General features: G+C 34.6%; 4 protein-coding genes and 1 long non-coding RNA gene across 6 annotated transcripts; 1 reads left to right on the top strand and 4 right to left on the bottom strand.

The window, feature by feature from the left end:
• Positions 1 to 16,849: 16,849 nt before the first annotated feature.
• LOC127150248 (uncharacterized) lies at positions 16,850 to 17,735 on the bottom strand. Its single transcript, XM_051087612.1, has 2 exons — positions 17,504 to 17,735; positions 16,850 to 17,383 (listed from the first exon to the last, which is right to left on the bottom strand). Exons 1-2 carry the CDS (start codon positions 17,621 to 17,623, stop codon positions 17,045 to 17,047), a joined length of 459 nt encoding a protein of 152 aa, XP_050943569.1. The 5' UTR covers positions 17,624 to 17,735; the 3' UTR covers positions 16,850 to 17,044.
• A 19,275-nt stretch (positions 17,736 to 37,010) lies between these two features.
• LOC107991954 (uncharacterized) lies at positions 37,011 to 37,403 on the top strand. The gene has a single exon (XM_017047461.2). The coding sequence runs from the start codon at positions 37,011 to 37,013 to the stop codon at positions 37,401 to 37,403; it is 393 nt and encodes a 130-aa protein (XP_016902950.1).
• A 1,115-nt stretch (positions 37,404 to 38,518) lies between these two features.
• LOC103501170 (uncharacterized) lies at positions 38,519 to 47,360 on the bottom strand. Its single transcript, XM_008464677.3, has 9 exons — positions 46,971 to 47,360; positions 46,591 to 46,834; positions 46,329 to 46,478; positions 46,036 to 46,093; positions 45,806 to 45,898; positions 45,370 to 45,468; positions 44,681 to 44,772; positions 39,160 to 39,219; positions 38,519 to 39,079 (listed from the first exon to the last, which is right to left on the bottom strand). Exons 1-9 carry the CDS (start codon positions 47,192 to 47,194, stop codon positions 38,822 to 38,824), a joined length of 1,278 nt encoding a protein of 425 aa, XP_008462899.2. The 5' UTR covers positions 47,195 to 47,360; the 3' UTR covers positions 38,519 to 38,821.
• A 5,042-nt stretch (positions 47,361 to 52,402) lies between these two features.
• Positions 52,403 to 54,170, bottom strand: LOC103501171 (60S ribosomal protein L9-like). Its single transcript, XM_051088049.1, has 3 exons — positions 53,656 to 54,170; positions 52,770 to 52,892; positions 52,403 to 52,687 (listed from the first exon to the last, which is right to left on the bottom strand). The coding sequence occupies exons 1-3, from the start codon at positions 54,028 to 54,030 to the stop codon at positions 52,598 to 52,600; spliced, it is 588 nt and encodes a 195-aa protein (XP_050944006.1). The 5' UTR covers positions 54,031 to 54,170; the 3' UTR covers positions 52,403 to 52,597.
• A 4,026-nt stretch (positions 54,171 to 58,196) lies between these two features.
• Positions 58,197 to 59,881, bottom strand: LOC127150261 (uncharacterized). 2 transcript variants are annotated; one of them, XR_007822467.1, is made up of 2 exons: positions 59,609 to 59,881; positions 58,197 to 59,094 (listed from the first exon to the last, which is right to left on the bottom strand). It is a non-coding gene; the product is annotated as an uncharacterized LOC127150261 (long non-coding RNA). The 2 variants fall into 2 exon arrangements; XR_007822466.1 differs by having other exon boundaries at positions 59,507 to 59,872.
• Positions 59,882 to 71,585: the final 11,704 nt, after the last annotated feature.

Here is a 71,585-nt window from a genome sequence, read left to right as displayed (position 1 = left end):
CTTTGAACAAATATTTTGTACTATGACGTCGTAATTTTCTTCAAGATCGTGGGTATAGAAAAGTTTCGATTAGATGTGCTTTGTTCTATCACCTTTCATATAACCTCCTCTTATTTGAGCTATACATGTCGTACTGTTTTCATATAATGTTGGAAGGAGTTTACTAGAGGACAAACCACATGATTTCTGAATGTGTTGAGTCATCGATTTTAACCATATACATTATCGACTAGCCTCATGAATTGCAAGAATTTTGGCATGATTTGAAGAAGTGGATGTTATGTTCTACTTTACTAATCGCCACATGTGAAGAGATAACCTGTCTGAGATCTAGCTTTGTGTGGATCAGATAAATATCCAGAATCTGTAAAATCAACTAGGTTAAGTTTGATTTATTTGAATAAAATAATTCCTTATTAATTGTTCCTCAGAGATAATGAAGTATATGTTTAATTTCATTCAAATGCCTTTTTGTTGGAGAGAAATTATACCTAGCTAATAAATTTACTAAAAATGTAATATCTGGTCTTGTATTATTAGCAAGAGACATAAGTGCACCGATTGCATTAAGATATGATACTTTTGGACAAAAATGTTCTTCATTATCATCTGGAAGTAGAAATATATCTTTATTCACATATAGTGAACAAACTTGCATCGGAATATTCAATAGATGTGCTTTATCTATATAAAATCTATTCAAAACCTTTTCTGTATAAGTTGATTGATGAATAAAAATCCTATCGGCTAGATGCTCAATTTGTAAACTAAGCCAAAATTTTATTTTTCCGAGATCTTTCGTCTTGAATTCTTTTTTAAGATACTCTATTACGTTTGAAAGCTTTTCAGAAGTTCCAATTATATTTAAATAATCAACACATACAGTTGTAATAGCATATCCCGACTGTGTTTTTTTATAAAACGCATGGATATATTGGATTATTTTTATATCCTTCTTTCAACAAATATTCACTCAGGCAATTGTACTACATTCGTTTTGATTGTTTCAATCCACAATGATCTCTGTAACTTAATATAGTTCCCATAAATTTGATTTATATGTTTCAGGTATCTTAAATCATTCTAGGACTTTTATGTAAATACCATTATCAAGATATCTATATAAATATGCTATGACTACATCCATAAGATTCACGTCTAGGTTTTCATACACAGTCATGCCAATTAAAAATCTTAAAGTGATTCCATCAACACTGGAGAATATGTCTCCTCATAATCAATACTATGTATTTATGAAAAACCATGTGCAATTAATCATATTTTATATCTTGTGATCACATTATTTTCATTTATTTTTCTCACAAATATCCATATTCCACAAATTTGACACCTTCAGGTGTTTGGACTACTGGTCCAAAAACTTGTCGTTTTGAAAAGAGAATTTAATCTTGCCTCAGTTGCTTCTTCGACAAAAAAACAATCTTTTCTCTGTCGATATTCTTTAATAGATTTTGGTTTAGGATCCTCATTTTTTGATATATTTGTAACGACCAAAACTTTTTAACTAAGTTAAGGTCATTACTCAAAAGATAATTTCGAAGACACTTCCTTGAAAAGAGAATAACTAAAATTTTTATAAAATTAATATCAAATAACTCTTTGTAAAATGTAAAATTTGCAAATTCAATACACCGTAAAAACATGACTTACGGGTTTTAACAATTTTAAAGAAAATTATAATAAATAAATAAGAAAAAACCATAAGTAAAATGTCTAAAACTGAAAATACTTGATAAATAGACGTGAAAACAGAACTGAGTCTCCATATGGCATGTCATGAATCCTTCTATCACTCACCAGCTTTCCAGATCCTACACCTTTGCCTGAAATATTGAAATATTAAACTTAGAAAAGAGAGTATATAAATATACTTAGTAAGGGACCCACTACTAGTCCCACTAGGTGATTTATTAATTTCCCGTTATGAACATAATCATAACATCGTGTGTCTAATGGAGCACACCTGCGTGAGTGAAACTGTACGAACACCCCTAAATCGTGATCCTGTGGGAACACCTCTAATCATGCGAATAATCGCAGATACACACTCCATAAACATATCTATGATACATTGGTACACCCCTAATTGTGCGACTGGTCTCGTTAGAACACTCTTAGTCGTGCAAGTAACCCTGTATATACAGTATATCCGCCTTCTAACTGTGCATGTGATCCGTAGGTGCACCCTAAATCGTGTGTCTGGTCTTGTAGAAACACCTCAAATCGTGCGATTGACCCCACAGATAGGATCACAATACATGTGGGGCAAGAAGCTTAACAGACACACCGCATACCAAAAGTATGTAACATTCAACATAACATGAATCATCAGTCATAACAATCCATAAAGCATGCTTAATCATCATGTAACATCAGTCAATAACCACAACATCTCATTATGCATTATCAGCTACTATCAATGCACAATCACAAAATATATGTAGCTCTTAAAATTTAATTTTAAGGTCAAGTAGTAGAATCTCGAGATTAGCTAAAACAATTAATTCCTAGCTGACAACGAAGGATTTTCTGACGAATAAGTCCTAAATAGTAAGGAAAAATCAATGACTTATTTAATAAAATTAATTGGCTATTACCTCCAAAAATCCTTTCGAATCAAAATATCCAAAGTTGAGGTTGAAATCATTCAACTTGATTGGGAAAATTTTCACAAATTAAATCCTCCAATTTAGCCAATTTGAACCTTTAAGGGAAAAAACTTCAAATTAGATCCAAAATTAATTTATTTAGAACCAAAATTTACCTCTTGATGGGTATATCCAAAACCCAAGCATAAAACTCACCAAAAGTGGCTCAAAAGCATACAAAAATTACAACTTGGCTTGGGAAAGGGATGCGACTCGGCTAGGCAAGAGGAAGACGACTCGGATAGCTCGGACGATGGAAAAACCTTCGCAAAGAATAACTGGCATCGATTGGTTGACTTAGGAAGTAGACCACAGTGACATGGTACAGAGGAGAGGCACGGACGAAGAGAAGCTTCAGCTGACTGTCTTGCGTGCGAAAGAGAGAGGAAACAGAATGCTTGTGTGATGGGTCTTTGATAGAGAGGGTCAGGTCGGATGTACGCCTCGTCTGAACCTCCATAGACAATAGCGAAGACGGGTGACGACGGATGATGTTGGTCAACAGCAAGACTAATCGAATGGCGCTAGGGTTCACGCCTTTTGTGAGAAAGAAGATGAAAAGTTGAATTTATTTTTTTTACTTCACACAAAGCGAGAGAGAATTAAAGTATATAATAATAATAATAATAAATATCATTTTCCTTTTCCTTGTATTTATTCATATATTTTTCAAAATAAATCAAATTTCCCTCTTTCCTAATTTAATTCTTGTTAAATCAACTTTTATCTCTTCTTTTCCAAAATAAATATATTTTTACAAATAATTATATTTTTTACAATATAATTATTTTCCTTTTTCTCAATAAATATCTTTCCTTCAAATAATTATCATTCAACAAATAATTTATCTTTAACTTCTTTCCAAAATACAATATATTTTCCTTAAATAATTATATTTTAACATAAATTGTTTGTTGAATGATATATAATTATCAAATTCCTAACAAATTTTTCTTCCCTTCAATTCAACTAAATGACACCCAAAATTATTTAATTAAATTCCAACTTCCACACAACCAAATAATTTACATTAAATGAAAACAAAATAACACTTAATAAATTAAACTATTTAAACAAAACTAGAATGATTAACTCTAAAATTATCTAAATTTTTGGTACGTTACAATAATATCAAGAGCAACATTATATGCAAAAATGTTGTCAACAACTACATTAGTTCAATTTCATGTTGTTCTTGTCATGACATAGTTTATCGAGATCTCATTATTATCCTTCATTGTTTTTTCTTCTTTGACATTTCTGTCAGAAGTCAAATTTTGGATTTCTCTAGAAAATCCACATCTTTATTAATTGAGTTATCGAATCAATTTCTTTTTTGAAGATTTTTAACTTGAACCAACTGGTCTACCACGCTTCTAGCGTGTTCCAGATTTATTAATGACAACATGTTGTGTAAAAATATCAATCTTTGATGGGACATTTACAACTACTATATGTGATTTAATTACTTTCTTTGCATCTACAAATGCATTTGGTAACTGATTTGTTATATTTTGCAAATGAATTATTTTATGAACTTCCAAGTTCAGATCTAAATGAGACAATAATACATTCCATGTAATTTTTTTCCAACTTCTTAATTTCTCCCCCTAATGTTGGAAAATTTTCTCATTAAAATAACAATCAGCAAATCGTGCAGTAAATACGTCACCCGTCTGGGTTCAAGATATTTAATAGTTGATGGAAAATCGAATCCAACATATATTCCTAGCCATCTTTTAAAACTCATCTTAGTACGTTGTGGTAGAGCAATTGAAACATATGCTGTATATCTAAAAATTCTCAACAAAGAAATATTTGGCTCATGACCCATATGCTAATTGTAATGGCGAGTACTTGTGATAAGCTGCTGGCCTAATATGCATAAGTGACACAGTATGCAAAATAGCATGTCCCCCTACATATGTAGAGAGTTTAGTTCTCATAAGCAAAGGTCTAGCAATTAATTGCAAAAGTTTTATAAATGATTATGCTAAACCATTTTTATATGAACATGAGCTACAGGATGCTCATCGCTTATCTCAATAGACATACATTAATTATCAAATGTTTGGAATGTAAATTCACCAGTATTATCAAGTCGAATGTTCTTAATTGTATAATCAAGAAATTGTGCTCTTAGCTTAATTATATGAGCAAGTAATTATGCAAATGCAAGATTTTCGACTTGATAATAAGCACACATGCGGTCATTTTCTGGATATGTCTATTAAGATCATAAAATACTTAAACGGTCCACTTAGTGGGTTATGTAACGACCAACTCGTTATACTGAGTCGAAGTCATTACTAAATGTAAATAACATAATTAAAGTTATAAAGTTTGGCTAAAATGAATAAAACCTCAAAATGTTATTTATTTAAAAACCAAATCAGGGTAATGTGCGAAATGTAAACGAATATTAAAATCCTACTCGGGCCCTATCTACTTTTAAAGAAACGAAATAGTAAATAAAGAATAATAAAAACTCAAGTACTAAAAGTTTAAACGGGGTGTAAAGCAGAAGCAGAAATCCCTATGGCTCGCCACGGTCACTTATGGTCGCTCGCCAGCTTGCCCTTGCCCTTACCCCTGCCTCTACCTGAAAAAAATGTGACATGGAAAGAGTGAGTATAAAATACTCAGTAAGGGATCCACTACTAGTCCCACTAGGTGCCTGTTAACTTCCTATTAGAGTCCTGAAAATGATACCCAATAATTGGCATGTTCCCGAACACGTGCAACATGCGCTCCCGTAGGAACAGAATCTGGTCTTCAATGTCCAAAGGGAGCACCTGGGACATATTGGTCTATAGCGAACCCAGAGGAAACACTAAGACAATCGAGCTGCAAGGATCCCGTCGAATCACTCTAATCATATTGATATCCATGCCAGACTGGCGGTCCTGTCAGACTACGCAGTCCTAAATAGGTGGTGATCCCGAAGGACACCCATGCATGTACGACTTTAATAGGCTAAGCTAACAGGTACCCTAACCATAACATACATATACATAGCATCATCACGTAATCATATCAGTCTAACCATCATATCACATCTCATCACAATATCCAAACATAAAGCCATAACCAGCCACGTCATCACATCATACCATGCCATCATATCAAATCACATCATCAGTCACATCATGCCCTCATCAGTTAACATATCGTTATACAGTCTAGTCCTCAACGTGCGTAACTAGGAATGCATGCGATCTCATGATTCTAGTCGTAGAACTAGTAGTAGAAATCTCTTACCTGAAGATTTGTTCAACGAGTCCTAACAGCAAGAAAATGCGCTTTCCAAGCAGCGAGGCCCTAAATGATTAATAACGCCAATTCTCATAATTAATTCACCAAACGACCCAAGACCCAAAAATGTAGTTGAGATGACTTACCCTGGGTCAAGGTTGTAACGCTTGAGCCCTTACTAAAGAAATCCAATGCTTCAAAATCAACTGGCCCAAGATGTTCCTTAAGAGAAATAATTTAAATTTAATCCAAATTAATTAACTTAGGTTAAAAATCCAAGTCTTGGCTGGGTATGCTAAAAAACCCATTTGACTTACCAAATAGGTGTAAAGGACCGGAAAAGCTAGGTGGCTCAAAAGGGTTTGGTAGCTCGGTTGGAAGGAAGGAGACGCGGTGCGGCTCGACTCCAACAGACGTGCAGCACGGCTCGGCTCGGGTGCAGACGCTACGCGCGTGCGACTCAACGCGGATGGATGCGGCTCGGCTAGCGGTGCAGACGCGGTGCGGGTGCAGCTTGACGCGAGTGGATGCGGCTCGGCTAGTGGTGCAAACGCGGCGTGCGTGCGGCTCGACGCAGGTGAACGCGGGTCGCTCGGGTCGGAGCGAAGACGCGGTCGGGTCGGTTCACGCGTGAATGAAGCGTGGGGTATGGGTTTCTGGATTCGGGTGGCTGGCGGCGCGGGTCCGACGAACGATTCGCTCAGGGCGATCGGCGGGATAGGCGATGGAAGGCTTGGCTTGCGGCAGGGTTGCGCGGCTTCGCAGACTTCGGCTCATACGCGACAGGATGTGGTCGACGATGATGGCGGCGGCGGCAGCTTTAGAGCTAGGGTTTCCCCTTTTTTTTTTCTTTTCCTTCTTGGTGAAGAAGTTGGTGGTGCATTAATTGCACTTCCCAATGCCCAATTTAAATAATATGAATCCTTTTATTTTATTTTATTTTGCCTTATTTTATTACTTTATTCTCTTTCCCCAAAATGCTCACACTCTCTCTCTTTAAATAAAACACCAAAACTCCCTTATCTTCCAAGCAACAACTTTACCAAATTCATTTTCCAAATAAGGTAATTATTATCCTCAACTTAATTAGTTATGCAGACCAAAGATATCACTAATGAAGTCTCCTCAAATACATTCAAAATTCGATAACTACACTAAGATAAAAATTTAAATTCCAAGATTTTGAGGTGTTACAACCTTCCCTCCTTAGAAAACTTTCGTCCTCGAAAGTTCTAATCCTCAAACAGCTCGAGGTACTGGGCTCTCACGTCCTTTTCCCTCTCCCACGTGGCTTCTTCAACTCCATGGTTTCGCTAAAGAACTTTGACCAGTGAAATTTCTCGACTGCGGAGCTTCTTGACTTCCCTTGCCAAGATCTCAACAGGTTGCTCCCCGTAGCTCAAGTTCTCACTAATTTGCAATGGCTCGAAGTCCACTATATGCGTCGGATCTGCGACATACTTCCTCAGCATGGAGACATGGAATACATCATGCACTGTAGAAAATGATGCAGACAACGCCAAGAGATAAGCTACAGGGCCAATACGCTCCAGTATCTCAAATGGCCCCACAAAGCGTGGACTTAGCTTCCCCTTCTTCTCGAACCTCAGAACACCCTTCATAGGTGCTACCTTCAGAAATACCATGTCTCCCACCTCAAACTCGAGGTCTTTACGTCGTTTATCAGCATAACTCTTCTGTCTGCTCTGTGCTGTCAACATGCGAGCTCTAATCTTCTGTATGGCTACGTTGGTGGTCTGGACTAACTCGGGGCCTAGCATCCTCTGCTCACAACCTCGCCCCAGCAGACAGAAGATCTACAACACTTACTATACAGAGCCTCAAATGGTGTCATGCCGATAGTAGCCTGGTAGCTATTATTATAGGCGAACTCCATCAAATGCAGATGGGAGTCCCAACTCCCTAAAAACTTTAGCACGCAGGCTCGCAGCATATCCTCCAAAATCTGGTTCAACCTCTCTGTTTGACCATCGGTTTGAGGATGAAAATTTGTGCTGAAGTTTAATCTCGTGCCCAAAGCAAGTTGAAGTCCTTTCCAGAACTTTGATGTGAAACGAGCATCTCTGTCCGAAACGATGGATACAGGTACTCCATCCAGTCTCACTATCTCCGTCATATATAACTATCCCCACTTACTGGCAGTGTAAGTGGATTTCCCTGGAACAAAGTAGGTTGACTTTGTGAGTCTGTCAACAACGACCCAGATCACTGTATAGCCCTTTAGAGTCCTAGGCAGTCCTGTAATGAAGTCCATCAACACATTCTCCCATTTTCATCCTGGCACACTCAAGGGTTGCAACAACCCGGCTGGCCGCTGTCTAGGTGCCTTCATCTACTGACATACCAAACATCTACTGACAAAATCTGCCACTTCTCTCTTCATGTTCCTCCACCAATAGACACTCTTCAAGTCCTGGTACACCTTCGTACTTCCAGGGTGCATAGTAAATGGAGAATTGTGAGCCTCAGTCAAAAGCTCTGTCTTGATTGCACTGTCTTCCGCCACACACAAGCGTCCCTTAAACGTAAGGCCATCGTCAGAGGATATGGAGAAATTCTCACCTTGCCCTGTCTCTACCAAACGACACTTCTCGACCAAATAAGAATCATTTAGCTGGGCAACAATAATCCTCTGTCTCAGGGTCGGCTGTACTGACAATTGAGCCAACTGTGAGGTAACCTCTCCTACTGAGACTGCAATCTCGGTTCTATCAAAATCTCTGAGTAAGGGAGCTTGCTTGGTGATAAGCGCTGTTGAATGAGCAACCTTCCTGCTCAGCGCGTCAACTACTACATTTGTCTTACTTGGGTGATACAGAATCTCGCAGTCGTAGTCTTTCACTAACTCAAGCTACCTCCTTTGCCTCATGTTCAACTCCTTCTGGGTGAAGAAGTACTTCAGGCTCTTATGGTCAGTGAAAATCTGTATCTTCTTACCGTACAGGTAGTGCCTCCTTATCTTCAGTGCAAAAACCACTACTGCCAACTCTAGGTTGTGGGTAGGGTAATTCTGCTCATGACTCTTCAACTGACGGAAGGCATAAGCAACTACCTTACCTTGCTACATCAGAACACAGCCCAGTCCCTTTTTGGAGGCATCACTGCAGATCACAAAGCTCCCTGATCTATCTGGCACTGTCAGGACTGGTGCAGTCACAAGCTTCTGCTTAAGCTCCTGGAAGCTACTCTCGCAAGCTCGGCTCCAAACAAAAGGAGTTCCCTTCCTGGTCAACTGGGTCAAAGGATTGGCTATACGTGAAAAGTCTTCCACGAACCTCCTGTAGTAACCTGCCAAACCTAGGAAACTATGAATCTTGCTAACTGTAGACGATCGAGGCCAATTGGTAACCACTTCGATCTTTGCTGGATTCACAGGAACTCCCTCACTGGAAACCACGTGGCCGAGGAAAGTCACTTTCTTTAGCCAGAACTCACACTTGGAGAACTTGGCATACAACTTATTGGATCGAAGGGTCCTCAAAAATCTGGTGCAAATGCTCCTCATGCTCAGCCTCAGTCTTGAAGTAAATCAAAATATCGTCAATGAAAACTATGAGGAACGAGTCTAAGAAATCCTTAAACACCCTGTTCATCAAGTCCATGAATACCGCAGGAGCATTAGTCAAATCAAAAGACATCACAATGAACTCGTAATGTCTGTATCTTGAATGGAAGGCCATCTTACGAATATCGCTGTCCCTGATCCTCAACTGGTGGTAGCCTGATCGCAAGTCGATCTTAGAAAAGACAGTGACTCCCTGCAATTGGTCGAATAAGTCATCAATCCTGAACAAGGGGTAACGGTTCTTAACTGTCACCTTGTTCAGCTCTCTGTAGTCAATGCAAAGGCGCATCGACCCATCCTTCTTCTTCACAAACAACACTGGGGCTCCCCAAGGTGACACACTGGGTCGGATGAAACCCTTGTCCAGCAACTCCTGCAGCTGTACCTTTAGCTCCTTTAGCTCGACTGGGGCCATTCTGTAAGGGGCCTTCGAGATAGGAGCAGTGTCCGGCTCTAACTCGATGACGAAGTCTATCTCTCTGGGAGGCGGAAGTCCTGAAAGTTCGTCGAAAAAAACATCGGGATACTTCCTTACCACTGGTTTGGAGGAGAGGAAACTTCCGGTTCTCTGGTATCTACTACGCTTGCTAAGATGCCTCAAGTACCCTGGCTGAGTAGTTTACTAGCCTTCATGGCTGAGATGACCTTGGGTATACATACAATGCCTGCCCCCCTAAATTTGAAACTAGGATCAGAAGGAGGGTTAAAGACGACTTCCTTACCAAAACAGTCTATACTTGCATGGTTAGCCGACAGCCAATCCATGCCTAAAATCACATCAAAATCACGCATGTCCAACACTAGCAAGGTCACATCTAACACATGATTCGCTATCTCTACCCGACATGCCTTTATTTTTTCTTTAGACAACAGGACCTCCCCATATGGAGTAGAAACAGACAAAATACTACCCAATCGTTCTACCTCTAAACCCACATGCTGAACGAACACAGATGATATGAACGAATGGGATGACCCAGAGTAAAACAGCACAAAGGCATAATGCCCCAAGATTGGGAGCGTACCTGTCACCACTATACCAGCTCGCTCGGCCTCCTGACGGGTAGTGGAAAAAACTCTTCCCTGCTGGGAAGCAAAAGGCTGGTGCGGTGTCGTCTCAAAGGGTTTCCGAGGACACACATCAGCGGTATGTCCTGGTTGCCTGCACCTAAAGCAAACTCCGCTCCCGGTCAAGCAACGACCTCCATGGACTCTCCCGCAGGTAGGACAAACGGGTAGCTCTCTCAGGGTCCTCTTGGCTGTTGCAAGCTCCCATCGATGCCTCTGAAAGACACCTTCTGACTTCAGATTTCGCTGCGGTATCACGTCAGGCTGCGACTCAACCTTCCTCTTCTGATCAAGGGCTGACCCTCTGCCCACAGCCTTGGACAGAGCGAAGATGCAGTCGGGTTGGGTTCACGCGTGAATGAAGCATGGCACACGGGTTTCCGGATTTAGGCGGCTGGCGGCGTGGGTCCGACGAACGATTTGCTGGGGGTGGTCGGCGGGATAGGCGACGGAAGGCTTGACTTGCGGCAGGGCTGCAGGCTTTGCAGACTTCGGCTCATACGCGACGGCTGGCGCGACGAGATGTGGTCGGCGATGATGGCGGCGGCAGCGGCTTTAGAGCTAGGGTTTCCCCCCCCCCCCCCCTTTTTCTTTTCCTTCTTGGTGAAGAAGATGGTGGTGCATTAATTGCACTTCCCAATGCCCAATTTACATAAAATGAATCCTTTTATTTTATTTCATTTTGCCTTATTTTATTACTTTATTCTCTTTCCCTAAAATCCTCACACTATTTCTCTATAAATAAAACACCAAAACTCCCTTATCTTCCAAGCAACAACTTTACCAAATTTATTTTCCAAATAAGGTAATTATTATCCTCAACTTAATTAGTTATGTAGACCAAAGATATCACTAGTGAAGTCTCCTCAAATACATTCAAAATTCGATAACTACACTATGATAAAAATTTAAGTTCCAAGATTTTAAGGTGTTACAGGTTAATCGTCCACAAATATCACTATGAATTCGTTCAAAAATATAGGTGATTTGATTCCCACTTTAGCTAGTGATGGTGATCTAATTATTAATTTGCCTTGAGAGCAAGCATCACATGATAATTCATTAGATTTGAAAAATCTTTAGGTTCTTCAATGGATGTTCATGTGAATTTTGAATAATTCTTCTCATCATTGTAGATCTTAAATGTCCCAATCGATTATGCCAAATTGTAAACATGTCTGAATTCATGAACATCGTACAATATCGGCTTACAGATGATTCAGGTCGCTGATACGTATTGTCTTTGCACACAGATCATGAAAAAAATTACATAACTTAACTACAGTTGTATACACATCCTTATGTAAGTACGCTCATACAACAATGAGAATAAGTTGTTGGAGTAAAATATGAGAGTCACGAGTCTTCAATCTCCATAATTTTCCATCATTGACAGTCACACATTGCGATATGTTTGAGTCAAATCCATAAGGAAATTTAACTAATTTCAAGAACTTACAAAAGTCTATTCTTTTAGAAATACATTAAAGAAATAAAAAAATGGGAAGAAAGGAAATTTGCCAAGCCGCAGAATACTTTGCATTCTTTGGCTCTTTTACAAGTTAGGGGAAATAGTGGGGGAAGCTTCTCTCTCTACTTTCTCATATTTACTTCATTGAAAATTATCATTTCAATTTTTTTTTTTTGAAATTTCAATTTTCTTAGGGTTCAAGGTTTACACTTTTCTTGTTGTGTCATCTAGGATTGGAAGACGCATTACGCGTAATGAAATTTACGAAACTCACTAAATGCGTTGAGATTACTTTGTATAACTGTAACTTGGCAAAAGAGTATGGTAAACGCTTGAGCTGAAAAACTTGACAAAAGAGTGTGGTAAATGCTTGAGCTGAGGAAAGGGACAAAGATGTAATTAAATATGCAGAATGATTATGCGAGATGATCATACAATGCGATATGAATTATGGCATGATTTAGAAAGAGAATGATAAGAAAGAGGTTCTTATACTTCTAAACACCTTAACGTGGAGAGCAACATCCCAACGAAGGAAGGAAGCCCTGAAGCTTAGAACTTAGGTTTTCTTTAAGTGGCTTGCGAGGAAGAAAATGTATTTATAAAGTGTTGAACCAAGTAATAGAATTAGAGTTGTGTTTTTTTCTATATTTTCGTTGTGTTACGTTTGTATCTCTATGATGTTTTTCCTTTAGAAGTTGAGTTAAGAGTTAAAGGCTAGGCGATTAAGCTAAGCTGGTCGGTCTAGTGTTTTCCGCTATGATGAGTTGAAAAGATCTTCCGAGTTCAAAGTTGAAACTCTACGATGGAGATTAGTTGAGAATTCCACTTACTAGGCGTTCAACTTGTTATCTCATAGGGAGGTACGCATTGGGTGCCTAGGCGAAACGCCTCCTTCTAATCGCGTGAAGTGACTGACAGGGCAGGGCGTGATAAACATATCAGATGCTATAACGATACGAGATTAATTGGCTAAACTCATTAACCACATTAGTCAATATTCATTAACTATGTGTACACTCTACTAAAGATTCACATCTGAATTCTTGTCATTGTAAATATATTTTATGTGTCCACTGATATAGACCAATAACAGTAAGTTAGTCCTTCACAAGTGTTTGTAACCCCTAGGTTACTTCTAGTCCTTAAATACCAGTGCTTCTCTAATGAACAACCTGTTAATGGTCCAACTAATAAACATAAACCTCTCTTATGCCATAGAGAGAGTAAGGGTCTTTGTTCAAGTCCTGAAGACATAATTTAAGAAAACACTTATCTGCTTACCCAAAAGTCGAAAAATGAGTGAACACCATCTTGGGTGATTAAGTTTTCAGCTTCCCACTCAGTCTTGTCCCCAAAATGATAAGCATATTGAGTCAGAAACCTAACCACTCTGACCATATAAATAAAAAGACAATCCCTCGTGAACAGAAGTCATAATACACTTAAGATTAAGACTAAGTTACCTAGGTCATCCTAATGAAATAGAAACCTAACTAGTTAACAAAGTTACATTTAATTGTTTCTATTTCGTGGTTCGGTCTTTCACAAACTCATTGCATAGGATACCTTCATTCACATGTCACCTATACGAACGCATTGCATTATTGCATTTGTATAAAATACAAAGTGAGTCGTATCCATAGTGTTACCAAGATAAGGTATCCAGCATTATCCCTATATTATAGACCCTTTATGATGTATGCTTGTTATTTTATATACATATGCAATAGCTCATGGTTATATCATGTTTAGGCTCTAATTAGGCGACTATCGGGCAATTGAGATAGATTATGCAATAAAAGGTGCAATCCTACTCATGCGTTGCAAACTTCTAAAGATATGCATGTAGTACAAGTTTTTCTCTCTATCGCTCAAGTGCAAGCAAAGAAAGGTTTCCTGGTAAGTCTAGGGTCGAACACAAGAAGTTAATGGTCTTCAAGATCTTATCGTGCAGCTAAAATCATGCGGTAGTCTATACAATATTGGTATAAACAATATAATTTCTCCTAATTATTTACATTAAGGTGCCATGGTGGTGTAATATGAGTATGGCGGTGGAATTAGATGGAAAGTGAACTAAGTTCTAGGCATGACATGAATGAATGCTTAATTTTCTAACTGCAATGAATTGTGCTTTAATAGTTCGAGGTGATACAAAGCATACATTAACTTCAATTTAGGGCGAGTAACCTCTCGACGCCTTTGCCATACTTGCTCCCCTTTCAGGATTCAAATACTTAAAGTTAATTTATGATTTATATCTAATCGTCTTGATTGCACTATTAGTAATTTGTCCTTAATTAAGGTGAGCAACCTTTCGGTGATTCCGCCGCACACGTTAACATCTCTGAAACTTATGCGAAGGGCGAATTCGGCGACAAGATTGCATTGCTACAATCTTCTCACCACCTGCTTAGTTAATTACATGCTCTCACTTGTCAGGTGATTGCGATTAATATCACTTTCTCTCAAATACACAATGTGTTGACATACGCATTAAACTAAACAAAACGTGTAAAAAAAAAACAGATTTCTAGTATTAAAAACACATTCCATTACTTACAAGCTAATTAAACAGATTGAACATGAACAATAAAAGAAAAATGGGAGAATGATAGAAGAAATGCATCACCGTTATAAATATAACTTTAGGTCTATCGGCCATAAGGTACATATTACATAGCAATACAATAAAAATACAAAATGGAATATAAAAAAGTGTGTCAAGCCGCAAAGTATGATTTTTCATATTCCTTGGCTCTGATTTTTGCCTATTTGTGAGGGGAAAATGGTGGGGAAGAACACACTCTCTCTTTTGTTCTAAGCTCTCACTTAAAACTCAAAGGAAGAAAAAAGAATGAATGAAATGAACTTGCTCTCCAGCCGATGCACACACAAGTTTGAAGTAGAGACTTGTATTTATAGGCGAGAATTGATGTTGACAGGACATTCCTCACATCATTACTGCCTCTGAATTACTACATTAGCGTTGCGCAGACGTCTTTTTGTCTCTAAATGTTGTTCAAGACTCGTTAAATTAGGATGTTAGTTTATTGGATTTAGGTTATTAAGACAAAAACTAATAATATAATCAATAATGCTTTATTAAAATTATAATAATAATAGGACTTGATTAAAAAACTATATTGGAAATTTTTAATTTCTTAGTTTTCTTGTTGGTGAAGCGAAAAAAAAATTGTTGTTCCAAATTTCAAATTTCCGATTCCAATTACTCCAAACTCAGAATATCTGTGCAACAATCGAAAGCAAAAAAACACAGCAAAATGTATATACTTGGCAAAATCTATTTCTTATTCATTGGAAAGTATATTAAAATAAACTACAACAGCTCTAAATTAGAATCTTCCCTAACTGACTTATGCTTTTCTTCTTTAATTTCTGCTTTTAACTTCAGACCTAAGTTGCCTCTCAAATACACAATTGTCAATTGGTGTAAATTAGGGCAGGAGATGAAAATGTTAAGAAGGCGAAAAATGTGGAGTAGGCGTGAACCAATCTATTTTGGAAAAGTGGATACGAAAGGATAGAGAAAACTGGTTGGAGAAAATCTAGTTTACAGTTTTTTAATATCCGGTAAACAATTTTAATTTCTACTTATTATTTTGTTTCTAAAATGTTAAAATTTTAATACATTTTCTAACCGATTAAATAATTTTTCGTCATGTAATTAAATGAACTGGTCTTGTCGTCTCATCCACGTTAATACTTAATGGTACAGTCAACATTCCCTTAAAAGTTAGAGACCATTTAGAATCATTTTGTAATTCTGAGGGACTAAAGTGCATGTTTTAAAACCTTAGGGACCAAATAAACATCAACCCAAGCCCGAGGAACCAAAAGTGCATTTTGCTCTCTTTTTTTTTTTTTTATGAAAACGTCAAGTGCTAGAAAATTTCAAGTATTAAGTAATACATTTTTTTTTATGAGTGATCTCTATTTTTTTTTTAAATCACTTTCTTTTATGTTTGACAAACACCACTATTTTTGTGCGAACATGATTTTGGCTAGTGATTTTACCAAACACACCCTTAGTGAGGTTGATGATCTCATCATATCTTACATTGGGATATATGGAGTTTAATTGAATTTGAATATCTTAATGTGAACAATTAACTAAGGTCTAAGGTTGGGAGAGCTACTTGGTATGTTGTAATTTGTTAGAATATTTATTGTTATTGTAAATATTTCGGCATGTTTTGTCCTCACTCACGTTATGGTTCCTAAGAAAATTTACTACATTAGAAAGGTTCACTTTATTGATATATATACAAACTTTCAATTATTTTAAGTATTTTTAACCATAATTTCATGTACCCAGGATCTTCATCATTCATACGTGATATTGATTCATTTAAATTTTCCTTTTAATTTCACATGCTTACAACAAGTTTCTATCGTCTTTTTTTTTTAAAAAAATCTCTCAAAACTCACGCGAGAGTTTTCACAACTTATCCATGAGTTGTGAAAGAAATTTTTATGCCCATGGTGCTACCATGTGTTCACTATAGGTGCTTAGTCCAAATGTTCAAGTTTTAATGTGATGTTCAAAGTAGATTGGTTCTTCGCTTGGAATCTCTTTTGTTGAGTTATGTGGAATTATTTTGTTCTTTGTTTATTTGCTGTCTTTGTTATGCTTATTTGTTTTTGATATCGTTGTGCCTTGATGTCTTGGGTGTGAGGTTCTCTTTCTTAGCAAAATGTAAAAGGTGGAGACCAGAGATTAGTGAGAAGAATAAATACATGTTTGTTATGCATATTTAGCATAATTAAAGTGGATTAAGTAGAAGATTATGAATAATGTATAAAATAAAGAGTTGTTAGTTGGTTTCGAGAAATATGAATAGTCGGATAAGTGGAGTTGATATGAATATATGATGAGTTGAATATATATATATATATATATATATATATATATATATATATATATATATATATATATAGAAGATAAATAAATAAAAAGTGTGAGTTATGTTAGATTGCTACATCAAGAGGTGCCATGGTTTTGTGTTCAGAAGTTGGAGTTGGAGTGGCATCTGATTTGGCAGCATCGGCACCAAACGTCGTCCTAGGGTGGCCCTCCTTGGTCTGAGTGTTTTGGACAATAGCTTCATTCTTGTCCTCTGTTTCTTTGGCAATGCCTTCGACTTTCTCGTCATGGGTAAGGTTAGGAGTAGTCGATTTATCATAATTAGAAACTCTAGGGGCTGACTTGAGCTTAACATCTCCAACAGCTTCATCCTGTTTTGGTTCGAAGGACTTGGACAGGTCCACCAATGTTGTAGATGCATTCTCACCTCCATCATTGTTTCCCTAAAGCAAAGCATATTATTATAATGTAATGTAACTCATTGTGTAAGTATATAATATATAATTGAAGTTAGACACTAATCAATGATCTCATGAAAGTACATTTTAATTAAATTAATTTACCTGAGTAATGGTCTCAGTTGCCTTTGGCTGGGACTGGGGCTGGGGCTCGTTTGTGGGTGTAGTGGGAACCTCGGTTGGGTGGAGATCCATACCCTTGGGTTTGCTCGCACAACCTCCCATTGTGGAAAAATAAAGTTGGTTGGGATTAATGCGAGCCTGGTGGAGGTGGGAGGTTAAAACAAATGCACACACAAACTCAAAAGAGGGGCTTAAGATATTGATGCGATAGAGAATGATATGGACAAGGGATGAGGAAGGGTGGGGGCATGGTTTTATAGTGGAACCAACCTCCTAATTTTTAGGATAATTTGTTGCTTTTGGATCCACAACCACACATTTCGTACCATTCTCATCTATGCTCCTTTTTTACCCAATTTTCTCTCCTACTTCAATTATTTTCTTCTTCAATTTTTAATTTTACTACTCTATTGTGTTAGATAACTATCAAGAATTTTATTTAAGATTCAAGAAGTTTCTTGAAGACAACTTTTGGACCATTGGATCTCACACTTTGTCCAAGATTAATTTATAACCATTGGATCTTTCACATCTCTCTAGAACATTTGGAGCCGTTGGATCATGCACATCTATCGAGAACAAATTAAAGTAATTGGATTTGCTTGATGGCCAAATATTTTTTAGCTATAAATAGGTGAAGGCTCATGGTTGCCAAACCATCCCAAAATCTCCAATAAGTTGAGTGAGGTATAAAATAAAGAGAGTTTCTTCTTGTAAGAGAGCTTTGTATTCCTGAATAAGAAAGAAAGTTTGCAACTCTTATTTTCTACAGTGAATATTCTATCATTGCCCGTGGCTTTTACCTTAACTTCTGTAGGGGTTTTTCACGTAAAATTCTTGTGTTCTATCCTCTTCCTTCATATTCTTCATTATTATTGTTCTTAATCTACTTTAATTGCAATCTTACTCTATTCGATCAGAGTTCGTATTCACAACAAGTGGTATCAAAGCCTGGTTTAATTTTGGGTGTTAGTATTTACTTATTGTATGCTCTTTTGTTGCCACTAATAGGTGGATTCTCCACATTAGAAAATAAGTAAGATATTTTTCACCTTGATTAAAAGGCATGCTTGAGGATTGTTTATAGAATGTGATAGAAGTAATTGCGGCAAAGTTCGAGATTGAAAAGTTCGATGGAACTAATTTCTCGTTGTGCAAGTTGAAGATAAGGGTCGTCTTGAGAAAAGATAATTGCCTTGAAGCCATTATGATACGAACCAAGAAATCATAATTGAATTAAATGAAAAAGTTGAAGAGATGCAATACTTACTTGGAAGTTGAAAAGTTATTTGGACAATCCAAAAGTTATAAAATTAAATGTTTAAGAAATTATGTATTTATTTAATATTATGTGTTTTCATTTATTATAGTAGTTGAAAGGGCATAAAATTAAATGTTGTGACCATTCATTTAATATTTTAATTAGTATAAATATGGTTTTAATTTCCACATTTAAAATAAGAATTGGGATGAATGATATTTAAAAATTCTAAAATGTAGAATTTTGTTCTTATGTGTTCTTGTGATAGAATTAATGCATGAATATTTGAAGCCTTCAAGTAAGGATTGATCTGTCTTGCTTGTGGAGTGCTTTGAAGATCAAAGGTCGATGGGATTTTCTAACTTTGTCCAATCCTTAGTTTCTTAGATCATCTAAAAGTAACTTGAATCTAGCCTATCTTAGGGATTGAAATCAAATCGATTTTAGGGCTGTTGGGGTTGAGTTCTTTAGGTCTTGTTGTTTAACATGGTTCTTAGATCCAATGTTCGAGGGTTTCTTATCACGTCGATAAGAGGCCAACAGAGATCACAGATGACAAAAAGTGGAACGAGATGGATGAAGATGCTATGGCAAACATTCATCTAGCATTAGCGATAATGTGTTGTCAAGCATTGAGGATCAGAAAATTGCAAAGGAGATTTGGGACATCTCACAAAATTGTATGAGGCCAAATCACTTCACAACAAGATTTTTCTTAAGAGGAAGTTGTACACTATTGGTGATGGAAAAAACAACAAGAGGCAAGCTGCAGCGGAAGATATAGATCATACTTTACTCTATATGCATCTAAACGATTTAGAAGTTAACAACTATATGCTATGCGATGGTCTTAAGCGAGAAACCAAAAAGGTAAACGAAGAACTTACCTTTTATAGTTCTAGGCTTCTTTGAATGCTTTTCCTTCTCTGCCTGAAAATTACGAGCAAGGACAACCACCAAGCTGACCTACTATGCTCAGGACCAAGAACAGAGTTTTGGGACTCGATTTTGTGAAGTAAAAAATAGAGAGAGATGGGGAGCATATCGTTTAGGTGTTCTTTTTCAGAGAAAAACATCATCCTTTTCTCATTCGGTAATGAGAAGTTTTATATGAAATTTACATGCAATTTGCATGTAAATTATTTCATATATAATCAACACCTAATCAAATCATTAACTCTTTAATGAAATTAGTGGCCTTTAATTTACAATTGGCTGCCACATCGCCCATTAACATTTAGTAATTAAGTAATTAGTCAAAGAGGCATTTTGGTCATTTGACCAATTAAGTCAAAATCAAACTTTGACTTTTCTTAGTTAAAAGTCAACTTTTTGACTTTTTACTAATTTTTTCGTTTTAATTAATTCAAACCTCCTGAGTATGAATCTGCATTCATCTTTCTAAAATTCGAATCATATTTGAATACAATCCCGATCAAAGTTTTATTTCTCAAAGTTAAAAGTCAACAAGTTGACTTTTACAACTTTGACCGTTTCAAAACTTTTCAAACTATTGATTATGAATCTATATTCATATTTATTTAAATCATATTTAAACAAAAATCTTAAAGTTTATTTCTACCGACTTGTATCTTATATATTTGTCGGTTTCTCTCTCTTATCTTATTTCGAACAATTCGAGTTATTTCAACATTCTTGTTCTTAGTTGAATCCATATGAGCTAGTAGGGGAACCTAATGGACCTATAGATCATGGGCTCCAACGATTCGAGATTAACTGGCTAAACTCTTTTAGACCAAGCTTAATCAACATTCGTTAACTAGAGAGTCATTCCACTAAAGACTCTTAGTTGCACTCCCCTCACTATAGATATATTTATGTCCACCTGATATAACCATGATGAGTAAGTTGATCCTTCACAGGTTGTTCGTAATCTTGGCTGGGTCAAAATACCGTTTTACCCCCGAGATTACATCTTGCTCCTAAAGACCCGCTGATCCACTATTGAACAATTGGTTTAAGGTGCAACATATAAACCAGAATCCTTCTCGGGCCAATGAGAAGGTTGGGCCCCTTGTTCAAGACTTGGGTTCAGTCCTTAAGGGAACAACCTATCTACTATCCTAGAAGTGGGTAGGAGTGAATTCCATCTTGTACCTTATGTCCCTAGCTATCCACTCGGTCTTACCTCTAAAATGGGAGGCTTATTGGGCCAAGGATGATGAGCTGCCCTCACCTATACAGATCTAAGGATACTACCGAATGAACAGAAGTTCATAGTTAGCTCAGGATTAATATCAAGTTAGTTACCTAGGTCATCGTAAATGAAATAGTTAGTTTATAGTTTACGGTGTTAAAACTGAAAGTGACTATTTCGTGGTTCCAGTCTTATGCAAACCATTTACATAGGACGCCCCCACTCCCATGTCTCTACATGAACGATTCAAGATTACCTCGTTTGTACTAACTACGGAGCGGGCCACATCCATAGTGTTTTTCCAGAATAAGCCGTCCAACCTTATTCATACACTATAGACTATTTGGGCTATTAACTTGAACTTCATTCATGTTTATGTCTATACATAAAGTTCAAGTGTATTTGACAAATTCAGTAAAATAGCCTTGGAACCTAAATTTATTGGTTTTTAAGATTATAGCATTCAACAATAAATTTTATTGAATCAAATAACAGAGTACGAGTTTTAGGACACAAATTCCAACAATTGGTATGTCAAAATCCACATCAATGACAAAGCACATGAACACACTGAATACTCTATTTTCTCAACTCACATCATTGAATTATAAAATAGAGCCAAATGAACGTGTAGAATTTCTACTTCAAAGTCTTCCTGATTCGTATGATCAACTTGCCATCAATGTCAAAAATAATTTTCTAACTGACCATCTAAGCTTTGATGATGTTGGTTTTACTGTCCTAGAAGAGGAAAACCAGCACAAGAACAAAGAAGATAAGTTTGTAAGTTCTCAACAAGTAGTAAGCCCAGTAATGACAAGAGGTAGACCATCAGAATGCAACTTAAGTGAGAGCAAAAATCAAAGAAGGTTAAAGTCACGAAATAAGAAGAACATGAAGTGCTAGAATTGTGGAAAGAAGGAACATATGAAGAAGGATTGTTGAAATCTAAACAAGAACGATTCCAAAACTCAGAGAAATGTAGCAAGCATCATAGATGAAGGTGGTGTCTTGTCTTGTGAAGTAGTGACAACTATGAAAGGAAGAAAAGGAATGGCTAATGGATGATTCTTTCAATCAGGGGCACTTATCAATGACCTCTCGTCCAGAATGGTTTCATAATTACGAACCTATCTCTGGAGGATCTGTGTTCAGTTGTAATGATCATGCCTTGAAGATTGTTGGCACTGGAACTATCAAGGTTAAGTTCAATGACAATACTATTTGCACTATTCAACAAGTTCGACATGTAAAAGGCCTAAAAAAGAACGTCCTCTTATTAGGTCAACTTGATGATCTTGATTACAAATTTGTAGTTAAAAAGGGACTTATGAAGGTAATCCAAGGTGCACTAATACTTATGAAAGGAAGAAAGGTGGATGCAAACTTATACATGTTATAGGGAGAAACTTTATAGAAAGGAGAAATATCTATTGCTTTAAGTTGTTTAGGTGAAAAGCTCTTGATGTTATGGCATCATAAATTGGGCCACATGTCTGAGTAAGAATTAAAGTTCTTATAGAGCAAAATCTACTCCTAGGGTTCACTAACGTGTCCCTACCCTTTTGTGAGCATTGTATTACAAGTAAGCAGCACATATTAAAGTTCAATACATCAAGTTCTAGAAGTAAAGTGATTCTAGAACTAGTTCATTCTGATGTATGGCAATTACCAGTTACATCTCTAGGAGGAGCAAGGTACTTTGTGTCCTTTATAGATGATTACTCCACTAAGTGTTGAGTGTATTCTATCAAGAAGAAGGCAGATGGGTGTTCGATCTTCAAAATATTCAAAGTGCAAGTGGAACTTCAATATGGTAAAAAGATCAAACATTTGGAGACAATAATGAATGATAATATATAAGCAATTGGTTAGAGGAATTATGTAATCAGGAAGGCATTAAAAGACAATTCACTACTGCTTACACTCCTCAACAAAATGCATTGACAAAATGTATGAACCTTGTTAGAGAGAACAAGAGCAATGCTAGGAGCTGCAGACTTAAAGAAAACTTTCTGGGCAAAAGCTGTTAATACCGCTTGTTATATAGTGAATCGTTCTCCATCAACTATAATTGAGTTGAAGACACCAATGCAGATGTGGACTGGCAAGCCGACTGATTATTCAAACCTCCATATATTTGGAAGTTCAGTATACATAATGTATAATACTAAGAAAACTATAAAGTTGGATCCACAACCAAAGAGGTGTCTATTCTTAGGATATGCTAATGGTGTGAAGGGATATCGCCTGTGGGATTCCGTTGTCCACAAGGTCATCATCAGCAGGGATGTAGTATTTATGGATGATAAGTAACAAATAGTGGATGATAGCACTATAAATGAAAGCTTAGAGACTGCAACAGTACATGTGGAGAAAGAATTTATAGATGACTCTTTTGAAGCTGAACCAATACATGAGATCCAAGAACCAATTGAGCAACAAGGTACTAGAAATTCATTGATTTAGTCAAAAAACAAAGCCATAGGTTGCAATCTGAGTATATTATAGAGAGCAATGTTGCATACTGTTTTCTAACCGAGGATGGAGAGCCATTAACTCTCCAAGAGGAAATGACCAGTTTAGATGTTGCTCAGTGGACGACAGCAATATAGAAAGAAATAGAAGCACTTCATAAGAACAAGACTTAGGAACTCATAACGCTACCACAAGGGAGAAAGCCCATTAGAAACAAGCGGGTGTAAAAGATAAAGTGCAATAATATGCTTAGAAAGAAGATATTGACTTTAATGAGATATTTTCTCTAGTAGTTCGATTTACTCTACTCTTAGAGTAGTTTTGGCAGTGTGTGCTACATTTGACTTACACTTGGAGTAGTTAGATGTAAAAAACTGCATTTCTTAAATTTTGAAGAAGAAATATATATATGCTCTAACTAGAAGACTTTGAAGTAAAAGAAAAAGAGAACTTGGTTTGTAGGTTAAACAAGTCTCTATATGGTCTCAAACATGCAACGAGATGTTGGTACAAGAGATTTGATTACTTCATTGTGAGTCTTGGATACAACAGACTTAATGAAGACTCTTATGCATATTTTAAGAGGTTTTGAGAAAAAGACTTCTTTGTCTTACTATTGTATGTAGACAACATGTTGGTAGCAGGCCCCAACAAAGATCGTATTGAAGAATTAAAGGCTCATTTGGCTAGGAGATTTGAAATGAAGAGACTTGGGACCAGCAAACTGAAGGGATGAAAACCCTTGCACAACGGAAGAATTACAGAACCATTACCAAATTTTAATTGGAACCTAAAAATACCAATACATTGGCAAAAATATATGGAAACTAATTTCTATTATGGTTAAGCATGCTATCAAGAAATAAATTACAAAGAATGAAGAACAAGAAACTTACATGGACGATACTAGATCTACGAACCACTAAATTTGGAGACACCATCACTTGGAAACCTTCCTATTCTCTGGGTTATTGGTTTGTGGGAACCAATAGAAGGGGGGAATTCTAAGAGGGAATTTTCTTCTTAAGAGAATTGTATCGTATACATCCAAAAAAGTTCTGTGAATTGCGTATAACTCTCCCTTCTTCAGATTGAAGAAAGTTTGAAGGGAGAAGTTAGAGAGAATCAGGGAACGTGGGAAAACCACCCAAGTTCCTTATTATTTTAATTTTATTAAATTAGTTAAATCATATTTAATTAATATTTCATTTGAATCATATTTGAATAAATATCTCTCACATAACCTATAGTTTTAATTTAATTAATTTAATTAAATAAAATTAAACTAAACTAAACTATTAATTAATTCTCTAATTAATTAATTGCTAAATTAAATATCTTATATTTAATTTAATCCAAATTTGAATCATATTCAAATATAAATTTCTCTCATAACCTATAGTTTTAATATGTATCATATACATGTTAAATTTTAACCTATAATTTTAATATGAATCTAATTCACATTAAATTAATATTTGAACTCATTCAAATATTCTATTCTCTCATAATTTAATTTTGAAACATATCGAAAATTAAATTTATATAATAAAGTCTAATTAAAATATAAACTTTATATTATAATGTATTACCATACATTATATATTATATTAATTCCCAAGTAAATTTGAACATTTCAAATTACAATCAATACAATTAAATCTCATTACTCTTTTAAAAGTTAGGAAGAGAACCTAATGGACCTACAAATCGAAAGCAACAACGATATGAGATTAATTGGCTAAACTTATTAACCAGATTAATCAATATTCATTAATTGTGTGTACACTCCACTAAAGACTTGCAATTGAACTCTTCTGACTATAGATATATTTTTGAGTCCACGTATATAGACCAATACCAGTAAGTTAGTCATTCACAAATATTCTAATACCAGCTGGGTTAAATTACTGTTTTACCCCCGTGTTACTTCTAAATCTTAAATACCAGTGCTCCTCTAATGAACAAATTGTTTATGGTCCAACCAATAATCAAAAATTCATCTCGTGCCATAGAAAGGGTAGGGCTCTTTGTTCAAGTCCCAGAGACACCATTTAAGGGTACACTTATCTACTTACCCTAAAGTCAAGAAGGAGTGTATTTCATCTTGTGTGATTATGTTCCCAGCTCTCCACTTGGTCTTGTCTCCAAAATGATAAGCATATTGAGTCGACAATCTGGCCACTCTTACTTATACAAATCAAAGGACAATCCCTCGTAAAGAGGAGTTCATAATACAGTCAAGATTAAGACTAAGTTACCTAGGTTATCCTAATGAAATAGAAACTCAACTAGTTAACGGAGTTACATCTGGTAGTTACTATTTCGTGGTTTGATCTTATGCAAATCCATTGCATAAGATAACCTCACTCGCATATCGCCTACATAAACGCGTTGGATAAATGCGTTTATATCAAATACAAAGTGAGTTGTATCCATAGTGTTACCAGGATAAGGTACCAGTTTTAACCCTATTCTATAGACCATTTAAGCTAATTATCTTGAACATTGATCTCTGCATGTCTCTACATACTATTTAAGACTCATCAAATAGTTTAGGATGTTAGTTTATTGGATTTAGGTTATTAAGACAAAACTAATAATATAAGCAATAACACTTATTGAAATTATAATAATAAAACACTTTATTAATAACGATCAACAGATTATATTTACTATCTACGAATTTTAGGATATAAAACCCAACACAAACAAGATTATGGGGATGTGTATTCATCGAGACAAAAATAATAGGAAGATTTGGCTATCTCAGAAAAATTACTTGAAGAAAGTCTTGTGACGCTTCAACATGGAAGATTGTAAGCTAATAGCCCGTCTTCCTGTTAATTTCAAGATATCCTCCAATATGAGTCCTAGTGGTGAAGGGGAGAGGATAGAGATGTCTCGAGTATTGTGCTTCGATAGTGGAAAGTTTAATGTTTGCCATGATATGTACCAAATGAGACATTGCATATGCAATAAGAGTAGTTAATCGATATATGGCAAATTCTGGTAGAAAGTATTGGAATGTTGTTAAAAGGATCCTTAGATACATCAAAAGATCCATAGGTGTTGGTTTGTGTAATGGAGGAACAAACTTTAGTATCAAAGGATATATTTACTCCGATTATGCAGGTGATCTTAATAAAAGTAAATCCACCATCGGATATGTGTTTATTCTTGCTAGCAGTGTTGTAAGCGAGGTTTCCAAACTGCAGTTAGTTGTGGCTATGTCAACAACAGAAGCAAAATAGTTTCTTCTGCACAAGCTAGTAAAAAAGCGGTATGGTTAAAAATGCCATCAGAGGAGTTTCTTTTTATAAGAAAGCTTTGTAAACCTCAATATAAAAAAAAAAAAAAAAAAGCTTTGTACTCCTCGATAAGAAAGAAAACTTGTAACTTTTATTTTATATAGTGAATTCTTCTATCATTGCCCATGGTTTTTACCCTAACTTGTTTAGGGATTTTCCAAGTAAAATTCTTATGCTCTATCCTCTCTCTTCTTCTTCTTCATTATTATTGTTCTCAATCTACTTTAGTTGCAATCTTACTGTATTCAATCACAGTCTGTATTCACAACACATTGCACATGTCCATGGCTAAAACCTAAGCATGTCTCTTCTATATGATTGTGATGTTTCATATTAATTTGTGATTAACATGCATTTAAGATTTATTGTTACTAGTTAGTAACACGTGCATTGCACGTGAAATTTGTCATTTTATTTTAGTATATAAAAAAGTGAGATTTGTATAAATAGCATAGTATGAATTTGTATATTCAAATATAGTAGAATCTCATATTGTGTGATATTAATTATATTATTAGAACATATATAATTTCTATGAACATGAAAGTAAGCACAAACAAGATAATATTAGCCATCAAACTTCCTTCTATATACATTCTAATTATTAGATGACTTTATTATTTAAGTTAATAATTAAAAGAACATATATAACAACTAAACTAATCTAATGTAGTTAATTTGGAAATGTGTAAATTAAAATCATGCACTATATTTCACACCTCAAAGATGAATAATTTCATCATAACAAACTTTCAGCAACAACTCGAATTGAAATTTTGATTTGATTCACTTCTTTAAGAGCTTAATTAACATTAAAATTTCCTTTTTTCTTCTTACTAACTTTTTTAGGCTCACCATTTTTTATAACCTCATCAGACGCCTTTCTTTAAATTTGGCACCATTGAACTGTTCATAATTTGTCAAATCGATCACTTCTTGATCTTAAACCCTTCTCCACCTCGTTCTAGTCAGAATTGAAAAGCATAAATTAACAAATTGTCATTTTAATGTTTACCTTCCTCATTATGAAAGAGAGAAAAGTTAGGAAATAAGAGAGTATACCCTCATAAACTTCCCTTTTGATTCACCTACATGCTAGTTTTTTTTTTTTTTTTTTTTTTTGTAGTTTTCTATCGATTTGATGGTGGCAAGCTATTAAGATGTTAAAAATGAAGAACTCTTTAAAATAATGCTCTAGTGTGAATTCTTCCATAATTCCATGCATGTGTATACCTATTGTTCAATGTTGTTCTTTTATGTTATTTGATTTATAATCCGATAATCTATTTATAGGTTACTGTTTTACTTATAATAAGAACAAATGATTTTGTAACTTCATTTTTTTAGTAAGGTGATTTACATTAATTTGCTTTATTTAAATGCAAAAATGAATGGTTATAACATTAATTATCAATTAAATTTAAGAGTCATTCCAACTACTTTAAAAATCCAGAAAACTAAATGAAATTATTATATCAATTGTTTAGAAATAAAATTATAGGAGAAACCTTTTCACATACTTATTATTGAATGACAAAATTACCACCAAGTGGACTATGAGAAAACTTAAAATCAAAAGGTAAAATGGACTAACAAAAATTATGAATTTGAAAACATTTTATCAAAATATATATTTTTCTCTCGTTGGTGCAAAACACTACTCTACATTCATACAAACAAATAAATTTTTAAAAGGTGAGTTGAGAAAGAAAAAGAAACAAATTACAAAAAAAAAGTTTTTTTTTTAATAAAAAATGTTGACTTTACATAATTATAGACAGAAGTTGTATTGAAAAATGTTATAGCGAGATAGTTAAAAGATTACAAAACCTTTAATCATTAGTGTAAGACTATTATATAAAATAACTTGAAAATACTTGTGGAAGTTGAAAAGATAGATACCTTAGTTTGACAAAATTTGTCAAAGCATATATACGTATTTTATTAATGCAAAACTATTGCTATGCATTCTTGAAAAAAATTGAGAGAGCGAATTGAGAAAAAAAATACAATAAACAAATTAAGAAAAATGAATTAAGATACAAACTAAAAACTTTAGCAATTATTGATGGATTAATCTCTAGATTTTATGCACTGCCTTCTATTATTCTATGTGTATAGAGGTAATTGCTTCATAGTGTATATATAGGTAAAGAGGGACGGAAGTTGAAACCAACTTGGAAAATGAAGAGTCTTGGTTTTAATTCATTCAATAATTCTCATCATAAACTTCTCAAATTTAAAATTTTAAAAACAAACAAAAACAAAAACATTATTGTTTTCAACATAAAAGAAAAATTCAATAGCAAATCCCATAATTGATATTTAATGTCAATTATTTATTAAAAACATATTATTTTATTGTAAAAACAAAATATGAAATTAAAAAAAAAAATACTATAGAATCCAAGTAATAACCTAGATAATGTATTAAGAAAATGGATATAATGGAGATAAAAAAAATTCTCTACATGAGAGCTTTTATATATAGTTAAATTCAAACATAATAGTATAGATTCAAACATATCTCCATTATTAGATTGCAATTTTTCGTATCAATATATGGTGTTGATTATTACACCATACCTACAAAAGATATACTAAATCCATCAAAATAGTTGTAAGGAGGAACAAAATAGTGGTTTACAAAAATTATAAAAGTAAAATAGATATATGTAAAGCTGTCCTTGTAATTTCTATTTAATATATAGCATATGATTTTGTTGTTGGGGGATTGGATTCCTTTCCCTATTTTGCTTTTCATTTCATGAGGTATTCATTGTTGGATGATCTCAAATCTTAAAATATTAATAAAAGTTAACTAACGGTACTGCAATTAATTATACATTTAAAAGTTATATTTTTATTATTAGTTGTAAATCTTTAAAATGGAATAATCTTCAATTTTTATTAAACTAAAATAGAAAAGAAGGTTTGTATATCTAAAGAATGGCTGCTAGAGCAGATGTACCCTTAAGATTGTTTTTTTAATTAAATTTGAAGTATTCGCATAACATCACCATTATAATTGCAAACAACGACTCCAACACCCATTTCACCAAGTTTACCTTATATGAGACCCACCAACCAAGGGCCTCTGGGAGGACAGATCAATGGATCTAAGACTCTGCTCAAATTGATCATCAAAAGATTCCGCCAAGTTCGCCACCTATTGAATATGATAAAAATTTAGAGACATACAACCATCAAAAATAGGAGATTGCTCTTCTGCCGAATGCCAAAATCTCACAAGTTCTGCAACAAATTAGAAGAGAAGCAACATCAGTATAGTTCAAGTGTAAAAAAAAAAAAAAAAAAAAAAAAAAAAAAAAAAAAAAAAAAAAAAAAAAGAGAGAGAGGGCTACCCTTAGAAGTACTAACAAAGTCTGGTATGAAGTCTTTTGGTCTTTTGGTCCTTTGGGTGAAACCAAAAGCAAAACAATGAGGGTGTATGCCCAAAATAGACAATATCAAATTATTATGTATGAGGCCCTTTTGGAGTAGAGGTCTCCTACCAATGAGATAATTGCCCTCACTTGTATACTCACAATCATTTCCTTCTCTAACTAACGTGGGACTTCATTTGTACTCCTCACAATCCTCTCTTCTAACAAATTTATTTTACTTTAAACTATGAAAGTTTGCTCTAAATCCCAAGGCACCTTCTGTTCATCTCATTTGACCTGAGCATGAGCAATTATCATATTTTCTCTTATCACATAGATAGATCACACCTACAAAGCTCATTAAATTTCTTTATTCCAAATATGATTTCACCCACAAATGCAATTGTGTTTAGACCAAGTCTTTGATACTAATTGTTATTGATCGAATGAAATTAATCCGAATTAAATTAGATTAAGTTATTAAAAAATCAATCCATCCAAGGGATGAAATCGAAACATAGGTAAAGTAGAGTAAATAAATAACTAGTTTTGGTATCTTACTATTTTGGTTTATATAGAGATTATATGATACTTAAAAATGGTGAGTGAAGGAATGGAGTAATTTCCACACGAAGGCGTGTGAACATCATGTCAATGGAATTCAATTTGCGAAAAATACAAAATACATTAAAATCTCAAACGTAGAAACAAAAAATACATTGAATGTCAAACCTATTAACATGCTTTTCTAAAGAGGAAAGGGAAGAAAATAAAACCTTTGTAGATTTTTCTTTCTTCACATAAATCACCTCCCAATATGTAAAACACCACCACTAGAGTCCTCGTTATTCTCAAGATGAGAATCAAAAAGAGGTGAGCTTATGTGATTTTGTTTTTGGCGAAGGAAAAAAACTTTCTATTTTTTAGAGATATCTCAAAAACTAGAGGAGAAAAATTTTTCCCTTCTCTCTCAATATTTTAGCCAATTTAATAATGATGGTTAGTTGTTTCATTAATTAAATTTATATTAATTAACATAAAAATAATATAAATTTAAATCATATTATATCTTATGTAGTATGAACTTTATACTATATGTCATATAGTATGAACTTCTCATGTAGTATGAACTGTAGTATAAAGTTTATACTACATATGACTTATAGTTCTAATATGAATTAATTTTAACATATAGTTTATTTATAAAACTTATTCATATTATTATTATTAGATTAATTATAGGAAAATTTACATAAATGTAACAAAATACCAAACTATTTACGGCCCGTGTAACAAAGCTCATAAAGTTAGCTATTTTTAAATATTTCAGGTTCTCTTCTTTTTCTCGCGATTTCTTTGTGATTTCTTTCGTCGTTTTACTCTTCGATTTCTTTCATCGTCTTTCTTCTTTTCATTTTCTTTTTTTCTGCGATTTCTTTCCATCATCTTTCTTATTTTTCAATTGTTTTTTTACGTCGTTAAATCTTTCCATCGTATTTCTTTTTTTTTCATTGCGATTGGATTTCTTCTTTTTTGATTTTGTGATTTCTTTCAACCGTCTTTCTTCTTTTTTGACTATTTTCTACATCGTTTAATATTTACATCTTCTTCTTTTCTGATTCTTTTTTACGTCGTTTATTCTTTCCAACGTCTTTCTTCTTTTCTTTTTTTTTTTACGCGTTTACATTTGGGTAACCAAATCTAAACGACTGTGTATAAGACAAAGAATCTTGAAAAAAATATCATTTAGATTGGAGTAGCCAAATGTAAACGATCATTTAAAAAAGTAAACGATCGTATAAAAAAAATAAAAGATCGTGTATAAAAAATCTTGAAAAAAAAATCATTTGTATTAGAATAGCCAAATGTAAACGATCGTGTAAAAAAGTGAACGATCGTGTAAAGAAATCTAAATGATCGTGTACAAAAGAATTTAAAAAATCGTGTATCAAATTTAAAAAAAAAATCATTTAGATTTGGGTCTCCAAATCTAAACGATCGTGTAACAAAATTAAACGATGGAATTAAAAAGATAAATTGTAGCCATATATAAACGATCGCGTATAAATTGTAGACATATCTAAACGATCGCGTTGGAGCCATATCTAAACGATTGCGTATAAATTATAACCATATCTAAATGATCGCCTTGTAGCCATATCTAAACGATCGCATATAAATTATAGTCATATCTAAACAATCGCGTATATATTGAACCATATCTAAACGATTGCGTATAAATTATAACCATATCTCAACGATCGCCTTGTAGCCATATCAAAACGATCGTGTATAAATTATAGTCATATCTAAACGATGGCGTATATATTGAACCATATCTAAACGATCACGTATATATTGAATCATATCTAAACGATCGCGTATAAATTGTAGCCATATCTAAACGATCGCAAATATATTACGCGCGCGATATTGACGGCTTGGTTGACAGGGCATTTTTTGTATTTTACATGGTGGACTTCTGCGCTTTTTCCATTTTTTGAATTGTTCTAAACAGTGTAAATATTTTGTCGCTTTTTTATATTTTTTAAAAGACCCCTTAATTATATTCAAATATCAATTTCTCTTATAAAAACTTTATATTATAATGTATTTGATACATTATATTAATCGCACCATATACAATTTATTCCCTTTAATTAATTTTGAATAATTCAAATTAAACAAAATAAATTTGATTCTCATTTTACTCTTATTGAGCTAACAAGAGGATCTTAAAAACCTACAGATTAAAACTCCAATGGTGGGAGGTTAATTGGTTAAACTCTTTAGTTAAATTAATCTCCACTCATTAAGTATCAGTCATTCGACTAAAGACTGATAGTTACACTCTTCTTACTATAGATATATTTCTGTGTTCATTAGATATAACCAATTGATAGCTCAATGAACCTTCACAAATTGTTCGTAAGTACAGTTAGGCCAAAATTACAATTTTGCCCATGTAGTTACATCTAACTCCTCAAATACCACTGATCTCTCTAATGAACAATAAGTTATAGTCCTACTATAACTAAACTTCTCTCAGACCAAGAAAGGGTGTAGCGCCACATTGTTCAACCGCTGGAATCAGCCTTTAAGAGAAGTTTATCTATAGAGAATGAGTGAATTCTTTCTTGTGTACTTATGTTTCCAGCTCCTTAATAAGAAGAATCCCAAAAGTGGTAGGCATATTGATCGACGACATATGCAGATCAAAGGACTTTCTTCACAGACAAGAGTTCACAACTTACTCAGGATTCAAGTTAAGTCACCTGATTATCCTGGTGAAATATAATCTAATCTAGTAATTATGTTAATAAGAGAGATTATTCATTTTTATGATCTAGTATTATAGAAACTCTTTGTATAGAATATCCTCATTCTAATGTCTTGACATGAATGATCAGGATCATATCGTTTGTAGCACTTTAGAAAAATTGTAACAACTTTAAAGCATGTTGTATTCGTAGTGTCCCCAAGATAAGGTATCCGACCTTATCCATTTACTACAAACTGTTTAGTCTATCACTTAAACATGATTTGTGAGACCCATGCCTAAAATGGAAAACTCAAATGGAAATAAGAATTTGTTTAGAAGTTTTTTAAGAAGGCGTTTTGAGAAGAGTGTTTTGAAATTAGGTGTTTCGAGTTGAAGATTGTGTTGAAGCAAGGTGATGGTAGGAAGGCAAGTTGCGAGCAAGATATAGTAGGTGTATTGATGTTCAACGCAAGATGAAACTAGGCATTGAAGAGTCATGAATCTACTGAAAAACTTCGTAATTGTGCTTAATTAATGGGCTACGTGGAAGAACTTAAGTTAAGTATGGACATGAGAAATATTAAGCTTACATGTGTGTTACTTTAAGACGGAGCTGACGAGTTTATAAGAACTTAAGTATGACTAATCCTGACGAGTTTATGAGGACTTAAGGATGACTAATCTAACTTGTGATTAGTATAAAAAGGGAAGAAAGGTCAGTAGAAATAAGGGTTAAGCTGGAATTCTTAAGAGTTACTTTGTTGGAAAGAAGAATAAGAAAAGATTTGAAACTAGGTGTTTCTAAAGGAAGGAGTTAGTCCGTGAGTGATTTTCCAAATGTCTTAAGATTTTAAAGCTTTATTCTAAATTCTTTGTTGGTTTGTAATGATGTTTTTATATTAATGTTTATAAAGAAGTAATTTTGAAAGAAATTTTATGTTATGCTTCTAGAAAAGTTTTATGATTGTATACTATGTTTGTTGTAAACCATTAGTCTTATTTCTACCAATGAAGCTTACTATTATGTGCACATAAGGAATAAATGCAGCCATGTAGAAAAGAACTGCATGGTGGAGTGAAGTTGGCCAATGCTTAAAAGGAGTGTGTTAAGCTTAGTGGCCTGAGCAACGAGAAATGAACCAGAAAATTCTCCAAGGGGATGTTGATGAAAAGGACATCACAGTAGCATATGCATGGGAATGGTTCATGCTTTTGGAAGAAGAAAGAAATATGAAAGACTAATGTGTGATATCTATTAGAAAAATTAGGCAATGAAAGCCATGTTTATGAAATTGATCATTTTATATATTATATGCCCAAAAAGGTTTTTGAAAAGCTATCACTCACTAAGTTTTTACTTACGTTTTAAGTCCCTTCCCCCCCCCCCCCAGGTCTTCAGGCATTGACGCAAGTTGAGAGAGAGGCTAGTTATCATGCATTAAAGCTGGTCAAGGCGTTTTTGAAGGAATGAAATTCCCAAAGTGGAAGCGTATGAACGCGGTGCAAGTAAAATTCAATTTATAAAACCAATAAATTCAAAGAAAAACAATAAACAAAATAAGCATGCTTCTCATGGAGGAAAATGTGAAAATAAACTAACATTTGTAGAACCAATTCTTCTTCCAAGCTTTCAAGATACCACAAAATCTTTCTTGTTATTCTCCAAGTAAAGAATCACATAGAGTTGTGGGCTTCTGTAATTTTGGTGAGGGAATAATTTTTTTAGAGAATTTTGTTTCCTTTGGAATATAAAGAGATCGTAAGATAGTGCTTAAAAAAATCTTTCTCTTTTTTCTTTTAAAACAAATCTTAACAATGATATGGAGGGGGAAGTTATCAAAATAACTTCCTCCCTCTTTCCCACGTAGAATAACCAATCAATAGTGTAATGACCATTCACAAATTGCTCGTAAGTACAACTAGGCCAAAAATTACCGTTTTGCCCTTGTAATTACATCTAACTCCTTAAGTACCACTGATTCCTCTAATGAACAATAATTATAGTCCAGGCCAAGAGAGGGTGTGGCGCCACATTGTTCAAGCCCTGAAATCAGTTCTTAAGAGAGCAATTTCTCTACTTACTCTATCTATAGAGAAGGAATGAATTCCTTCTTGTGTAGCTGTGTTCCTAGCTCCCCAATCAGACGAATCCCCAAAATGGTAGGCAGATTGAGTCAACTACATAGGCCACTCTCACCCACACAAATCAAAGGATCGCCTTCATAGGCAGGAGTTCACAACTCACTCAGGATTCAGGTCAAGTCATCTATAGTTATCCTGGTGAAATGTAGTCTCAACTAGTAATGGTGTTAATAAGAGAGACTATTCATTTCATGGTCTGGTCTTATACAAACTCTTTGTATAGAATACCCCCGCTCTAATGTCTGGACATGAATATTAAGATCAAATCATTTGTAGCACTTTAGAACAATTGTAACAACTACAAAGCAGGCTGTATTCATAGTGTCACCAGGATAAAGTATCCAACCTTATCCATTTACTACAAACCATTTAGTTTATCACTTAAACATGATCTACTTGTATGTCTCCACATACATGTTTAGGTTACAGAAGATAACCTTGGATGTTAGTTTATTGGTTTTGTGGGTCAATGCAACTAAATGTCAAATAAAATAAAACATTTTATTTTATTAGATAATTATTTTATTAGATAAATAAAAAGTTTGTATAATATATACAATTACAAACTACAATACCACGAGATTTAGGGCATCAACCCCAACAATCTCCCACTTGTCCTAAAGCTAGTAGGGTGTACAACATAAAAAAAAGACTATAATAGTACACAAAACAAGAAACTAGGGCATACAATACACACCCAGTAAATCTCCCACTTGCCCTAGATTAAATGTGGCATGTCACGTAGACCTAGACTCTCTAGGTGACCCTCAAACACCTTAGCCATGAGGGACTTTGTAAATGGATCAGCAACATTGTGTGTCGAAGCTATCTGTGTGACGATCACGTCCCCTCGATGTACTATTTCTCGAATCAAGTGATACTTGCGTTTAATATGCTTTCCACGCTTGTGGCTTCTGGGCTCCCTAGAATTAACCACAACCCCTCTGTTATCACATTAAAGAGTAATTGGTTTTGACATGTTTAAAACTACTTCCAAATCAATCAAGAATTTTCTAAGTCAAATAGCTTCTTTGGCAGCTTCACAAGCTGGGATATACTCTACCTCCATGGTGGAAGAATATGAAAGAAAGAAAAAGAATATGAAAGAAAGAAAAAGAATATGAAAAGACAAACTTGAAATATTTAAAAAATATCTAATTTTATGAACCATGAGCGTAAATATTAGATGTTTTGTTATGCAAGTTTCGCTTTCAAAACTGTGATTCAATATGTACTTTGGTGGTAGTGATTCTTCAAAGTAATTAATGGAAATTCAAATTCTATCGATAAAGAAAAATAATTGATTTCAATCCATGAGGTCAAGAAACGAAGCGTGGAGACAGAAACCGATGTAGGGCCACCTAATTCTAATTCCCGTTCCATTGTTTGTTCCTCAACCGTCAAGAAAATTCCACGACCGAGGTCTCTTCCTTCCTGCCCTAAATTTAGCTAACGATCCTCAATCACGCGAGTTTTCAAAACCCGCTGAACATGATTCTCTTCTCCGCACCTCCGGTTTCCATCGTTTTCTTCTTTTCACTCCTCATCTTCGTCTTTGCAGTCCGATCTGAGGATGTTTCCTCCGCCATCCGCTTGCCTTCTGAAGCCACCAATAACGACGGCGATGTAGATCTCTGTCCTGTGTCGGTCCCCTCTTATTGTCCCGTGAAATGCTTTAGGACGGACCCCGTCTGCGGGGTTGATGGCGTTACCTATTGGTGTGGTTGTGCCGATGCTCTGTGTTCAGGTGTCAAGGTCGCCAAGATGGGATTTTGTGAAGTCGGCAACGGCGGTTCTGCGCCTATTCCCGGCCAGGCCCTCTTTCTGGTGCATATTTTGTGGTTGATCATCCTTGGAGTTTCCGTCTTGTTTGGACTCTTCTGAATCTCAGGCCACTTCCATTCATTTGGCTCCCTTACGACTATAGATGGATTGCTGTATGAATCCCCTTTCTTTCCATTTTCTTATACTTGAACATTCTTTTGAGAGGATCATTATTGTTCGGCAATTGATTTCATCCTATTCTTTTGTCTATTTTACTTCTCACTCCGTGCCCTGGCTAGTAATAATATATCTCCTACATTTTTTTCTTATCCTAATCAGAATTGCTTTTCTTTTCGAGTCTATTGCCAAACTTTTATGAATTTTTTTCTTCACGAACTTCCATTCATCAAATTCTGGCTAAATAATGCCACTATTTTATTTATTTTATTTTGGAGTTCTCTGAATGTTATTACATGTGGAAAGAAAATTTAAGCAATGAAATTAAAAACGAGGTTCCGACGAGCCTATTCATGGAGTTTGATTTTCTGTTGGTTTGGGGCTCTGGCGACCATAGATACTTCATAGTTCTTAACGCCTAAACTTATCGTGTCAATCATTTGACAATTTGATTTCCAGTTCTCAGAATTTCCGCTCAACCAGACATGACTATGCAGAGGTGGTGAAGAGTGTTAAATTGAAAGATTTTTTTTTTTTTTTTTCCTCTTCTTACCTCACCGATTGACACTCTTTACACGCCGATTGATCATGGATGGAAAGACAAAATTAATATAATTAGTAATCCCTCCGACATTCTCGAATACTCTCACATGAATTTTTATCGTGTGAAAGGGTTGTGAAAGTTTTGTTAAGATTGGTTTCCCTTATGTATTCCCTCCATATTGCATTCTGAGTATCGATTTTTTAATTTCTGCCCTTAATGCAGTATAAAAGGGGACAGATTCCTCGACCAGGAAGGAATAGGTAGGAGATGGCTCCTCCAATAGTCTATGTATCCTTTATCATTGCTTCTCATTTATGGCCTAAATAAAAGATCAATTATTTACTCATGCAAAATGTTGAAGATGAGATTTACCGTCGTGGCTATATTTCTATTATTCCAGTAATTAATTAATTAGTAATAATTTGTACAAACCTAAGTACATCAAATACTCCAAACAAAGAAAAGGTAGGGGGAACGTTAAACATATAACATAGATCATAAGAAGATTGGAATATGTTGTGAAGTAAGTTGAATTGAATAGCTTTTAAAATATTAATTGTCGAGAAGGAATAGTGAGAGCTTATTTGAATTTGTCAAGATACAGTCATTCCGAATGAAATAAGAACCGTTGGCGCCATTGAATCCGAAGGAAGCTCGCAGTCCCAACTAAGAGAGGACTTCTAAGAGACAATATTGGACTGAGAATAATTCCGAGTGGCCTCCAGTACAGGCACAGTTTTCCTCTCACGGTCTCACCCAAAAAGAACCCTACAGCCAAAAACATGGGAATTTTTCACGAAGTCGGTAAATCCATTCACTATTCCGCACTCTTGGGGCTCTGTAGAGAAAATCCTGGGCGATGATTTTCAACTTCGTCCATAACTCTAACAGTTTGGTTACTATCTCCCCCAATTTCTGCCGCCAGATTGCTCTCCTTCATGCCTTCATTTAATCCACTAGTTCCGGCTTCAACGCCAGAGACATTATTGCCCACGAGGTTCTTATATATTGTAAGGGCTTGAGCCATCATGTTCGCTGGATTCGCCGCTGAACTAGGAAGCAACATTGTGGTCCCCTGAAGAGGAAAATCCAATACAAGTATTAAGACCCTTCTGTGGATGGGGTCAAATAAATCGTTACGAGATCAAACTTCACCTCTTTGGCAATGTTACTGAAGGCTTGTATGTATTGTTCAGCGATTCTCAAACTAGCAGCCTGTCAATAACCCAGAGTTACTTAAGTTATTCATGCCAGCAGTCAGTAATGTAATCTTCACAATCAAGAATGGCATGTGATATAGACAGTACAAACGAAAAAAATTGATTTGAGCATTGCTCTATACCACCTAGAGGTTAAAGGTTAAGGTCCCTACCATCTTGTTTATAGAACTGAGAAAAAATTATGAAAATAACAAAATGGAAATAAGGAATACAACTAGATGGTTAGCAAAAGAAGGCATTGGTTTGTATTGGACATTGTGTAGTTTCCAGCTGAAATGTTAGCAATAACTTTTTAAAAAAAATAATAAAAAAAAAGAGAGAGAAGTTAAATATTTGAAAGGGAAGAAATTTTTAGCTACTAAGTGGAGAACTGTAACATTTGAGAAGCAACCATTCAAGTTATTATAGCCACAATTGGAGAAAGGAAAAAACACATCAGGACTGTTCTTTTTGCTTGGGTAGTTGGGGGGGGGGGGGGGGGGGGTGGCGATTCCTAACAAAATTTAACATACTGTTCTCAATTTTGCCTCTCCTTAGAGGTCATAGAAACCCCAGCCGTAGTTTCTTTTTTAAAAATATATATATAAAAGCAACCACTTTCATCAAGAAAAATAATAGAAGAATGCACGGGCTATAGAAAACCAACCCACAAAAAAGGAGAGGACACCCTTTACAAGAAATGACTCTAGCGATACAAAATTGTGCTTATAGTTTTTGTAGGTAGAGGGTATCATATTAGATTTAAATAGTTCATAGAGCCATTGATCATGCAACAAATAGGGTGGGTAGGCACAACGACCACACTACATGTATATAGAGAGATTTTCCTAAGGCTGAAAGTTCATGTAAAAAAATGCTAGAATACCACATTCCCCTTCTTGACAGGTTTGGCCTGGTAAATCCTCCGGCCCCCAAAGTATTCGGCAGTTGAACCTCATATTTCGGTCATTATGTATACAAATTTGGAATTAATCGGAGATTTTTGCCAACTTAGGCGGAAACATTGATTGCAGCCGGACCAACTAAGATCACAAGCAGCGATCCCCACGACCGCTAAAGGTTAGTTAAGCTGGCTTTTCTCTTTCCTAATTTTTTTTCATCCAAGCCATACTAGATGTTCCAAAGAATCAGAACATCCCATTACCTAATGAAATTCATTGCCCGCCCCTATAAAAGCTTATTTGTCACTACAACCGGAGATCGAACAAGGATTCTTCTTAAAATTCTGTCAGTTGAAACAACTAGTGCGTTGTATCCTAGTATTGTACGGTACTTTAATTGATAGTGACAATTTATATGAGTGAGATACAAATTGAGTATCCCAATGGTTTCCTTTCTTTCATTATTACAAGAGAATCATGGCTGCCTTCTAAACTAAGTACTTAATAAGCTTTCATAAAAGGACAATTACTGTATAACACGTGCCTAGTTTCAATTCATATGTAAAAAATAAATTCAGTGATTTAAATCAATGAAAGGACGATAACTTTAAAATCAAAGCTGAAAAGCTCGATTCTAAAAGAGCTAGGATCGGGGGAAATTTAGCTTTAGTTTTCCCTTTTCACTAGACCCCATTGGTGGCCGGTCATGGTCTATAGGGGTTGGTCAAATTTAGATTCAAGGTCTTAGCCCTAGGTTCAATCTTCAAAACTTATGGAAAAAAACTCGGAAGCGTTTAGTGTACTGAGTTGAGTTATAAGATAAGTGTTGTTCAGTTTAGGGAGTTTAACTAGTTTGGGGAATTAAATAGTCTAATTTCTGGTGAAGATTTGTTTAGTCTAGGTTTAGAAAACTGCGTTTCATGCAAAGTTGTTTAACATGTCGTTTTCAAGCCCGTATGCTAATATTTCTTCACTATACAATTAGAGCTATATTCCAATCAAAATGTTCAGTGACAACAATTTTGATTTCAATTTTTCTTACATTATTTGCTATACCTTTTAATTTTCAATTTCAACACTAACGTAGGATTGAATACAATGAAACAATTTTTCTTAATTTGAGATCAATTTTATGGCTTAAATTTGGATTTTGCATTTCTTTTCTAAATATTTGAGATACAGTTTGGAATATGTACAAATTTAATATAAGGTGAATACAGTTGTAACAAAATTCATTTTTTGATTTAAGTTGGACCAATTTTGTGGATTATCATTTGAATCAAAGCTCCTAATTCGATAAGGATTCAAAATTGGTGTGTTTGTTTAAAATGGTTTTATTTATTTAAAAAGTTCTTATATATGTGTGTGTGTGTGTATATGTATGTATATATATATATATATATATATATATATATATATATATATTTTGTGAGGCAGAGTTATTAGAAATATATAGGAAGGAGAGAAAAAAAGGTAGATGTAGTTCTTCGACATATGTGTAGGATTCAATAATGGGGTGGAGATATTTAATGCAATGTCCTAATTTGATAAGGAAACATCTTTCTGGAAGGATCATTCGGTTGGGGATAGACCCCCTTTCATCAGGGTTTCCTAGGTTATACCATTTGTCCTTTTTTAAAAATTGTCTCGTGTTAGATGTTTTGGTTTGATTTGAGAATTCAGTCTCTTCCTCCCTTAGTTTTTGTGGGGCGTTGTCCAACAAGAAGTCAACGAAGGTGGCCTCTCTTCCCTAATTGAGACTTTAGATTGTGGAAAGATTGGGGAGAAGGGTTGTCCATGTTTGAAGCCCTAATCTGGCAAAGGGATTCCCTTGTAAGTCTTTATTTAGGATTTTAGCTAACCCCTCTCCCATTGCTGAGTCGATCTTTGATGTTTTATGGAGGACTAACATTCCAAAGAAAATCAAGTTCTTATCTGGCAAGTTTTGCTTGGTTGTGTGAATACAATGGATAAGGTTTTGAGAAAGTTGTCTTCATTAATGGGACCTTTATGTTACCTTCTTTGTCAAAAGGCGGAAGAGAACCTGGATCACCTTCTCTAGGGGTGTCAGTTTGCGAGATCTGTTTGGAGCTATTTGAAGCAGGAGTTTGATGTTTTCCTTGCATTCGTTTGAAATTGGGGAATTCCTCCTCCATCCACTCTTCAAAGAGAAAAAGTGCTTTCTTTGTTTGCAAGGGTGTGTACTTTGTTATAAAATTTGAGGGGGAGAGAAATAATAAAATATTCAGGGGTGTGGAGAGTACAGATGTCCGGAAGCCTTCCCATCCCCACCCCCTTATTCTATTCCCCATCCCCACGAATTTTCCCGTGGGGATTCCACGAGGATCAGGTTCCCCATGGGGTAAATTCCTCGTCTTGGTTCTTTTTTTAACAACCAAAGGACATGATAATATCCCATTGTGGAGAGAGAATGTATCCATGAAAGCATAGCTTAATCAAATAATTTATAAACAAACTAAAGAACTACGAGAAATCTACGGTCTTTACAAGAAAATTATATAAGCAAGGAAAGAATCAGATTTGGACATAACTTGCAGTAATGGTAAATGGTGGCAGTGACAATGCTTGGTTACTCGGTGGCCGGCAGCATGAGGTTACTCGATGGCAGAGTGAAGAGAGACAAAGTTAGGAGAGAGTCGGCGGAAGAGATGGGAGATAGAGATATTACTCGGCGGCAGTGGCTTGTGGTTTTAACTTTTAGGAAAGTTTTTAGGGATTAGTGGTTGTTATATTTTTTAAAGGGAAACATATCTCTTCATTAATTAATGATAACAATAAAGAGCCAAAGCTCAGTACATTAAGAATATATATGAGCAAAACCTAAGAATCAATAGGTGTACCGGAGACATCTCAACTTGGTTGACACCCCCTTAGTGCCCTCGTCATATCCAAATGCTAATTATAAAGAACAGATTACAGCCAAATACAAAATCAGAAGAAGCCTTTCTCTATAGACTAACAAGATACGTTCTAATAATAATAATAGAAAAAATACACTTCCCAGCGCTTGAACTTTATAGGAAATCACAAAAAGCATGAAAAAGACTATTTTTGTCGTTTAGAAGATGAAAGCCTGCCAATTCAGTTGTATCTCTTGAGGTGAATACTCTTGGAAAGCCTTGGATAAAGAACACCATGACGAGGCATTCAATTGGGCGAAACTCAAGCCGATTGTTCCAGCTTACAAATTTATCGAGGAAGACTCGCTGATTTCTTTCGAACCATAATTCTACTAGTAATACCTTGACCGCGTTGCACAATAAGAGGAGAGAATTTTTCTTCATGACCAAAACCCATCAGAATTTACAGCACATTATTTCTGATACTATTGTCAAAAACCCAAACAATATTGAATAATTGCAGCAGCCGCTTCCACTAGTTTACAGCATAAGGACAGCCAAAAAAAGGTGCTGAAGATTTTCCTGGTAATTGAGACAAAGAGGGGGCACGTGTGGGTGAAAGATAATGGGATGGAAGCGGGAGTTTTTTCTGTAATACTGAAGCAAAATTCAGACTTCCAAACATTAACTCGCTTCAGACATTTAGTTTTCCAAAGACTCCTTTGCAGTGCATTTTCATTAGGTGAAGCCATGGATAGATGAATTACTAGAGATTTAATAGTGAAAGAGCCACTTGTCTCGAGGAACCAAACTCCTTTATCTGAGAAGGTATTTAACAATTTTCCTTCCCTCAATAAAGCCTGAACTCCATATGGTCTTAATCAGATTAAAGTCGATCGGCACTTGCTTTGTTTCCTGAATCAGAACCACATCTGGATTTGAGCTCTTTAATAGTCTTTTCAAAGCCAATTGTTTTGATTTGCTTCAAAGACCTCTTGCTGTTGTTATATAATCTATAATTTATATAAAAGCAGGGCAGGCCAGGGCAGAGACGAAGATTATAATCCCTGGCCACAAATGGTAAATGGGAAAAAGAAATTCCCACTCTCTCCAAGTGTATTCAGGGATCCCGCCTAGTTTGAAGGGTCCCTGCAAGGCCCAAGCTTGAGGGTTTAATGGGCATCTCTAGTGGAGAGGAACCATAGTGAGGTTTTGAACTCTATAATGTTTTATGTTTCTCTTTGGCTTCAATTTTGAAGGTTATTTATAATTACTCGTTGGACACTATTTCCCTAGTCGGAAACCCTTTCTTCAATGGGGCTTTTGAGGGATTGGCATTTTTATATGCCCTTGTATTCTTTCATTTTTCAATGAAAACAATTATGTCTATAAAAATAAAAAGTCCTCATGTATGTGGGCCAAAAAAGGAGTTGGTTATTTTAATCAACTCCGCTCAACTCAAGCTAGTGCGGCAAACACCCTTTAGTGTTTCCCATGGTCCCATGTTAGTGAGTCTTCCCATGGGTTATCAGGGTTCAACCCAGAACCATGGTAACAGAAAAAAAAAATGAATTTTCAACATGCAAACGACATGAATGCCCATTGAAGTTTCAAAAAGGATCTAGTTTGATCACATCGGTTCTGACTTAGGCACAAACTGAGAATCCAAAGCACCAATGAATTAAAAGCTAAAGCATGAGAATAAAAACCTCACCTCGACACCTCCACTGTCTTTGAGTGCCTGTGACACAACAGCGAGTCCTTTGGCTGTTGCTTGGGCTTTTACAACGATGGCCTCGGCTTCACCTGGTGAGTGGATTGAGGATGAAGATAGAAGAATAATGACACAAAAAGCAATACTCATCCACCCAGATATTCACATGCCACTTTTTTTTATATAGGAATTGCACTTTAACCTAATCTAAAGAAACAAGAGACAGGAGTAAGGCATCTCGTATAAATGGTAAATTTAGCAATTGAATAAAAAAGGGCTCAAAATTACAAGCAAAACGTCAAATATTGCACCACACCCACTTTGATCAAAGAAGAATAGGTGCTGCTAAACAATGATAGCCCTCTCAAGTGTACCACATAAACTCTCTACCCTATAGACGCCATTCATTATATATTTGGTAACATTCCCTCTAATGAAATTGTTCTCTCTCTACTCCGTGGATAGTTAACACAATTAATGAGCCACCTAAATTTGTGTGTCGATTCTTTTGCGATTTTAAGTTTTTCTGTATATTTTGTTTGCCAATTACATAAAAGGAAGAAAGGCATATATTCTGGGATAGTGTAAGATGTGGAAACCATATACCCTTTCTTTAAATCTACTTTTGTTATAATCATGATAAATAATTATATATTTAACTCAATGTCGAAATAGTAATGGAGACTGACCTCGCGCTCTATTAACTTGATCCATTTTTGCAGCTTCAGATTCTAATATAACTGCATTCTTCCTACCATCAGCAATATTGATGTTGGCCTGTCTTTCTCCTGTTCAAAATTGAAGGGCATTACTATACTTGAATGAATACTGAAAGAAAGAGATTAATTTCAGTAAATTTACCCCCCCCCCCCCCCAATGGAATACTTAATCCTTTTCCTTTTCTTTGCAATCGTGGCCATCCATTCCCACAGAAACTCGTGGGATATTTAATACCTTAGGTTGGTAGCCATCATCACAGCCTCAAAAGCACTCAGGCTAACTTGCCAGTTCAACAACCAAATCTATTGATGAGATTTTGATCTACTGAAATCTATTAGGTTAGGCCTATGGAAGATTAGAGTATTTTATGAAATTCAAGTTAAGATGATTTTAATCGTTCATTACCTTCAGACTCAAGAACTTGAGCTCTCTTTTTACGTTCTGCTTCAGCTTGCATCTCCATAGCGGCCCTCACCCCGCGAGGTGGAGAAATATCCCCTAAAAGATAAAAGGGAAATAATAATAATAATAATAATAATAATAATAATAATAATAATAATAATAATAAACCAGGCCACTTTCAAATTTCCCTCAGGATATGATAGAACTATCGTTAAGAGTAATATAGAACGAACTTATTTCATATCGAAGGCATTGCAGTCCCCAGTCCCTTGCAGCTACGTTGATAGACTCCTACAGAATGGACCACTTAAAAGATTACTAATCAGTTAAACCATTCATTTCTTGTCATTCAGTCAATCAAGGCACAATGCTGTACAAAACTAGAAGAAGGTGTGTGTTTCGAAATCAAATTTTATTCCACAGCAAACAAACACAACCAAAATTCTCAAGGTCAAAAGACATGATAGGAGAACAGGTTAGAAAAAACTATATGGAGCATGGAAAGAGGGGAACGTAAAATAAGTACCACTATCTTCTCATTCAGCGTGTCTCTCTCCTCAAATGTTTTGTCAAGAGTTATCTTCCCAAGCTCGCTACGCATTGTAGTCTGAGCGAGCTGAATAACAGCGTATATGGGATTCTCAACTCCATAGGATGCCAGCTTGGGGTCCACTATCTGCAGGGTAACCGAGAGTTGGAGAGGTTTTTGTTTTCAATTTTAGGAGAAACGAAAGTAGAGGGAGTTTGAAGCGTTGCAATGAAGCAACGCAGAAAGCTTCACCTCGTACCTTAACATAAAGCACCCCATCTATCAAAATGCTGACATTATCCTTTGTGATAGCAGACTGGTCCGGAATAGGAATAGCTTCCTCCTTCAAGGAATGCACATAGGCAATCCGATCGACAAAAGGAATCAGAAAATGAATTCCCGAGGGGAGAGTCTTCACATACTTACCAAATCGTTCGATCACATAAGCCTTCTTTTCGGGGACAATTCGAATACCCCAGTTGATAGGAGGAGTAATCTCATAGCTAAGAAAACGAAAAAAGGTTAGAAAATCATTAACTAGAGCGCAAATTAGTCGTATAGAGATATTTTAAAAAAAAAATTAAAAAAAAAATATGGAGAGAAAGTAGAAGAAATGCAGGGGGAGTATAGAGAAGTCACCTGATGTTGGGATCTCGACCAGTGCGAAGATAGCGTATGGTGGTGGCAGAGAAGAGAGGATGTGAGATGAGAGAAGAGGGTTGAGGAGAAAAAGGGTTGTGGGAGAAGAGAAAGGAAGAACGCGTCGGAGTGAATGGGGAAAGGGTGGAGAGATGTCTGGAATGGGCAATGAATTGGAGAAATCTAAGGGTGGAAGAAGCATTGGGGTTGAAACAATTCATCATGTCTGGAGCGAATGAGGAAGGACAGAAGTAAAGCCCTAGTAAATGTAAAACCTGGAGGTTTTAGAAGAAGAAGTTAGACCCCCCCCCCAGCTCCACTTTTTCTTTCTTGCAGCCGAAGAAGCCTTGAAGAAGAGGCAAAGATATCCGCAGTTCACAGTTGTTCACCTCCTATTCCCTCTATTTACCAAATACATTCTAAAATTATACAAATTACTCCAACGTTTTCTTTCTTTTCCAAAATAATTACCGTCTCCACTGAGTTATACTCATTTTTAATTAATTACTAGCTAAAAAGGGAAAAAAAAATTATATATATATATATATATATATATATATATATATATATATATATATATTCTGTAAGCTATTCCAGACCTATGGTTTAAGATGAAAAGATTAGTTTTCTTTTAAATTTTTTATAATTGTGCCAAAATCAACATAATACAATTGAATTGATATAGGTCTTTTCTATAAGTTAAATGGTTTACTTTTCAATCGATGAGTTAATTATAATTCTATTAAATTGAATTTACAAATACATCCGACATAGTCAATTGAAGGCAAATTTTACAATTTTGCTCATACACTTAATTTCTTATATGGAAAAAACCAATTTACACTTAACTTTGACAAAGAGCCCAAATAAAAAGAACGTACATGTTTTAAGAGTTAAAAGATTTTTCTTAATCTTTTGTTTATATGACTATCATAAATTACTATAATCTATTTAATATATAAAAGTTTCGATGTGGATAAACTTTTTTCTCTTTCATTATACCCTTAAGTTTAGTTCTATGTTCTAAATCACCCTGTGGTTTTACAGTAAATTTATTTTTACTTTTTTTTATATATATATAGTATTATAAAAGGCATGCCCTTTTTCATTACTTTTTGAATTAATTCTACTTAAAGTTTAGTAGAATTAAGGTATGCACAATGTGAAAAATTGAATACAAATTATTTTTCATGTGAAAAGTTGAATGCAAATGATTTTTCATTTACTCACTACTTTTTAATTAATTATACTTAAGTTTAGTGGAATTAAAGTATAGGATGTGAAGAGTTGAAATCAAAATGGTTTTTATTTACATTTTAGAAATTAGTTACAAATTAAATATCTTATTAGTTCTAATTAACAGTACAAATTTAAAGACTTGATAGTTGAAAAGTTTTTGTAACATTTTTTTTACTGTATAACATATACAAGCTTCCTTGATTTTTTTTCTACTAACGTTGTTATTGAGAATTTTGGATTCATCCAATAGATTTTCTAATAGGACAAAATTGGTATATCAATCATTCAGCAAAAATATTATACATGTTAAAATGGCAATGAATGATCATGCAGGAAAATAAGCTTTTTCTTTCACGAATACCATTAAGCTCATCAAATGACAATGAATATCCATTCAAGTTCAAGAGAAAACAATTCCCCATTCATTTATGCTTTACAATGACAATTAACAAAGTACATGGACAAACAATTCTTAATGTTGAAATATATCTTCTTGAAGAATATGTTTCCTCATAAATAACCTTATGTTGCACTATCTAAAGAAATTTCGGATCAAGCTCATAGGTAACAATAAGTTACCTTCAAATTGTATATGAGATATTATTTATAAAGAAATCCTTTTTTGATATATACAAGTCTTACCTTTAAATTTTTATATTTTAATCTAATTATCATAACTTCTTCCCATGTATATCTAATTCTATTACATTTTGAATTTCGTACTTTTAAATTTAGCAGAACATAAACATATACATGCAATATTTACTATAGTCTAAAGCTACGCATTATACGTGTCTTTTGCTAGTAACAATAAAAAGCATGTGTGATGGCCTAGCTAGATACTCGTTCTACTATGCTAACCTTACACTCATTTTAGCTTTACAACAAAAGGAAAAACAAGTCAGATTGAGTATTGAGTTTTGAATAGCTAGATCATCATGCGTGCTTCTCAATATTGTTATAGTAATTTTATTGTGTGATCGTGACATAAGCAAAAGTGGAAAAGCTTAACTTTTCAAAACCAATGCCTTTTTTATATTAGGAGTCACTTGCAATAAATTCTTCTAAATCTTGGGAATTATATCAATTTAAATTATGAAATTCTAAAAAAAAATCATTAAATAAGAAACGATATTAGTTAACACCATCCTCAAACTTAATTCATAAAATATCATGTGAAATGTGAATTGTGACTATCCTTATCCCATATTGATGGTTTTAGAAGAGTTGAGTAGGTGTAGATACCAAAGAAGTATATGTGAAATATAAAAGTTGGTGGTGCATGCCATTATTGCCCGTCTCGTTGAATGGTTGGGTTCAGGTAATCGCACGTACGCAAGAGAAGGAAGTAATTTTTATTACTTATCCAAAAAAATTGATTTGGTAATTTTTTGGATAAATATTTTTTTTATCCTAGGTATCTTTTCCTATCATTCATGTGTTCGGTCCTCAAGTCCATCCAGTCTAGTTCTCACGATGTTCTTCCAATATGCATTGATCATCGACGGCTAACTCAGACATGCGTAGGTCACCGATGATTTCATTTCTCATGCTCTTCCTTACATCCATCCATTTTTTCGGCTTCTAGTTGGAATTTCTCTTCTATAAATTGAACCCTCACTTCATCATTTGGATAATCACTCAAATCACTTCCTATTTGAATATTCTTTCTTCTCCACACATTGTCTCTTCCACGTTCTTTCCACTCTCCATTTACGAGTTATGAGTTTCAAACAATTTTGTTTCTATTTCATGTTTTGATGAGTGCATGTCAAAATAATAAAGCTAAGTTAACCTTAGGGAACAACCACAACACGATTAGCACTACGGTCAACCAAAATTACTCTCAGAGCAGTGGTTCTTCACGGCAGAACAATTAAACATTGTTCAACATTCTGACATTCTTTATAACAAGATTTAAACATGATTCATGCATTCAGTTCTTACACGTGTGTATGCCTCATCAAATGTTGAGTAAATTAAACAATTAATAATTGATGCGAAGATTGTTGGTCGAGAGTTTGAATTGATTTGCTAATAAAAGTCTTTGGATTTAATTGATACAATTATAAGTTTTACACTCGTTTTTATTCAAAAAAAATGTGTAAATTGACATGTGGACAAAAGTTCAAGTTTAAATTGATACAATTATTAATTCAGATTTACATTATGCTCCCTCAACCTCTACATTACTTCATTTCATTTCCTTCGGTACTTTTCGTTTCCTTTTGACCCTTTACCATTTTTTTTGCTTTGTATTCAAATTGATTTTCATGCTAAAATTCAATTACATTGAAAGATGTGTCCTTCTCCATAAAGGAAAGATTCCCTCACTTCCTCGTCCTTTTCATGTCTTGATTCCTTTATATACGGATGACTGAAACTTTCGAATTGGAACCTAGGCACCTCTATTTATCAAGCTTTATCATGACTCTTTCGATCACTCTTTCAATTATCTTAGTGGAATGGAAGAGCGACGGGGAAGCGAAAGTTAGGCACCCCATTGACCGAGTAAGAGACACTAAGAGTCCGTTTGGAATTTTGAAACGGAGTTTAACTTTTTGATTTCTTGAAATCTTCGGTTCTTTTTTTTATTATTATTTTATTTGTTTATTGTTTTTATTAACATCTAATCATGTCAGAAGATGACATTGAAAATCCATTAATTTATTTATTTGTGTAGAAGTAAGGTTGATTTTTTTTTTTCAAGCCAACATCTTTCATTTTTGTTTAATTTTAAAAATTTTCATGAGTGAAATACTAACCTCCGAAATAAGTGAATTTAGATTTGTGTTGGAGAGAAACTTGAAAATTTTCCGTTTTACCATCGGGTAAACTTGAAGATCAAAGTTCATACAGCTGGCCTAGCACCAGTTCTAGAAACAAGTTTTTCACATTCTAAATAAAGTCATTACCAACAATTCGAGGTGTAAGAAACCAGATCGAATTGGACCAATTAGTTCCAACTTCTTCTTTTTCAATTATTATTATTGAAATTCACTGAATCGAAATGGTTTCATTCAATTTGGCGGACTGACTAGTGACTCCCATCGGATTTACATTCCCACTATCATTAGTTATCTCTTACCCATCTCTGCCTTTTGCTATTTGCCATTGGTGTAAGTCGTCGTCGCCATTCACCACTCATATATTGGTTTAACATGGGCTTGAATTGAAACTCCTTCTTCGATCAAGCGGCTTGAATTTCTATTCTTTCCGTCTTGAAACCTTGATTGAATGGTGTTATTGAAAATCTAACAGTCTCCTTCCCGAATTTTGAAGCTTTATATTTACCAAGTTTGTAAGGTGATCTTGATTGAATTATGACTTTTCAAAACTCTCACTAAACTCGAGCAAATTTAGTCTTCTAAAGAGTGTGAATTGTTTTTCCTCAGACTATGCATGAACGTGGTTCTTTTAGTTAACTCGTCAACCAACTATGACATTGGCCTTGGCTGAACCTGAATGCATCCTAAATTCTTCAACCCGGGGTTGTTTTACACATTAATGCTTCACCCAATGCATTACATCAACACAACTTACGTAACTTAAAGAAGATCCAATACTCCTTCGGCAAATAACACATCCAACTGCCACTTAAAATCAAAGACCTTTTATCCATCAGAGTAAACTGGAAAAATCCAACACGGGGTAATCTTGGAGATCCGAGTCAAGTCAATTGGTCTAGAACTAGTTCTAGAAATCAGTTTTGTTCCTTGCTTCTGACTGGTAGATTCACTATCAGCAAATCATCGTTATAGTCTCTTTTGTTCGGCATCCAAAATTACTTTTTTTGTTACAAAGGCATCCAAGTTAAAATAAGAATATAATCCAACACAAAGGGTTAGTATTACCTACATCTAAATCGTACTTACTCTTTCTTCTTTTAAAATTAACTTATTTCCAAATGCAATTGTAAGCACATAATATTTAAATATTTGTATGGTGCATATGAATATCTAAGAATGACTAGTAAGAGAACTATAATGAGATATTGCAAATCACACGGATAAAGGACTGTACAGGGTGCACCCACCTCTCCCTATATATAGACATTTCCCAAGAAGTTATATCCATAATGTTAATGCAAATACATTACAGGGTTTATTTTTCTAAAATAAAGGGTTAACAAGCATCTAAGCTTCACATAACCAAGAATTCAGGATCAATATAATGTTAATGCAATGCACGCATTAAGAACCTAAGATCATCATTATTAGATTCGAAAGTAGAAATCAAGTGAAAAAGAGTTACTGAGCATTGTTTTTGTGACTTAACTAAAAAACTGTTATAAAACAAAACTGTAATGTATTTTCAAAGATAGGACACAAAAAGAAACATCACAAACTCTTGAAACTAAGTGCAGATATAACCTACAATTGTATTGATCACTCATCTGCTCCAACTATGGTTCCCTTTTCGCTGACATAAATACCATCAAGAAACTTCCGTATATCCTTGTTCTTGACATGACATTTCTGCAAAATAAGGCAAAGAAGAATAAGCCTAATAAGGCTCTATGTGCTACGAACTTTGGATGTGAGTATAAAAAAGACAAACCTGGTTTATAAGGGCACAAGACCGCGACACAAGTTCAATGTCATTTCCATCCAAAACTAACTCATCCTTCACTTTTTCAGATCGGGTAATGGAAACTCCATCAAGCATATCCACCTTTCTCACCTGATGCAACAATTGCGAGCATGGTTCATAACAAATTCACAAAAGTATGGGCAATATCCTATCTAGTGCAAACTACTCAATGAAATCCAAGGATAATGCTAAAAGAATGAATAAATGAAATCCAAGGATAATGCCAAAAAAAATGAATTAAAAACAATAGTAACCTATAAGAAATAAGCCAGATATCTAGTAGAGTTCAGCGATATATCACTTACTTTTTTTTAATATATTCATGAGCATACAAGTTATCGTCACTTTTGAAAGATGTCTCATTAATCAATGCCAATGCCAATATGCTAAGGACTCTTCTAATAAGATAGTTTAACCAAAATTTGAATTTCTAACAGAACTGGTAATGAGATTCAATAAACTTCAACTTCTATGTATTGCTCCATAGATACCCAATAAGAAATCATGTAACGAGGGAGTACCCATTTGTAAAACTAGTAATTCAAACATCAAAGACGGGCATGGAAAGCAATGCAGGTAGAAATATATCAAAAACCGATAAAAAAAAAACATATTGCCACCGATATGACATAGATTGGTCAGGGCTAAGGAACACCATAAGGTTCGTTTTTTCATGTAAAAATCGTAACAGGAAATAGAATCCAACAAATAAAATATGCAAGTATCGAACCACAGCGCGAGTTTAGAAACAAGTAACGGCACAGGTCCACACGAGTATAAGAAGTAATTTACATAATAGGGATAAAAAAAATGGAATGAATGATGAACATTATAAGCATAGAGCAAAGGGCACCTTCTTTTCACCAAGAAAGTTGCGAATCTCAATAGACTTGCTGCCATTTGTGATACTAGCATTGATGGGAAAGTGAGCGTAGACGAAACGCATCTTGTAACGGTAGCCCTTAGTGACACCAGTGATAAGGTTCTCAACATGGCTGAGAGCGGTTCTAATAGCAGCGGATGTCTTCCTGGACCCGAACCAGGCCTCGATGCGGAGCTTCTTCTTGCCGGTAGCCTCGTCAGTGATAAGTTGAAAGTCGAGATTAAGGTGCTTAAAGTTGCGAACAAGCTTACCACGAGGGCCTTCGACCTCGATGATCTTGGCATGCACCTTGATTTTGACCCCATCTGGGATATCCATAGACTCGGATGAAAGAATGGTCTTCATATTTAACTCTCAAGTTTGAAAAGAGACGCAGGGAAGCGGCGGCAGAAAACTTGGAAGGCTGCGGCAGGAGGCGGAGGGATGCTGAGGAAACGAGTTATATACAGAAAACAGATGCCGAATAAAAAATTAAATAGAAAAATAACCCTAGAGGAAAGAAGGCCCTTTACTAAATGGAACTACAGTTTGGCTTGGGCTTGGGCTTGGGCTTGGGCCCATACCATTTCTCTTGGTTTAAAGGGTTACACTTAGTTGGGGAATGGGATGACATGAAAAAAGAAAGGGTAATTATAATGGATAACAATTTTTAGAATAATTATTAAGTATGTAGCAATATTTTAAAAAAATTGCAAAAATAGCAAAATCTATCGGTAATACACTTCTATCGTTGATAGACTCTTGTGGTTTATCAGTGATAGACCATGTAGCAAATGTTGGTCTATCGGTGATAGACTCCTATCATTGATAGATTTTGACAGATTTTGCTATATTTGCAATTTTTTTAAAATGTTGTTACATACTTAATTATTTTGAATATAATTGCTACATTTGCAACTATCCCAAAAAGAAAAAGAAAAATCAGGTGGAATAAGTTTTTTAGCCAAATATAAATACTTGCGATGCGACTTCTGGTAGTTTCTATTTTAGTTTATTTTACAAATTCATTTATTGTTTTTATTCTAATTGTATATGAGATTTCATCCCAACTCTATTTATTTGCTATACCAAATCTTCCATGTATCAATCAAATCTCTGTCCTTCATATCTTATTATTTAATATCCTAACTCAAAATGTATCTTTAATAACTATTTATATAAATTTATATAAATATAACCTAAATATTTACCGCTCATATAATAAAAATTCATCGAAGCTCAATTACTTTTTCATAAATTTCATATTTGCTTTTATTGATTTTGATTATTGTGAGACAATTTTTTAGTTCTTTTTCTTCTTCTTCTCTGTCATTTATTTTTCTCTTCGATATTGGTACATAATCTAAACAATCGTGTACCAATATTTGAACGATCAGTTGTCTGTCTTAGATAGACATAGATAGACCACTGTCACTAATAGATCGTTTAGACTGGGTATAAGATCGTTTAGATTTGGTACAAGGTCGTTTAGACTGATTATAAGGGTACAAGATCGTTTTGATTTGGTAAAAGATCATTTAGACTTAGTACAAAGGTACAAAATCATTTAGACTGGGGACAAAATCGTTTAGACTTGATATAATGATACAAGATCGTTTAAACTTGGTATAAAATCATTTCTTTCATGTATGTGTGACCGATTAATTGAGAGTATTTTTGTTATTCACGTTGTGGGCTTCTGGGCTTTTTTCTTTTTCAAAATTGTTCTATACGATGTAAATATTTTCGCGCTTTATTCTATTTAAAAAAAAAAACCGTGTTTACTAACATTTCAGAAAGTATTAAACTAATTATATTTATCTTTGATAAAATTTTATTTAGTTATTTTCCGAAAATATCAAAATATTTCATTAATCAAATAGTAAATATTTGGTGTTTTCTTTATTGTTTTAAAAGTGTTTTATTTGAAAACACACTCTACATAAGTCTCCATGCCTATTTCACCCTATTTTTAGTGTTTTAACGAAAGATATAAACAAAAGAAGAAACTAATGAAATACAGAGGAACCGCACAAAAGCTAAGCGAGAAGAATCCGCTTGGCAAGTACAATTTCTAGGCGAGGATCTACGTCATCATGCGAGGAATGTTCACTAAAATACAAGAATGGTAGTTGGAGTTGATATGACTTAACAAAGGCTGCATTCAGTGATGACATGTTTAGAAGAATATAAGTTTTCCACTGAAAGTTGGTCTATAAAAGGACTCCTTCCCTAATAAGCAAGAGGGTCAGCTTTGAGAGAAGTCAAATATATCTGTATGGATCGGCCCAAACTCTAAAGAGTGGTGCGTCGTTTGAAAAATCATTTCTTTTTCTTCTTCTTCGGTCAGTCTGTAAGTGAAAGCTTAGAGTTAGAGTAGAGAAGAGTCCATCTTTCTTTCCCCCTAACTTATAAAGTCATTCTCTTTACTTTCCATTTTTGTATTTTTTATAATGTATGTGTTCACATTTTACAGTAGTCTAAGGCCTTCTTTAATACATTGCATGTTTATACCTTTTCAATCCATCATTTCTTTACTGTTCATCTGTCAATGTGTTATCTTTAGTTTAGTCTTGTGATAAGTTATTGATATGAAGCTTAGCTTATAAAGCTTATTTCGTTAGTTGAGCTATAGTCATCACTTGGCCAATGTATCACCAACTACTCGAGAGAGTAAGTAGCAAGGACATGGCTAATGCAAACAATGAGGGCTTTGGAGACAAACTTCACCTTGGCGCCGAGAGGTTGTCACTCTTAAAAGAGAAGTACTATAACTCTTGTAAGTAAATCCTTCTAGATAGATATTGTTTAACCAAACTTTATCATTTGCATCCCAAGAAGCGAGCAAGTGTGGCGTTTAAGGCATTGAGAGGTGCTCGCCTTAATCATAAGGTAGTTATATCTTTATCGCATGGTTTAATCGCTAAATAACGTGAAAACCTTCCTTCACTCTTTCTTGCAAAAAGTTAGTTCACACTTCCATCTCACCTTCATTATTATTTTCCCTTTACGGATCCTCTAGTCTAGATAGTAGATATAGTTTAAACTTACTATTTACCATACTGTATAAATAGTAATGTATACCACCTAAATGAAGAGTAAGCCTTAAAATTAAGCTTTGTGATATTCCTTGTGTTTGACCTTGGATTACCCAGGTAACCTATTATTTCGCTTATACTTGGGCAAGTAATAGGAGAACTTGTACTCAATGAGGACTTAGTAGCTACGCGATGAAGAGAGACATAGTGAGCATACCGCGTGCAATGATCATGACAAATGACTCACCACATAGAATTAGATATAGACATACACAACATTATCCCCTAAATCCGAAATAAATCATCATAAATTGCCTTTTTCTTTTTGTAATTCTTATTTTGCCACTAATCATAATTTCCCTATCTAACTTTATAACATAAAAGGATTTATTGTATTTTATTTTATTTTTCTTTTCAAAATTTTCGTCAATACACACAACATTAAATTTTATTAACTTCCTCGTTGTATTTTTGAAATGGATCTTTTCTGGGGAAGCCAAGAATGGTGTGGGACAAGTGTTGCTTCGGAAGTCTCGAGGAGCTTCAACAAGCTTGTATACCATACCACATCCATTTTCTCCATTCATACAATACAACATCGTATTCTATGTTAAATTATAAATTTGGTATAATTTGGTATTGTATTTGGACCATTTCATCTATTTAGTCCTTAATGATTAGGAAGTTTTGATTATGTTACTAAACATCGTATATGTTTCATTTAATCAAGTTAAGGTTATTGATGAAACACAATTTTAACATGACCATTATCTAAATTATGACTTATAAGTTGCTGTGATGTGGTATATAGTTTAACTGATCGACTTTTTGATTCTATGTATATGATTGGGATGTTATTTACACGACATCTTTATGATGTTGGGAATTTGAAAGACATACTTTTTCCTTTATTTTTTTTATCAAGGCAAAATGTTATTCCTTGAAACCTTCACATTAGATCATCGAATGTAATGTAGGGTATACAATGAAATTGAGCACATCATCCTGTTTGATAACCATTTGACTTTTTATTTTTGGTTTTTCAAAATTAAGCTTATAGACTTTAGTTTTATCTCTTGGTTTATTTGGATGTTACCTACTTTTTAGAAAATAAAGTCAAATTGTGAAATCTGAACAAAAAAAAAAAAAAAGTAGTTTTCAAATACATGTCTTTGTTGGCATCTCATTAAGAAAATTATTTCATTAGGCTTGATAAAGAAGGAGTAAGAAAATAAGCATAATTTTAAAAATTCAAAACTAAAAATAAAATTGTTATCAAATAGGATGAAATAAATTCTTTAATCATAGTAATGTTTTTGTTTTCTTGTTATCTAAAATTATACTCAATCATACATACTCTGAGAATTATAAAAAACCTTTTTAAATTATACATGAATTTCAGGAAGTGTTAGTTTTTAGAAACTTGATTCTGGTTTTGAAACTTGGCTAATATCTTTTGCAATCTGAAAAATTAAATAAAAGAGACGTAGGTAATACTACTATAATCTGTAAATTTCGTTTCTTTTTAATTTAAGAAAACCCCAACAAGTAAATTACAACATCACTACAACAAGAAATATTAGACGTAATAACTGTTCTTCTTCTTGATGTTTCTCTTTTGTTGTATCAACAATCCAGGTTAGCTTGCATGGAGGCCAAGTTCTGTCTTGAAAAATTGAAAGAGGTGAAGAATTATTGTTTACCAGTTCTAAGGTAATCTCATCTTGTAGTTATTCAATTACCCAAAGCCAAAGCATAAACAAAAGCACCTTTAAAATGATACTCTACTCTTAGTAGAACTATTCTCTCTTCATCTAAACAAGAGTTTGAATTGTATTGGTAAAATGCAAATGATAGTTTTGAAGCATAAGACGTTGTATGCTGATCTTCGTCTCTTGTTTCAATGTCAATTGTTTATCTGCTCTGGTTTCATTTGATGGCTTAGATTAACCCTTATGGATTTTCTTAATTATTCTGGTCCAGTCTCGATTCTCACAATTGCTAACATGTATTAGGCAAAAAATGAATAAAAAATTAAACACTCAACCATTTCCTTTCTTCTCCGTTGTAGGCACCAAAAGCTGTGAGAGGAGGAATTCCAATTTGTTTTCCGCAGGTGTGTAATACTTATCTATGAAGATAATTCTCTGCCGTCATATGTTTCATATGACCTAATGTAACTAGTTTTGAAGATTTGTTTTTTGGGTTGTTTGTGGCCTTTATATATTGACTTGTTTCGTTATGTATCTAGTTTGGGGCTCATGGAAACCTTGAGGAACACGGGTTTGCTCGTAACAAAATTTGGAAAATCGATGATAATCCTCCTCTTAATCGAGGTGAAATCAAGGACAAATCCTGCATCGATTTGCTTCTTAAACCTTTTGAAGATGATCTGAAAATATAGCCACATAGGTTAGAAATGAATCGAATGTCTTCTTCATCTTCTAACTAAAAATAAGGAAGCACAATACCATCATTCAAACTTAGAAATGTTCTAATTTTACATATATAGCTAGAAAGATAGTTAATTCTAATTCTCAACAATCTTTCAAGCTGTTTATTCATATTGTGAAGATAAATAATTTCAATGTCTTCTTAGTTTAGTTGATCACAACCCTTTTTCTCCTCCAATAGTTTTGAATTCAGATTGAAGGTTTGATGAGAATGTCATATTAATTGCAAGCCTTTCAGTTTCTCAATTGCATTCCACACATATTTCTCCATTTCTGTTATTAGGTATATATGACTTGCTTATAAAAGGAGGATGATCAAGGAATATACATACGATTGCAGTCGTTCCTTACAGTTATCAAAGTGCATACTTTCATGGATTCTTTCTACAATTTTTACTTTGCCTTCTGCCCTTTGACTGTACTTACAGTGAAATAAGAGTTGAGCGGAAAAACCTGCATAACAGAAACTCGTTAAACTCGATCTGAAACGATTGGGCTGAGTCAAGAAACTCGTTTTCTTTAAGACGTTTCGCGGCTCTGCTTTAAGTGCTAGCAGTTGTTACAACCTTGTCTTCCATAGGATAAAACAACCTTTTTGCATCGGTGGAAACAACACTCAGACCCACTGAAATCCTAACACTCAAGAAAGACACTTGCATTCGAAAAAAAAATAAATACTGAAATGTTTTTTTTTTCTTTTAAGAAAGAAGAATATGAGAGAATAAGTTTTTGTTGATTTTAAATGAGAGGGGGAGAGTGGGTTTTTATAGGAGAAGAGTGAGGTGTAAGGATGTAATAATAATAAAAATATGTGGCCACACATTTTTTAAGGAGGTAAAGTCTCCCTATTTTCCCGTTATCCAACGATGAGGAAGACTCAACTACTCTTCCTATTTTTTACCTTTACTATTTTTATTATTATTATTCTTTTTTTTTCACCAACAATCCCCCATTTAAAATTTTTTTGAACATATTTTCATCATGCAATATTGTGCTTAAACAAAGGTGTCTTACGACTTGAACTTTTATGTAGCGACAATGATTAAAATATTGTAAAGTAACTCTTGTTTTTTAGCTTTACCTCTAGTAGCATTGCACACACAACATTATTCAAGTGAAGTTCTAAAATGCCGATGCTTTAAGGTCTCCCATGTATATCCCAGTTTAGTGGACGCTCTAGAGAATTTGCCAAAAATTCCATAGGAAGCAATCCTTATTTTCACATCCACAAAGGTGAATCTATCAGGAGTACTTCTTTAGCTAGGTATCCCACTTGACATTAAGTATAGAATTCTTTAAGAACTAAGTTCAACCTTTTTTTTCGCTTTAGGATGTCATGTTAATCATAAGAATGGAACTCCTAGGTGTTCTAGCATGATTCTCTTTATATCACTTGTGATTAGTTATTATCCATTGAACTTGATTTTTGGGATCTCCAATCTTTCAAGTTGGATTTGTCTCACAAGCAATTCTTTTTTCTATAGGCTTGAGTCTCATTCTGTTTAAGGTTCTGAAACCTTCTCTCTAGCTAGTCCTTTCGTCAAAGGATCAGCCAAGTTATCATCAGTCCATACGTGATCCACTATAACTGCACCAGTAGTGAGAAACTCTCTAATGGTACTGTGCATACAATGTATTTGTCGTCTCTTGCCATTATAATAATGGTTCTAAACTTTTACGATATCTACAATACTATCGCAATGGATCAGTATGGGGTATCGGTCTTTCCCATGTGGAAATCTCTGATAGCAAGCTTCGAAGCTAGCTTGCTTCTTCACTAGCAGTAGCCAGTGCTATTATCTTTGACACCATTGTTGTCTGTGCTAAAATAATATGTTTCTTGGATTTCCAAGCAATAGCCCCTCCTACTATATTAAAAATATAGCCACTTGTAGCCTTTGAGTCATCCGAGAGGGAGTTCCAATCAGCGTCAATGTATCATTCTAGCTGGAAACTTTCGATAATGTAATCTAGGTTATGGTTTTTTTAAGATATCTCATGACTCTTTCTACGGCTCTCTAGTGTTTTAGGCTAGGTTTACTAGCAAACCTACATAGTAATCCTACAACATAAGCTATGTTTGGCCTAGTGCAATCGACAACATATCTTAGACTACCTATGATGCTCGCATACTCAGATTGATTAACACTATCACCAATGCTCTTGAACAACTTAACACTAGGATTATAGGGTGTACAGGCTGGTCTACTTTCAAAGTAGTTATATTTCTTCAGAATTTTCTCTATGTAGAAGGATTGCTCCAAAGAAGTTCTTGTTTCAGATTGAGTGATCTTAATACGCAGGATTACATTAGATTCTCTCAAGTTTTTCATGTCAAAATTTGTGTACAACATTGATTTTACATTGTTTGTGACATGCAAGTTTGATCCAAAGATTAACATGTCATCTACATATAAGTATACAATAGTGCATAAGCCATTCTCGAACTTATAGTAGATGCATTTATCACTTTCATTAACTTTAAATCCTTTAGATATGATTAGATTATCAAACTTTTCATGTCATTGCTTGGGAGTTTGTTTTAGGCCATAGAGGGATTTATCTAGCTTATAGACCTTAGATTCTTGACCATGATTATGAAACCTTTAGGCTGTTCTATGTAGATCTCTTCTTCTAAATCACCATTTAGGAGTGCAATAATCTTAACATCCATTTGATGTACTAAGAGATTGTTTAAGGTAGCAATTGCAAACATGACTCTAATTGAAATGATTCTAGTTATTGCGGAGAATGTGTCAAAGAAGTTTATGTTTTTCCTCTGCCTAAAACCTTTTGCTACTAGCCTAGCTGTATACTTATCGACTGATCCATCAGGATTGAGTTTCTTTCTTAAAACCCACTTGCAACCTATTGCTTTGCAGCTAATGGGAAGGTCAACTAAGTGCCAAGTTCTATTTGATTCAAGAGAATCCATTTCATCATTAATAGCTTCCTGCCATAAGTTGGCATCAATTGAAGAAAGAGCTTCGATTAGATCTTTTGAATCTTCTTCCATATTGTACATTTCAAAGTCTTCTCCAAAGTCATTGGCTATTCCAACTCTCTTGCTTCTTCTAGGTTAGGGATCTAATTTCTTATCTTGGGATTGGATCCTAACTGAAGGTAAGCTACTAGAATTTGAGCCCCAACGAGTTTGACTAACCATGCCCCCACTATTCCTAGATTTAAAAGGAAACATATCTTCAAAGAAGTCTGCATCATTTGATTCTATGATAACCTTATTATTTAAGTCATAGAACCTATAGACTTTACTAGACTCAGAATATCCTATAAAGACACACTCATAGGCTCTACTGGCTAGCTTTCTTCTCTTAGAATCAGGAATTTTAACATAGGCTAGGCACCCCCAAGTTCTAAGATAAGACAAGTTTGGTATTTTATTCTTAAGGACTTCGTAAGGTGAGATTGAGTTATTTGATTTTGGAATCCTATTGAAAAGACATAGTTTACGGTCTTAATTATTTCACCTAGTAAGATGGTGCTACTTCTGACTCAAGAAGAACAGCAACTACTAACTCGGTTAGAGTTTTATTCTTTCTTTTAGCTTTTCCATTCATTTCTTAGGAGAGTAAGATGTAGTTTTCTCATGAATTATTCCTTTTGAGTTGTAAAACTCATTAAAGGCAACTAAATCATATTCAGTTCCCTTATCACTAAGAAGTCTCTTAACCTTTTTTCTAAACTGATTTTCTACCTCAGTTATAAATACCCTAAACATGTCAAAGACATCATTTTTATTTCCAATCAAGTACAAAACAATCATTAATAAATGTTATGACATATATTTTGCTATTTCTAATCAACATGTCATCAAACTCACATAAATCAAAATGAATTAACTCTAGAGGCTCAGTTACTATAGTTACAAATTTATGCAAAGTTTTAGTTATTTTAGCTTGACTAGAACATGCACATTTTCCAAATTCATGCATAGATAACTTTGGAATCATGTTCAACCTACTCATGTTGCTAATTAACCTCTTATTCACATGACAAAGCCTAGCATGCCAAATATTAAAGGAAGACAACATGAAAGCAGAAGATACTTTTTTATCCAATATCAATATTTATTTAAACATTCCATCTGTTGTATATCCCTTTCCCACAAAAAATTATTCTTCGTTAAAGTAATGAGGTCGAATCTTATAGTTTGAGTGAAGCTTACCTTGTTGAGAAGATAGCCTGAGACCAGGTTCTTCTGAATTTTAGGAGTGTGCAGGGCTTTCTTCAGAATGAGTGTCTTGTCGTAAGTGAACTTCAGCTCCACTTCTCCGATGTCAGCTACTTTGCTTGTGTGGTGATCCCCCAGAAGAATATTTTTAAGTTTCATTGAATTTTTTAAATAAACTAAGGTCATAGCAGACATGGCATGATACACTAGTGTCTAGCCACCAACCTTCAGACCCTCAAATCACATTTATTTCTGTGTCATAGCTACTAAGTCCTCTTCTACCAGGTTTGCCAGTGCAGTAGGGCGATTCCTGTTTCTATAATTTCTAGCTAAATGTCTAGGTCTATTACAATATAACACACAATTTGTACCGTACTTCTGTATTGGGATTTTTGAAAGTTCTTCTGGTTTTTAGGACCTCTATTCTGAATCTTTATCTTATTCCCTTTAGGTTCAGCTCTAGTTTCAGGAGGAACGTGGACTTCTTTTTAGGGATCACGTTCACCTTTCTCTTCTTTTGGTCATGCTTGCGGGCCTCCTCCTCAATTCGCACTCGGGTGATTAGGTTTTCTAGAGAGAACTCCTTCGTCTTATGCCTCAAGATATTTTAAAAGTCCTTTCACAGTGGAGGGTAGCTTATCAATAATGACAACAACTTGAAATTGCTCATTTAAAGGCATTCACTAATTATTTTGTGGATAATTTTTTGCAATTTATGTGATTGAGCTTCTACTGATTTGTCGTCAACCATCTAATACCGCAAGTATCGACTTATCACATACTTTTTGAATCCAGCTTCTTCAGTGTCGTACTTCTTTTCTAGCGCATCCCAAACTTTCTTTGTCGTAGACAGAATACTGTAATAATCATAGAATTCGTTATTTTCAAGTTTAGAGTAGGCGAAGAAAAGAAGAAATGCTAGATAGCGAGATAGATTAGAAAAGCATTATGAAAGGTTTAGTGATGTGCACAAAAGAAATCATGTATGGAATCATGAGATGATGCTTGAGGACAAGGGAATAGAAGAAAACAAGGGAAAAAGTAGACGATTTGATTAATCTGTGAATAACATTATACAAAAGACCATCATCCCTGTTTTATTGTGTTTTAATGTTCTTATCGCAGGATTTTAGGCAAAAGAAGTGAAGCTCAACGATATAATGCTTACGCGAGGAGACACGTTCAACCAACATGACAACAAAGAAGCAAGCTAGGTGAGATGAGTCAGTAGCAGACAAAATTGGTTGGCGCAAAAGTCAGAAAAAAGGACAAAATGACGTCTGTGCGATACCGATGCAACTTTTCAGAGTCATTAATGACGCGTGGCAATAAATAGTGTCTCTCACTTCAGAATAGGTGTTTACAATTTGGCTGGAGAGCAAGTTCTTACATCATTCGTCTTCTCCCTTCCTTTGAGTTTTAGGTGAGAGCTTAGAACAAAATAGAGAGAGAGTTCGTTCCCTCCATCTTCTCCCTCACCGAATAGGCAAAAATCAGAGCCAAAGAGTATGAGAAATCGTACTCTGAGGCGTAACACCTTATTTTGTATTTTTATTGTAATGATTTGTAAGATGCACTTCATGGCCGAGCGACCTAAAGTTATTTTATTCAAAGCAATATATTTCTTCTTCCATTCTCCCACTTTTCTATTACTTTTCATGTTCAATCTGTTTGGTTAACTTGTTAGCGATGAAATGTATTTTTAATACCTCAAGAATCATAGTATATACGTTACAAGTTTTGTCGAGTTAAAAATGGAGGTCAAAATATTGCTTATTCAAGAGAAGAACATTGATGTGGATTGTAATCATCTGATAAGTAAGAACAAGCATTTAGCTAAGAAAGTGGCAAGAAAAGTAATACAATCTTGTCACCAAGTTTGTCCTTCGCATACATTGCAGAGATGCTAGTGTGTGTGTTGAAAGCATTGAGAGGTTGAAAGCATTGAGAGGTTGCTCGCCTTAATCAAGGAGAAATTACTAATAACGTATTCAAGATTATTAGATATAAATCATAGCTTAACTTTGTGTATTTGAATCTTGAAAGGCGAGCAAGTATGATAATGGTAACGAGAAGTTGCTTATCCTAATTTAAAGTTAATACATGCTTTATATCGCCTCGAACTATTGAAGCACAATTCCTTGCGGTTAGATAATTAAACTATTCCTTCCTCGTCATGCCTAGATATGAATTCAATTTCCATTTCCATCATCTTGCCATGATCACCGCATCGCCAAGCTCCTTAGTGTAAATACGTAGGATATAATTATACTGTGCATAACTTTACTGTATAACTTATATTGCATGATTTAGTTGCGCAATAAGAGAATTAGGAGCTTAAATGTCTTGTGTTCAACCCTTGAGTTACCAAAAAACCTCTATTTGCTTACACTTGGGCCATAGAGAGGAAAACCTACAAGACACGAATATCTTTAGAAAGTTAGCTACGCATGAATAGGTATGCACCTTTTAACGTTAATAGTTGCTCACTTAGAGCTCATCATGAATAATTCATGATAGAAACTTATGAACATAGAATATTTCAAGTAATTATCTTCCACTAAAACATTACCTTTAGTGACAAGTGTATTATGTCACTATAAAAAATAAACAGTAACAAAACATATGTCACTATGATAACTTGTAAAAACACAAGTTATTATATCCTTTTAGATAGAATAATGAGATCAAAACACATAAGAAATGTGTCAAAATGCAAGATTAAGTTACACAAGCATCCAAGCTTGTTTCACCCTGTTCTTAATGTCTTAACGCAAATTGATAAGAAATGTGTCAAAATGCAGGATTAAGTTCTTTACATTATGTTGTAAATCCATAAATATTCAAAAATATACTTTACATAAGCTTCCAAGCCTATTTTAACTCGTTTTTAGTGTCTTAACGTAGGATTAAGAACAAAAGAAGAAACTAGCGAATCATAGAGGAACTCATGTGAAGACTAGGTGAGAAGACCATATTAGTAGGCGAGAAGAGGTTCGCTAGAAGAAAAAAGTGGTAGTTGGAGTTGATGTGACTTAATACAGAGGCAGCTTTCGACGCTGACATGTTTAGAAGATTATATTTCTCGCCTAAATCTACCTATATAAAGAACTCCATCACCATTAAGAAAGTACCTAGGTGTAATGGGCTGAACCCTAGAGAGTGGTGGGAAGGAATAGCTTTTTCTACCATATGTAAAGTTTTTCTTCATCTTTTTCGGTCAATCTAAGAGTTAAAGCTTAAGGTTGACTGAAAAAGATCTCGTTCCCATCTTTCCCTAACTTGTAATGTCATTTCTATTATTTCAATTTTTGCATATTTCTTTTTAATGTATTTAGTCATATTGTACAGTGGCCAAAGGCCTATATTCTTTAATATATTACATATTCATACCTTTTCAAACTATCAAGTCTGTTACTGTTCATCTATCTTTGTGTTATTGATAGCTTAAAATTTATGACAGATTCTTTATTAGAAGGTTAGCTTATATTTCTTATCGCGTTAACTGAGCTATTTTCATCACTTGGCCAGTGTATATCACTAACTACCTAAGAGGGTAAGTAGCAAGGATATGGATAACACATGCAAGGTGGAGAGATAACTTGGAGAGATAACTTCCATCATTTGTGTCTCAAAAGGAGAACAAGTGTGGCTATTAGCCACCGAGAGGTTGTCACCCTTAAACGAGAAGCTCTATAAGTTCTATAAGTGAAACGTTCTAGATATAACTTGCTTAATGCAACTTGGTCATTTGGATCTCGAGAGGTGAGCAAATGTAGTTTTTAAAGACACCAAGAGGTGTTTGCCTTAATCAAGAGCTCGTAGACTAAGTTATATCACATCAAGGATATTTTATTGCTTAATTGCCTGGTAATGCATAAAATTTCCTTGACCCCCTTCTGTGATGCAAGTCAGTTCACAACTCTATTTTGCATCCATTTATTTCCTCGACCCTTTACAGATTCTCTAGTGTAGATATGTAGATATAGTTTAAACTTACACTCATTTACACTGTATAGTTCATTCTTTTATACTGCCTAAACACCCAGTGAACCCTAGAACTAAGCTTTGATATCATTCCCCTACGTTCGACTTTAGATCACCTAGATAAACCTATTGTTTCGCTTACACTTGTGCAATCAATAAGAAAACTTGTACTCAACGAGGACTTATGAGTTACATGATGAAGGTATTTATAGAGAGCATCTAGTATGCAATGACCATGATTGATGACTCTTCACGTATATTGAAATACCAATGTAAGCAACAACACTATTCTTCTAAGCTCCTAAGCTAACTTAACCAGCCACACAAATTCAAGTTTTTGGTGTCGTCGAGTTGACTAACCAAGTTCACACTAAAAGTAAGCATTTAGTAATGCACAAATGTCCTTAAAATACACATTTTGTGGCGCGCATTTATTACATTTCTAAAACTTTTAGCTACGCAAAATTGCAACAGTCATAGCAACAAATGGCTCGTCGTTGCTAATACTCTTAACGACGTTTTATCTACTTTAGTTACGTGTTTTTGTGCACCACAATTTCTTGTAGTGAATATGAATGGCATAGTGTGAACGGTCAGTGCAACAAGAAATGGATTAGAAAATGTCACAAATATTGTGAATGGAGTGAACATCATAGTAGCTTAATCGTAAGACACTGGCGAGAGTGAATCATAGTAGGCTGTGCGAGGGGAAGGATTCATGTTTTGGGTGGAAAGGAATAAGAGAAGATAATGTGAGATTTATGTGATTTATGAAATATGGCGTTGAAAGACGCGTTTGAGAAATGAAAATGAATTGTGCTTAACTTATATTCCCAAAAATGTTTTTTAAAATCTTCACTCACTAAGTATTTGACTTACGTGTTTACGTTTCCTTTTCAGATGTTCAGACGTTGAGGCCAGGTAAGGAAAAGTAAGAAGGATTTTGACATGAAAAAGCTGATCAAGTTATTCGTCTTCGAATAGTTTAAAGTTATTATGTTTAGAGAGTGTTGCATCCCAGTTCTGTGTGTGAGATGAGTCTTTTCTTTGAGATAAGTTGCTAGGGATCAAGGAGAAGAATAAGAAAGATATTTTATACTCTTAAACACCTCAAGGGGAAGAGTAACATCCTAGTGGATGAAGGAAAACGGGGAGCTTAGAGCTTAGGTTTTATTTTTGTGCCTTGCGAGAGAATAAATGTAATTGTAAAGTATTGGAACAAGTTATAAAAACAGAGTTTTGTTTTCTATTTTCCATTGTGTTATATTTGTGTAACTCTGTGGTGCCTATCGTTTAGTAGCTAAAGAGTTAGGTGTTGAAGGCTAGGTGATTAAGTTAAGTTTTTTATTTAAGTGTTTTTTGCTGCGCTGAGTTGTAAAGATCTCTCGAGTTCGAAGTTAGAACTTTGTGTTGGAGATTGGGTTGAGAAATTCTGCTTACTAGGGGCCCATTTGGTAACAAGCCCCACCTGTGGAATCCGTTGAAGAAGCCGCCGTTAGAAGGCGAAGATTAATTGAGTCGAGTTTGACAAAAATGTCAATTCCCCACTACGCGGTGATAGCTGGGGAAGCAAGAAAAGATGTATGTCTTTTGGGTTCATGTCTTTGGTCTGAGTGAAGAAGCTTATTTGATTTAGCTTGCGGCACCAGTATGCCACCTTCGACACAGTCTCTTCGCCTTTAGTCTATTGCGTCAGTCTTGAATAAATCTCGTTCTTTATGTAGATATAAAGGGTCTGTCTTCTTGCACGGAGGGCTAGTCCCAAGAGATAGCTGAATCAAGGAAAGAGTGAGGAAAGCGCGTAGTGGGCTTCAAGGGATGCCTCTCTTTGTAGGCCTTTCGCCTCTCAACTCGAAATGGACGATCCGACGACCTTTGGAGATTTTCATCTTTCACGATTCAGATTCCCCTCAATCTTCTTATTTGACTGGCAAGAAATCGTAGATTGACGAATCATACGAAAGCACCACATTGCTCACTTTTTCTTTCTATACGCCTTCGCCACATTTTTCGATACAAAAAAAAAAGAAAAAGAAAAAAAAGAAAGAGAGACAAGAAAAAGAAAAGATTCTTTCCTTTAACAAGCTCTTTCTCTTTCTTTCATAGTGAAGACCGAAAAAATCTCAATGACGTTTTTCTTGCATTTTGCACTTTCTACTCGCGGCTAGTAATTCAGGAGAAAAGAAGAGGAATGAATAGGCGGTCTGATCTCTCCTTTCTTTATTCAGCGGGCTTGGACCATGTCTCCCGAACAATCTCAGTACATATGGTGCAAGACGATTTCACATATCGAGGTCGGAATGGGATCGGGTGTTTTCACGTCGATTGCTAGTGCCCGCTTTGGGAGATGAATGAAGAAGAAGGAAGAAGTGAGGCTCAAAGAATCTGAAATGAACAAGGGCTCGACTGAAAGGAGAGGGCTTTGATTCTCTCATTCACGATAAAAGTAAAATGAACTCGATTTTCATCAGTGACCAAAAAAGAAATTGAGAAATGTCAGGGTTTCTAATTTTTTCAGAAACGCATGTATTTAGTATCGTTTCCTGTTTTTCATTTTCAAAATAATTAGAAACATTCCTAAAAATTAAGGACTATATAAGACAAAAATGGATTAAAGACCTTTTTCATCTCAAATTTTATAGAAAGTTCATTCTTCCAATTTCATTCTCATATTCAAGGTAATGTGTTAAACATTTAGAACAAAAACTTATACTAATGACAAAATATCGTTCAAGTCTAAAAATGATTTATGGTTGGTAAATATCGTTAAAGTTAGTGATGTACATTTTAGAGAAAGGAGTGGTTAACTATACATATATTCTTGTTTGATAAAGTTATTGAGGTAGATTTTAGAGAAAAGAGTGGTAAACTATCGACATATATTTTTGTTTGATAAAGTTGTGAGGTAGATTTTAGAGAAAGGAGTGGTTAACTATCGACATATATTTTTTGTTTAATGTTTAATTGTATTAGATGCGAGAGACATATATTTAATATAGGACATCATCAAGAAAACAATAAATAAGAAACAAGAAACAGTTATTAAACACATTTTTTGTTTCTGTTTCTTTCTTTTTTGTTTCTGTTTCTTTCTTTTTAAGAAACACGAAACAGAAATAGTTATCAAACACATTTTTGTTTCCTGTTCTAAAAAAAGAAGAAACATGGAACAAGAAACAAGAAACGGGAAATAGAAAACAAGGAACGGGAATGTTACTAAATAGGCCCTAGGCATTCAACTCGTTATCTCAAAGAGAGGTACGTGTTGGGTGTCTAGGCGGCACACCTCATTCTAGTTACATGAAGTGGTTAGTAGAGTAGAGCATGACAGCGGATTTAGTTTATAGGTTGTACCTTAAACCAATTGTTTATTAGAGGATTAGTGAGACTTAAAGAACAAGATGTAAGCTTGAGGGTAAAATGATATTTTGACCCAATAAAGATTATGAACAATCTGTGAATGGTTAATTTACTAATCATGGTTATATTAGATGGACACGAATATATCTATAGTGAGAGGAGTATGCAAGTATAGGACTTTAGTGGAACGACCTGTTAGTTAATGAATGTCGATTAGCTCGATCTAAAAGACTTTAACAAGTTAATCTCAGATCATTAAAGCTCACGATCTATAGGTGCATTAGGTTCCCCTACTAGTTCATATGGAATAAACTTAGAAAAGTATATTGGATTAGTTCGAATATTTCAAATTAGGAAAAGAGAGAAAAAACCTGATAAGTATATATGATATACCTATTGTTAATCATTTAAGAGATAAAACTTTATGTTTAAATGTGATTTTAATATCAAGAATATGAATGCAGAATCATATTCGGAAGTTTGGAAATGATGGAAATGGTCAAAGTTGTTAAAAGCAAAGAGTTGATTTTTGACTTTGAAAAGTCAAACTTTGATTGGCTTTATATTCAAATGTGATTTGAATTTTAGAAAAATGAATATGCGGACTCATGCTTAGGAGATCAAATTAGTCAAGGAGGACAAAATGGTAAAAACTGAAATGTTGACTACTGGTTTGAAAAGTAAAAGTTTGACTATGACTAGAATAATTAAAAAACCATATATCACTTTGACTAAAGTTAATGAGAAAATCCAATATTTTTGTTAGATAATCTCACTAACTATTAGTAGGACAAGTGGTTGCATATGATGTTAATACCTAACCCACTAAAGTCCACTAAAAGTTAGTGCTTAATGAGGTGTTAGGCTTTGGTGAATTGCATGCAATTAGTT

Source organism: Cucumis melo, chromosome 7, assembly GCF_025177605.1.
Source record: "Cucumis melo cultivar AY chromosome 7, USDA_Cmelo_AY_1.0, whole genome shotgun sequence".
Lineage (NCBI taxonomy): Eukaryota > Viridiplantae > Streptophyta > Magnoliopsida > Cucurbitales > Cucurbitaceae > Cucumis > Cucumis melo.
Note: the sequence above shows the minus strand (reverse complement) of the source record. Positions and strands in the feature narration are given on the sequence as shown.

Bases quoted from the DNA above. Each gene is read 5' to 3' on its own strand.
- LOC103501170 (XM_008464677.3), bottom strand. From the start codon at position 47,194: ATGATGAATTGTTTCAACCCCAATGCTTCTTCCACCCTTAGATTTCTC. The intron at 46,094-46,328 runs GTACTTATTTTA...TCCATTCTGTAG, and splicing joins CGCTGAATGAGAAGATAGTG to GAGTCTATCAACGTAGCTGC. The intron at 45,899-46,035 runs GTTCGTTCTATA...TTTATCTTTTAG, and splicing joins ATGCCTTCGATATGAAATAA to GGGATATTTCTCCACCTCGC.
- LOC127150248 (XM_051087612.1), bottom strand. From the start codon at position 17,623: ATGGGAGGTTGTGCGAGCAAACCCAAGGGTATGGATCTCCACCCAACC. The intron at 17,384-17,503 runs GTAAATTAATTT...GCTTTGCTTTAG, and splicing joins CAACTGAGACCATTACTCAG to GGAAACAATGATGGAGGTGA.
- LOC103501171 (XM_051088049.1), bottom strand. From the start codon at position 54,030: ATGAAGACCATTCTTTCATCCGAGTCTATGGATATCCCAGATGGGGTC. The intron at 52,893-53,655 runs GTGCCCTTTGCT...TTGTTGCATCAG, and splicing joins ACTTTCTTGGTGAAAAGAAG to GTGAGAAAGGTGGATATGCT. The intron at 52,688-52,769 runs GTTTGTCTTTTT...CTTATTTTGCAG, and splicing joins CTTGTGCCCTTATAAACCAG to AAATGTCATGTCAAGAACAA.
- LOC107991954 (XM_017047461.2), top strand. From the start codon at position 37,011: ATGATTCTCTTCTCCGCACCTCCGGTTTCCATCGTTTTCTTCTTTTCA.